Here is a 72089-nt window from a genome sequence, read left to right as displayed (position 1 = left end):
TCCGAACATACGACATCAAGCTCAATCCGGAAAAATGCGTTTTCGGCGTTCCAGCCGGAGAGCTCTTGGGCTTCATTGTATCCGGTAGAGGAATTGAAGCAAATCCAGCCAAGATCCGAGCTCTGTCGCAACTGGATATCCCAAAGGACCTCAAACAAATACAAAAGTTAACCGGATGTGTGGTGGCTCTAAGCCGCTTTATCTCCCGCTTGGGAGAAAAGGCCCTACCCCTTTACCGCCTCCTTCGGCGCACCGAACACTTCGAATGGACGGATGCAGCCACGGCCAGACTCGACGAAATAAAAGCCATACTGGCAACAAACCCAGTCCTGGCCACGCCAAACATTGGCGAACCAATGCTATTATACATTGCAGCAACACATCAGGTTGTAAGCGCAGTGCTCGTCGTCGAACGAGAAGCGGGCGGACACAAATTCCCCCTTCAAAAGCCGGTCTATTATGTATCCAATGTCCTCACTCCCAGCAAATCACGGTACCCGCATTATCAAAAGATTGCGTACGCGGTATTCATGGCATCCCGGAAGCTATGGCACTACTTTCAAGAGTGTTCAATAACAGTAGCCTCGGAAGTACCACTTAACGATATTATAAACAACCGTGACGCAACGGGACAGATTGCAAAATGGGCCATTGAGCTCCTCCCATTCGACATAACTTATAAGCCACGGCGAGCCATCAAGTCGCAAGTCTTGGCCGACTTCGTTGCAGAATGGACGGAGGCCAAACTCCCTAAAGAGTACGTCACATATTCAAATTGGATCATGCATTTCGACGACTCCAAGATGTTGGCCGGACTAAGGGCTGGCGTCGTTTTGACGTCCCCCACAGGAGACACAGTTCAATACGTACTCCAGATTATGTACACGGACTCCAACAATACAGCCGAATATGAGGCCCTTTTACATGGTCTCCGGATGGCAGTATCCATGGGCATTCAACGCCTAGAGGTGCGCGGGGACTCGAACCTCGCAATATCCCAAATAAATGGAGACTTCGATGCCAAGGATCCAAAAATGGCAGCTTACCACAACGCCGTCCTAAAAATGTCAGCTCGGTTCGAAGGGCTTGAATTCCACCATGTAGCCCGGGAAAATAATCAGGCGGCAGATGTCCTGGCACGCATCGGCGCAAAACGCGATATAGTCCCCCCAACATCTTCTTGGAAAGGTTGTTCAAGCCATCCGTAGTATGGGAAGGGGAGCCAAACAATAACAGCCCGGACCCAACCGCACTGCCGGACACCGAACATTCCGACACAATCGGAGGCTCTGCCAATGAAATAACACCTTCAGCCCACGTAATAATGGCCGTTATCGCCCCGTGGACGGAACCATTCCTCGCCTACCTTACTAGGCAGGAACTCCCCGAGGACCAAAATGAGGCACGCTGCATAGTGCGGCGATCCAAAGCTTACAAAGTCCACGAGGGAGAGCTTTATAAGAAAAGCACTACCGGAGTCCTTCAAAGGTGCATCTCCGAAGAGGAAGGGCGGAACCTCCTGGCTGAAATTCATGCCGGACTCGGCGGTCATCACGCGGCAGCTCGGTCCCTTGTAAGCAAGGCCTTCCGTACAGGCTTTTATTGGCCGACGGCCCGGGCAGACGCCCAGGACTTAGTCCAACGATGCACCGGTTGCCAGCTCTTTGCAAACCAAAGCCATATGCCACCCACCGCCCTCCAAACTATCCCCATCACTTGGCCCTTCGCGGTCTGGGGGCTTGACATGGTTGGACCCCTTAAAGGCGGAACCCACAAGCAAAAATACTTACTGGTCATGGTGGATAAGTTCACCAAATGGATAGAAGCTAAGCCTGTTAAGACGGCCGAATCCAGACCGGTGATAGACTTTATATCCGGGGTTGTACACCGTTACGGCGTCCCCCACAGCATCATCATGGATAACGGCACGAACTTTACGGCCGACGAGGTAAAACTCTGGTGCAAAAACATGGGCATCAAGCTCGATTATGCTTCCGTCTATCACCCACAAACTAACGGCCAGGTCGAACGTGCAAATGGTCTTATCATGAGCGGCATCAAACCCAGATTAGTGCGGTCCCTCAAGGAATCTAACACGCACTGGGTAGAGGAGCTTGACACCGTACTCTAGGGGCTGCGGACCACGCCGAATCGCACCACCGGATACACAACATTCTTTATGGTGTACGGCGCAGAGGCAGTTTTGCCTTGCGACATAATTCATGACTCACCTCGAGTGCACATGTACGAAGAAAGAGAAGCCAAGCTCGATCGGCAGGACAGCTTGGACGCATTGGAGGAGGAGCGTGATGTGGCAAAAGCCCGTTCCGCATTCTATCAACAGCAGGCTCGAAGATACCAAAGCAGAGAAGTACGGGCCAAAAATTACAACGTTGGCGAATTAGTTCTATGACTACCGGACAAGAAAAAGGACAAACTCAAGCCCAAGTGGGAAGGTCCCTTCATAATTGACCAAGTCCTGACTGGTGGAGCGTACCGCCTGCGGGATGCATCGGATAACCGACTCGAGCCGAACCCATGGAACGCAGCCCGTCTCTGAAGATTCTATGCCTAGCGCCGGACTCTGTGTTCGTATCCTTCCTCTGTCCATTTTTATATACTTTCTGTCTTACATTCCTCTTCTTCTTCTCTCTCTCTCTCTCTCTCTTATAGCCTTTAAAGTCTCATAAAGTGACGCGCTATCCGCGCTCATTAAACCTGGGGGCTTCTTTAAAAAGAAGCTTTATTATACGGGCTTCATGCCCAACACATGTGTCACACTTCCGCATGTACCTTTTATTCACCATTATATGCATCGATATGACTTAAGTTTTGGCCAAGCTGGGTTGCCTGGCTCCTGTGCTTACCCCTACGTTCCCGATTGTTCGGCTAGGTGGTAAAGGGAGCACCTCTGCGATTGTTACTACCGGGTCAGCCGGACGTGTACCTCAGACTGGGTGAAGCCGAAAGCTAGCGTTCTTAAGGGAATATTCGGTCGGTGAACTAAAGATGATCTTTTTTTATTTTATTTATCTATACGCCCCCAGATGTTTTTCCTGCGTTTCTTTTCGCAGCATGGACATGCACCTTAGGGCATGCCTCCCAGGGAAAGGAACCCCTAACAGAACTATTCTCCCTGGAAGATGTTTCTTACTAACCATGTAATATAACATAACTAGTCGGGCACTTGTCTGTTCACGCACTAATGACCCCTACGCCTGGTCTCCATGCATTCCCCGGTTCCTATATAACCGCATGGGAATTCAGACACACTCCGGACCGTCAGGTCCCGAGGCTGAAGCGAAAAGGTCGGCCATGACAAATGATCTACAATCCGGCTAGAAGGCATTATAAATGTCAATTAAATTACATAGTCATTTTGACTGATTGTATTCCTCTTCAATACCATCTAACAGGCTATCTCATTTACAGTCCTGCTAGGAATACTTTGCGGCCAACTCTACTTGGCCGTATACTAGGCTTACAGGGATCTCCTTCCCATCGGGCCCTACAGGACCGACCTCAGCCATGTGGTTGGGGTCAGCCTTTGTGTACCGCGTCTTCACCATGGCCCAGGCCTCCCTAGCACCTTGACGGCAGGCCGATATCTTCCACAATCGGAAGCGCCGCTGTGCTCCCTTTAGCTTCTCCGCCAGCTCTCCAAGACCTTCGGGCATGGAGACGGATGGCCACAGGGCCTGGGCGACGCCTTGCATCGCCTGCCGAACTCGATCGAGCAGTTGCAAGAGCTCGGGAAGAAGGTCACCCGTAGAACCGGGCATCTCCTTTGTAGGACGACCTGTTAGCACACCTACAGACATTGCTCTGTTAGTCGACTTCCCCACCGAACTTTCTTTCAAAGGTTCGTTCAAGCACTTACTAAATATGCCGCGCCGAAGCCGCTGATTCTCCTTCACGGAGTCTGACAGCTGGGCACGAACATCTTTCAGCTCGATGCCCAGCTTGGTGTTGGCATCTTGGAGATCGTTCTTCTCCCGCCTCACCTTTGTCAGCACCTTCTCACCAGCCTTTAGCTGGCGTAGGAGGTGTTGCCTTTCCGGATTCAATCTAGCGCCATCTGCAAATTCATTTGTAAGATTCGCACCCATGTCGTGCTTCGCAAAATACTTATCTTTCGAAGTGTATATTACCAGAGGGGGTCTCCTTGGGCTCCCCTGCTGCGGCTAGTGCGGCCTCAAGTTGGGCTTTGCACTCTTCCAGCTCCTTGGACAGTAGGGAATTCTTTTCTGTAACAACCTGCATAACAAATGATCCTTAAATCAGTTATTCTAACTGTTTCATGTCTCGGGGGCTACTGGTATATATATATAATTACCAACATTTTCTTACCCGTATGTCTTTTACATATTGCTCTGTGGCTCTGGCTAGACCATTTTGAGTAGCACGGAGGTACGCATCTCCTGAGTTGAAGGCATCTAACGCCCCTTGGGAGAAACAAGCATCGCGAAGAATTGTCCGGCGACGCCTGTGGTTCATGGCACTCTCCACCTTAGAGTTGGTGGCAGACAACCTGTCCACATCCTCCGTCGGAGGAGCGTCTGGCGCGCGCCTTGCGTTCGCCTCCGCCTCTGGACCAGGCTTTGGACCCTAGCTGGTGGAGGCGCGATTGGCAGCCTCTCCGGATATAGTCCGGCGAGGTCTCTTTGTCCTGAAGATAGCACGAGTGTCAATGTGCCTCGAAGGTATAACACCTGGGATAAAGGGGGGCTCCATACCTTTGCGCTGACGCCTCGGTCCGGACTGCACTTCTTTTCTGCCCACGGGGCCCTGCGGCCCCTCGTTGGCTTGTCGCCGCAGGTTCGCCCTTCCGCTTCAAAAACCTCCCTTGCAAAGTTCGGTTGTAATCAGGAAACTGAAAACACGAGAGGGCGGACACCTATTCGGGGTACTGGGACTTCGATCTCAGTTACCTGAGAGGCCGGGATTAGCCCTGGGTAATCTGTCGTAATGGCCACCAAGGCGTTGTCCTTGCTCAATTGATGGAACACTCCATCAATCAGCTCCACAGATATGTCCGGATCCTCTTGAGAGGCCGGATCGAGGGGCCATCCTGGGTCCTCGGGTTGTGGAGGAGGGCTGCTTATTTCCTTAACAGCCCAGCGCAGTTCCTGCGTTGAAGTCGTCAGACTGAATATTTAACAATGGGAATACAAAACGGATGGGCAAGTAAATGTGACCGCTTACCCAGCATGGGGGATTGTGCATAGAGAATCCACCCTGTGGGTTGACACGGAGAAATTCCTCCTCTTCTCCCTTATACAAAGTGGACAAGATATTTAGTAGAGCGACAGCTGAATCCGGCCCCTTGCGGCCGTAGCGGGTGGCGTCGTCCTCCCCGTTGAAGTCCCACATGGGGTGGCTTCTATACTGAAGCGGCTGCACCCCCCGCATGATGCATTCGGCCATAACCCCGATCATGGTTAGTCCGGAATGGGCTAACAATCTTATTCGACCCATCAGGTAAATGATGTCCCTGTCACTTTCCCTCTGAGGGCTCCATGGACGCCAGCTTAGGCTCTTCTTTAAGGGAGCACTGTCGAATTCAGGGAGGCCGATCCGGACAGGATCCGGCAGCGGGACGTCTTCTATATAAAACCATTCCGAGGGCCAGTCTTCGGACGCCTTCTTTGGGGTTCCGGACAGATATCCGGTCCCAGCAATGCGCCACACTTTGGCTCCGCCCACTTGATACATTGACCCCTCCTTAGAGCGGGGCACAAGGCAGAATAACCTTTTCCATAGCCCGAAATGAGCCTCGACGCCTAAAAACAGCTCGCAGAGCGCTACGAAGCCTGCGATATGCAATACGGAGGCAGGCGTGAGATTGTGTAGCTGGAGGCCGTAGAACTCCAGCAGCCCCCGGAGAAATGGATGGATTGGAAACCCGAGCCCCCTTATTAAATAAGGGATGAGGCATACCCGCTCTCCTTTGGAGGGATTAGGGGCACTCTCCGCTTGCTTTCTGCTGTTATAGACGGCAAGACCTGCTCGAACCGGGATCATATAGGCCGGGGGGGAGAAATCCCTTGGTCTGGAGCGTCACTAGCTCGCTATGCGGGACGGAGCATCTCTCCCAACATCCAGGCTGAGGGCTGGAAGGGCGAAAGGAGGAGTTGCGATGGATGGCCATGGTGGAATGGACCTTTGTCGGATGCGCTCTGATGAACACTCGCGAAGGGGGGAAGATGTGGTTTGGATCTAAATCCTCGTCCCCTTAAATAGGGCAGCTCATTTACGCGGCTAGGGGTGTGAATGTAAAAACACTCAGACTTTTCATATTCGTTTGACACGTGGGAAGCGGCCATTATTGGGCGTAGAAGCCAAGGAGTGCAACATCTACAAGAAACCAGACTTTATTCAACAGGTACACGGAATTTGGGGGAGAACCCGCCTTGCAATGCCGAAGACAATCTGCGCGCCGGACTCATCGTCATTGAAGCCTAGTTCGGGGGCTACTCAGGGAGTCCTGGATAAGGGGGTGTTCGGATAGCCGGACTGTACCTTCAGCCGGACTCCTGGACTATGAAGATACAAGATTGAAGGCTCCGTCCCGTGTTCGGAAGGGACTTTCCTTGGCATGGAAGGCAAGCTTGGTGATACGGATATGTAGATCTCCTACCATTGTAACCGACTTTGTGTAACCCTAACCCTCTCTGGTGTCTATATAAACCGGAGGGGTTTAGTCCGTAGGCAAATAACAATCATACCATAGGCTAGCTTCTAGGGTTTAGCCTCTCCGATCTCGTGGTAGATCTACTCTTGTACTACCCATATCATCAATATTAATCAAGCAGGACGTAGGGTTTTACCTCCATCGAGAGGGCCCGAACCTGGGTAAAACTTTGTGTCCCTTGCCTGTTGTTACCATCCGGCCTAGACGCACAGTTCGGGACCCCCTACCCGAGATCCGCCGGTTTTGACACCGACAACTATGCTATGCGATGATACTGGGTGAACTTACCACCTACTCTCTTCTTCTGCTGCAAGATGGAGGTTACCAGAAGCGTAGTCTTCGATAGGACTAGCTATCCCCCTCTTATTCCAGCATTCTGCAGTTCAGTCCACATATGCTACCCTCTTTTCCAATTGATACCAATGCATACATATGTAGTGTAGCTCCTTGGTTGTGAGTACTTTGGATGAGTACTCACAGTTGCTTGGCTCCCCCCTTTCCCCCTTTCTATACCCATTTTCTGCAACCAGACGATGGAGTCCAGGAGCCAGACGCCACCGTTGATGATGACTCCTACTACACTGGAGGTGCCTACTACTACGTGCAGCCCGCTGACGACGACCAGGAGTAGTTTAGGAGGATCCCAGGCAGGAGGCCTGCGCCTCTTTCAATCTGTATCCCAGTTTGTGCTAGCCTTCTTAAGGCCAACTTGTTTAACTTATGTCTGTACTCAGATATTGTTGCTTCCGCTGACTCGTCTATGATTGAGCTCTTGTATTTGAGCCCTCAAGGCCCCTGGCTTGTAATATGATGCTTGTATGACTTATTTTATTTGTAGAGTTGTGTTGTGATATCTTCCCGTGAGTCCCTGATCTTGATCGTACACGTTTGCGTGTATGATTAGTGTACGATTGAATTGGAGGCGTCACATACTCATATACCCTGAAAACATCGAGGAGCACCACGAAACCCTATTTCCACTGCCGCAACCTTCTGTACCCAAGAGATCCCATCTTGGGGCCTTTCCGGAGCTCCGCCGGAGGGGGCATCGATCACGGAGGGCCTCTACATCAACTCCATGGCCTCTCTGGTGATGTGTGAGTAGTTTACTTCAGACCTTCGGGTCCATAGTTATTAGCTAGATGCCTTCTTCTCTCTCTTTGGATCTCAATACAAAGGGAAATGACACGTATTATATTGTTGCCATCGAGGATAAAAATATGGGGTTTATATCATATTGCTTGAGTTTATCCCTCTACATCATGTCATCTTACCTAATGCGTTACTCTGTTCTTATGAACTTAATACTCTAGATGCATGCTGGATAGCGGTCGATGTGTGGAGTAATAGTAGTAGATGCAGGCAGGAGTCGGTCTACTTGTCACGGACGTGATGTCTATATACATGATCATGCCTAGATATTCTCATAATTATTCACTTTTCTATCAATTGCTCGACAGTAATTTGTTCACTCACCGTAATACTTATGCTATCTTGAGAGAAGCCACTAGTGAAACCTATGGCCCCCGGGTCTATATTTTATCATATAAGTTTCCAATCTATTTTATCTTGCAATCTTTATATTTCAATCTTTATCATAAAAATACCAAAAATATTATCTTATCATATCTATCAGATCCCACTCTTGTAAGTGGCCGTGAAGGGATTGACAACCCCTTTATCGCGTTGGTTGCGAGGTTCTTATTTGTTTGTGTAGGTATGAGGGACTTGCGTGTGGCCTCCTACTGGATTGATACCTTGGTTCTCAAAAACTGAGGGAAATACTTATGCTACTTTGCTGCATCACCCTTTCCTCTTCAAGGGAAAACCAATGCAGTGCTCAAGAGGTAGCAAGAAGGATTTCTAGCGCCGTTGTCGGGGAGTCTACGCACAAGTCAAGACACACCAAGTACCCATCACAAACTCTTATCCCTCGCATTACATTATTTGCCATTTGCCTCTCGTTTTCCTCTCCCCCACTTCACCCTTGCCGTTTTATTCGCCTTCTTTTTCCGTTCGCCTTCTTCCCGTGTGTATCTTTCTTTGTGTTTCCATGTGCCTTCTATTTGCTTGCATCTTTGCTTGCTAAAAATCTATTGTTATGGATCCACTTAAGGTGTTCTACTTGGATCATCTTCGATCCTTATGCGCTCGTGCTGAAACCCCAACTAGCCTAGTTGATGGGAAATCTTTAGATGAGCATGCTCATTTCATGCGTCACAGTTTGTCTGAAAAAGGGATACTCTTATGGGATCAAATAAACAGATTGCTATGTTATGCTTGGAATCTTTGTGAAATTTGTGATCTGACTTGTTGCTCTAAGAACCCTAAAAAACACCTCCCCTGCCTATGTGAGTTTAATGATAATGAAATCTTATCTTCTTATGCAAAGGGTGTTTATAGTTACTACGATATCAAACAAATTGAAGAATTTGTTGCTTTTAAGGGTGCTTATGAAGTTGCTTCTTTGATTGAAAAGTATGATATACTCTCTACGAATCTGAAAATCTTGACATACTTAAATATTGCCATGAAAACTATGCTCATAATGTCTATGTCAAAGAATTTGTTGAAAGAATGACCGTTGCTTTGGAAGAAAATAATGATATGCATGAATCTATAGATAATTATGATTCTGATGATTTGATTGAATTATCCCTTGATGAACATGATGCTTTCTATTCTTGTGGCCATGATGCCAATATTTATGAAGATGAATTTGCTATAGTTCCTTTTGTTAAACATGAGATTGTTGCTATTGCACCCATACTTTATAGTTCCTTCGATGAAAAGCATGATTGGGGTGATTCTTCTTTTGATCTTGAAAATTTATTTAAGCCCCATGATGAATGTGAGATTGATAATAGTGTTTGCAATATTATTGAAAGTGGGTTTGGAAGAGTGTCAACTTTAGATCCCACATATTTGGAGAATGTTCAATCTTATGAAATGTTTGATAAAAGTGGGTTTGGAGAGGTCATGACTTTAGTTAATGTCAATCCCACTATTTTGGAAGAGTGTCAACTTTGCATGCATGTGGATCGTGTTGAAAATATTTTATGTGATAGCTATTTTGTTGAATTTTCTTATTATCCCACATGTAATTATTATGAGAGAGGAAAATATGATTGTAGAAATTTTCATGTTACTAAATTACCTCTCGTTATGTTGAGATTGCTATTGTTTCTTTCTGCTTCCTTGTATATGCTAGTTTTTGCTTGCTATGATAATTTGTTTGCCTATAAGATGCCTATGAAATATGAACTATGTTAGACTTAGATGTGTTTGTCACGTGTTTTATGATGCTTTCTTTTGTGCTTCAATTCTTGTCTTTCATGTGAGCATCATTGAAATTATCAATGCCTAGCTAGGGGCGTTAAACGATAGCGCTTGTTGGGAGGCAACCCAATTTTATTTTTGTTTCTTGCTTTTTGATTCTGTTTAGCAATAAATAATTCATCTATCCTCTGATTAGATGTGGTTTTATGCTTTTAATTAGTGTTTTTCCCAAGTAGAACCTTTGGGAAGACTTGGGGGAAGTCTTTGCGATCTTGCTGCAAAAAACAGAAACATTAGCGCTCACGAGATTTAGTGCCATTTTTTACTGGAGAGTGATATTTAGTTAATTATTTTTAAGGATGATTAATAGATAAATTCCTCACGTATAGAAATTTATTTTAGAATTTTTGGGGTTCCAGAAGTATTCGAAACCTACAGATTACTACAGACTGTTCTGTTTTTGACAGATTATGTTTTTCGTGTGTTGTTTGCTTATTTTAATGAATCTATGGCTAGTATTTGAGTGTATGAACCATAGAAAAGTTGGAATACAGTAGGTTTAACACCAATATAAATAAAGAATGAGTTCATTACAGTACCTTAAGTGGTGGTTTGTTTTCTTTTACTAACGAAGCTTACGAGATTCTCTTTTAAGTTTTGTGTTGTGAAGTTTTCAAGTTTTGGGTAAAGATTTGATGGATTATGGAACAAGGAGTGGCAAGAGCATAAGTTTGGGGATGCCCAAGGCACCCCAAGGTAAAATCCAAGGACAACCAAAATCCTAAGCTTGGGGATGCCCCGGAAAGCATCCCCTCTTTCGTCTTCGTCCATCGGTAACTTTACTTGGAGCTATACTTTTATTCACCACATGATATGTGTTTTGCTTGGAGCATCTTGTATGATTTGAGTCTTTGCTTTTTAGTTTACCACAATCATCCTTGCTGTACACACCTTTTGGGAGAGACACACATGAATCGTAATTTATTAGAATACTTTATGTGCTTCACTTATATCTTTTGAGCTAGATAATTTTGCTCTAGTGCTTCACTTATATCTTTTAGAGCACGGTGGTGGTTTTATTTTATAGAAAATATTGATCTCTCATGCTTTACTTATATTATTTTGAGAGTCCTTTAAAACAGCATGGTAATTTGTTTTGGTTATGAATTTAGTCCTAATATGATAGGCATCCAAGATCGGTATAATGAAAACTATCATAAAAAGTGCATTGAATACTATGAGAAGTTTGATGCTTGATGATTGTTTTGAGATATGGAGATGGTGATATTAGAGTATGCTAGTTGAGTAGTTTTGAATTTGAGAAATACTTGTTCTAAAGTTTGTGATTCCCGTAGCATGCACGTATGGTGAACCGTTATGTGGTGAAGTCGGAGCATGATTTATTTATTGATTATCTTCCTTATGAGTGGCGGGCGGGGACGAGCGATGGTCTTTTCCTACCAATCTATCCCCCTAGGAGCATGCGCGTAGTACTTTGTTTCGATAACTAATAATTTTTTGCAATAAGTATATGAGTTCTTTATGACTAATGTTGAGTCCATGGATCATACACACTCTCACCCTTCCACCATTGCTAATCTCTCTAGTACCACGCAACTTTCGCCGGTACCATAAACCCACCATGTACCTTCCTTAAAACAGCCACCATATATACCTATTATGGCATTTCCATAGCCATTCCGAGATATATTGCCATGCAACTTTCCACTGTTCTGTTTGTTATGACACGCTTCATCATTGTCATATTGCTTTGCATGATCATGTAGTTGACATCGTATTTGTGGCAAAGCCATCGTTCATAATTCTTTCATACATGTCACTCATGATTCATTGCATATCCCGGTACACCGCCGGAGGCATTCACATAGAGTCATATTTTGTTCTAAGTATCGAGTTGTAATTCTTGAGTTGTAAGTAAATAAAGTGTGATGATCATCATTATTAGAGCATTGTCCCAAGTGAGGAAAGTATGATGGAGGCTATGATTCCCCCACAAGTCGGGATGAGACTCCAGACGAAAAAAAAGAGGCCATAAAAAAGAGAGAAGAAGGCCCAAATAAAAAAATGAGAGAAAAAGAGAGAAGGGACAATGTTACTATCCTTTTTCCACACTTGTGCTTCAAAGTAGCACGATGATCTTCATGATAGAGAGTCTCATATGTTATCACTTTCATATACTAGTGGGAATTTTACATTATAGAACTTGGCTTGTATATTCCAATGATGGGCTTCCTCAAAATGCCCTAGGTCTTCGTGAGCGAGCAAGTTGGATGCTCACCCACTTAGTTTCTTTTTGAGCTTTCATACACTTATAGCTCTAGTGCATCCATTGCATGGCAATCCCTACTCACTCACATTGATATCTATTGATGGGCATCTCCATATCCCATTGATACGCCTAGTTTATGTGAGACTATCTTCTCCTTTTTGTCTTCTCCACAACCACCATTCTATTCCACATATAGTGTTATGTCCATGGCTCACGCTCATGTATTGCGTGAAGATTGAAAAAGTTTGAGAACATCAAAAGTATGAAACAATTGCTTGGCTTGTCATCGGGGTTGTGCATGATTTAAATACTTTGTGTGGTGAAGATAGAGCATAGCCAGACTATATGATTTTGTAGGGATAACTTTCTTTGGCCATGTTATTTTGAGAAGACATATTTGCTTAGTTAGTGTGCTTGAAGTATTATTATTTTTATGTCAATATTAAACTTTTGTCTTGAATCTTTCAGATCTGAATATTTATGCCACCATAAATAGAATTACATTGAGAATTATGCTAGGTAGCATTCCACATCAAAAATTATGTTTTTATCATTTACCTACTCGAGGACGAGCGGGAATTAAGCTTGGGGATGCTTGATACGTCTCCAACGTATCTATAATTTTTGATTGTTCCATGCTATTATATTATCTGTTTTGGGGACGAGCAGGGACAATGCTACTTTCCTCTTTTTCCACACTTGTGCTTCAAAGTAGCACCATGATCTTTATGATAGAGAGTCTCTTGTTTTGTCACTTTCATATACTAGTGGGAATTTTTCATTACAGAACTTGGCTTGTATATTCCAACAATGGGCTTCCTCAAATGCCCTAGGTCTTCGTGAGCAAGCAAGTTAGATGCACACCCAGTTAGTTTCTTTTGTTGAGCTTTCATACATTTATAGCTCTAGTGCATCCGTTGCATGGCAATCCCTACTCCTCGCATTGACATCAATTGATGGGCATCTCCATAGCCCGTTGATTAGCCGCGTCAATGTGAGACTTTCTCATTTTTTTGTCTTCTCCACACAACCCCCATCATTATATCATATTCCACCCATAGTGATATGTCCATGGCTCACGCTCATGTATTGCGTGAAAGTTGAAAAAAGTTTGAGATTACTAAAGCATGAAACAATTGCTTGGCTTGTCATCGGGGTTGTGCATGATGAGAGCATTTTTGTGTGACGAAAATGAAGTATAGCCAAACTATATGATTTTGTTGGGATAAGCTTTCTTTGGCCATGTTATTTTGAGAAGACATAATTACTTAGTTAGTATGCTTGAAGTATTATTATTTTTATGTCAATATTAAACTTTTGTCTTGAATCTTATGGATATGAATATTCTTGCCACAATAAAGAGAATTACATGGATAAATATGTTAGGTAGCATTCCACATCAAAAATTCTGTTTTTATGATTTACCTACTCGAGGACGAGCAGGAATTAATCTTGGGGACGATTGATACGTCTCCAACGTATCTATAATTTTTGATTGTTCCATGCTATTATATTATCCATCTAGGATGTTTTATATGCATTTATATGCTATTTTATATGATTTTGGGGATTAACCTATTAACCTAGAGCCCAGTGCCAGTTTCTGTTTTTTCCTTGTTTTGAGTTTACAGAAAAGGAATACCAAACGGAGTCCAATTGACGTGCCAATTTTTGATGATTTTTTATGGACCAAAAGAAGCCCTCGGAGTAAATTAGTGGGGTCAGAAGAGTCCCGAGCCCTCCACCCTCGTGGACGACTCGGAGACCCTCCTGACGTGAGACCGACGCCAAAAATTCCTATAAATACAGAAACCTCCAGAAAATAACCTATATTGGGAGTTCCGCCGCCAGAAGCCTCCGTAGCCACCGAAAACCAGTCTAGACCCGTTCCGGCACCCTGCCGGAGGGGCGGATCCCTCTCTGTGGCCATCTTCATCATCCCGGCGCTCTCCATGATGATGAAGGAGTAGTTCACCCTCGGGGCTGAGGGTATGTAACAGTAGCTATGTGTTTATCTCTCTCTCTCTCATGTTCTTGATTTGGCACGATCTTGATGTATCGTGAGCTTTGCTATTATAGTTGGATCTTATGATGTTTCTCCCCCTCTACTCTCTTGTGATGAATTGAGTTTTCCCTTTGAAGTTATCTTATCGGATTGAGTATTTAAGGATTTGAGAACACTTGATGTATGTCTCGCATGTGCTTATCTGTGGTGACAATGGGATATCACGTGATCCACTTGATGTATGTTTTGGTGATCAACTTGCGAGTTCCGTGTCCTCATGAACTTATGCATAGGGGTTGGCACATGTTTTCGTCTTGACTCTCCGGTAGAAACTTTGGGGCACTCTTTGAAGTTCTTTGTGTTGGTTGAATAGATGAATCTCAGATTGTGTGATGCATATCGTATAATCATACCCACGGATACTTGAGGTGACATTGGAGTATCTAGGTGACATTAGGGTTTTGGTTGATTTGTGTATTAAGGTGTCATTCTAGTACGAACTCTTGAATAGATCGATCAGAAAGAATAACTTTGAGGTGGTTTCATACCCTACAATAATCTCTTCGTTTGTTCTCCGCTATTAGTGACTTTGGAGTGACTCTTTGTTGCATGTTGAGGGAAAGTTATATGATCCAATTATGTTATTATTGTTGAGAGAACTTGCACTAGTGAAAGTATGAACCCTAGGCCTTGTTTCCTAGCATTGCAATACCGTTTACGCTCACTTTTACCACTTGCTACCTTGCTGTTTTTATATTTTCAGATTACAAAAACCTATATCTACCATCCATATTGCACTTGTATCACCATCTCTTCGCCGAACTAGTACACCTATACAATTTACCATTGTATTGGGTGTGTTGGGGACACAAGAGACTCTTTGTTATTTGGTTGCAGGGTTGCTTGAGAGAGACCATCTTCATCCTACGCCTCCCACGGATTGATACACCTTAGGTCATCCACTTGAGGGAAATTTGCTACTGTCCTACAAACCTCTGCACTTGGAGGCCCAACAACGTCTACAAGAAGAAGGTTGTGTAGTAGACATCAATTCTTAACATCTTCAGCTTGAATACCTTTTTCTTTCATAGATTTCTTTGCCTCTTGCATATCTTCAGGACTGAGAAATAGAATACCGCTTTTCTTCGGAGTTCGCTTAGGAGTTGGTTCAGGAAGTGTCCAATCATTTTCATTACTCAACATATTATTCAATAGCAATTCAGCTTGATTAACAGTTCTTTCCCTGAAAACACAACCAACACAACTATCCAGGTAGTCTCCGAAAGCATCGATTAGTCCATTATAAAAGATATCAAGTATTTTATTTTCCTTGAGAGGATGATCAGGCAAAGCATTAAGTAATTGGAGAAGCCTCCCCCAAGCTTGTGGGAGACTCTCTTCTTCAATTTGCACAAAATTATATATTTCCCTTAAGGCAGCTTGTTTCTTATGAGCGGGGAAATATTTAGTAGAGAAGTAATAAATCATATCCTGGGGATTATGCACACAACTAGGATCAAGAGAATTAAACCATGTTTTAGCATCACCCTTCAATGAGAATAGAAACAACTTAATGATAAAGTAATAGCGAGTTTTCTCATCACGAGTAAACAGGGTGGCTATATCATTTAATTTAGTAAGATGTGCCACAACAGTTTCAGATTCATAGCCATAAAAAGGATTAGATTCAACCACAGTAATTAACTCAGGATCGACAGAGAAATCATAATCCTTATCGGAAATAAAGATAGGTGAGGTAGCAAAAGCAGGGTCATATTTCATTCTAGTATTCAAAGACTTTTCTTTAAGCTAAGCTAATAATTTCTTAAGATCAGATCTATCATTGCAAGCTAAGAAGTCTCTAGCAGTTTCTTCATCCATAACATAACCCTCACGCACAACAGGCAATTCATATCTAGGAGGAGAATCTTCATCATCACTTTCATCAATATTATCAGTTTCAATAATTTCATTCTCTCTAACCGTAGCAAGGTGTTCATCAAGAAATTCACCTAGTGGCACAGTATTATCAAGCATAGAAGTAGTTTCATCATAAGTATCATGCAAAGCAGAAGTGGCATCATCAATAACATGAGACATATCAGAATGAATAGCAGGTGTAGGTGTCGCAAGTTTACTCAAAACAGAAGGTGGATCAAGTGCAGAGCTAGATGGCAGTTCCTTACCTCCCCTCGTAGTTGAGGGAAAAATCTTGGTTCTTTTATCTTTCAAGTTCTTCATAGTGATTAGCAAATATAAATCCCAAGTGACTCAAAGAATAGAGCTATGCTCCCTGGCAATGGCGCCAGAAAATAGTCTTGATAACCCACAAGTATAGGGGATCGCAACCGTTTTCGAGGGTAGAGTATTCAACCCAAATGTATTGATTTGACACAAGGGGAGCCAAAGAATATTCTCAAGTATTAGCAGCTGAGTTTTCAATTCAACCACACCTGGAAACTTAGTATCTGCAGCAAAGTAATATGATAGTAGTGGTAACGGTGGCAAAAGTAACGGTAGCAATTTTGGTTGTATAGTGATTGTAACAGTAGCAACGGAAAAGTAAATAAGCGAAGAACAATATGTGAAAAGCTCGTAGGCAATGGATCAGTGATGGATAATTATGTCGAATGTGATTCCTCATGCAACGGTTATAACATAGGGTGACACAGAACTAGCTCCAGTTTATCAATATAATGTAGGCATGTATTCCGAATATAGTCATACGTGCTTATGGAAAAGAACTTGCATGACATTTTTTGTCCTACCCTCCCGTGGCAGTGGGGTCCTATTGGAAACTAAGGGATATTAAGGCCTCCTTTTAATATAGTACCAGACCAAAGCATTAACACTTAGTGAATACATGAACTCCTCAAACTACGGTATCACCGGTAAGTATACTGATTATTGTTACTTCGAGGTTAACTGATCATAACACATAATAGGTGACTACAGACTTGCAAGATGGATCAAGAACTCACATATATTCATGAAAACATAATAGGTTCAGATTGAAATCATGGCACTCGGGCCCTAATGACAAGCATTAAGCATAGCAAAGTCATAGCAACATCAATCTCAGAACATAATGGATACTAGGGATCAAATCCTAACAAAACTAACTCGATTACATGATAAATCTCATCCAACCCATCACCGTCCAACAAGCCTACAATGGAATTACTCACACACGGCAGTGAGCATCATTAAATTGGTGATGGAGGAAGGTTGATGATGACGATGGCGACGGATTCCCCTCTCCGGAGCCCCGAACGGACTCCAGATCAGCCCTCCCGAGAGAGATTAGGGCTTGGCAGTGGCTCCGTATCGTAAAAACTGATGAATCCTTCTCTCTTATTTTTTTTCTCCCCAAACATGAATATATGGAGTTGGATTTGAGGTCGGTGGAGCACCAGGGGGCCCACGTGGCAGGGGGCGCGCCCAGGGGGTAGGCGCGCCCCCCACCCTCGTGGACAGGGTGTGGGCCCCCTGGCCTTGATTCTTTTGCCGGTATTTTTATATATTCCAAAAATATTCTCTGTTGATTTTCAGGTCATTCCAAGAACTTTTATTTCTGCACAAGAATAACACCATGGCAATTCTGCTGAAAACAATGTCAGTCCGTGTTAGTTCCATTCAAATCATGCAAGTTAGAGTCCAAAACAAGGGCAAAAGTGTTTGGAAAAGTACATACATTGGAGACATATCAAGGGTGCGCCCTACCCCCCTGGGCACGCCCCCTACCTTGTGGGCACCTCGTGTGCCCTCTAGACTCCCTTTTCTTGCACGATACTTCTTTTGGTCGGCAAAAATTCATTATATAATCTCCCGAAGGTTTTGACTACCGTACCACGACACAATCCTCTATTTTTTGTTTTGAGTTGTTTCTACCGCAGATTAGAGCAATATGTCGTCCCGGGATTCGAAGGGAGAAAGCTATGTGGTTGATTACTTTGCAAACCCTAAGGTTTACGAGGACTTGGAGCATTGTGGTTGGACCATGGAGGAAGAACAAGACTATGAACCTAGGGGAAAGGAGGAGACGAGCTCGGATGAAGATGAAGTCCCATTACCTCAACCTGGGGACATGCATGTGGAGTTCAAAAAGTCAAGCTTCCCAGATAGAGCAAAGAAACCTAAGATTGAGTTTATCCCTTTTCGCCTCTTGCAGGAGAACAAACAGAAACTACCCAAAAAGATATTAAGCCTTAAGCAGGAGATTGATGACCTAAGGGAGCAAAATTCTATCCTCGAGCACAGATTAAGGAAGAATCCTACATCATCAACAACTCCATCATCACCACCTCCCAGGAAAGAGACATAAATACATGGGTATGGGCACTCCCCTTGGCAACTGCCAAGCTTGGGGGAGGTGCCCCAGTATCGTATCACCATCACACTTCTATCTTTACCATTTTTCTTAGTTTGATCCTTTTGGCTATATCTTAATCTAGTAGAATAAAGTTTAGTATGTTCTAGATTTGAGTTTTTGTGTTGATCCTTATCTATGTAATCAAGTCCGTGAGCTATATATAATAAAGATTAGTCTTGAGTCGAGGGCTTGGTTATCTGGCTATGATCTTGAGGGAAAAAAAGAAAAAAAGAAAGAATAAAAAGAAATAAAGAGATCATATTGATCTTATGGAGAGTAATGACTTCACATATAAATAGTATGATGAATAAAAGTTGTTGGGAGTTAACAAACATAGTTTTGGTCATCATTGCAATTAATAGGAATTAATAAAGAAAGAGAGGTTTTCACATATAAATATACTATCTTGGACATCTTTTATGATTGTGCGCACTCATTAAAATATGACATGCTAAAAAGTTGATGTTGGACAAGGAAGACAACGTAATGGGTTATGTTTTCTTATATCCAAAATAAATTATATTGTCATGGATCATCCAACATGTTGAGCTTGCCTTTCCCCCTTATGCTAGCCAAATTATTTGCACCAAGTAGAGATACTACTTGTGCTTCCAAATATCCTTAAACCCAGTTTTGCCATGAGAGTCCACCATATCTACCTATGGATTGAGTAAGATCCTTCAAGTAAGTTGTCATTGTTGCAAGCAATAAAAATTTCTCTCTAAATATGTATGATCTATTAGTGTGGAGAAAATAAGCTTTTATACGAGCTTGTGATATGGAAGAAATAAAAGTGACAGACTACATAATAAAGGTCCCTATCACAAGTGGCAATATAAAGTGACGTTCTTTTGCATTAAGATTTTGTGCATCCAACCATAAAAGCACATGACAATCTCTGCTTCCCTCTACGAAGAGCCTATCTTTTATTTTTGTCTTATACCTTATACAAAAGTCATGGTGATCTTCACCATTCCTTTTTTACACTTTATCCTTTGGCAAGCACTATGTGTTGGAAAGATCCTAATATATATATAATTGGATGTGGGTTTCATAAAGCATTATTGTTGACGTTACCCTTGAGGTAAAAGGTTGGGAGGCAAAACTATAAGCCCCTATCTTTCTTTGTGTCCGGTTAAAACTTCATACCCATAAGTATTGCATGAGTGTTAGCAATTGTGAAATACTAAATGATATTTGAGTATGTGGACTTACTGAAAAGCTCTTATATTGACTCTTTCCGATGTTATGATAAATTGCAATTGCTTTCAATGACTGAGATTATAGTTTGCTAGTTTTTCAGTGAAGTTTCTGATTCATACTTGACATTGTGAATAGATTCTTACTTTAGCATAAGAAATCATATGACTATATTATATATATATTGCTATTCTAAGAATGATCATGATGCCCTCATGTTCGTATTTTATTTTATCGACACCTCTATCTCTAAACATGTCGACATATTTTTTCGATATAGACTTCCGCTTGAGGACAAGCGAGGTTTGAGCTTGGGGGAGTTGATACGTCCATTTTGCATCATGCTTTTATATCGGTATTTATTGCATTATGGGCTGTTATTACACATTATGTCACAATACTTATGCATTTTCTCTCTTATTTTACAAGGTTTACATGAAGAGGGAGAATGCCGGCAGCTGGAATTCTGGGTTGGAAAAGGAGCAAATATTAGAGACCTATTCTACACAACTCCAAAAGTCCTCAAACTCCATGAAAGTCAGTTTTGGAATATATAAAAAATATTGGGCGAAGGAAGCACCAGAGGGGGGCCACCCACTGTCCACGAGGGTGGAGGGCGCGCCCTACCCCCCTGGGCGCACCCCCTGCCTCGTGGGCCACCTAGAAGCCCCCCGATTCCCATCTCCTGGTATAAGGTGTCTTTTGCCCTGGAAAAAATTAGAAGGAAACTTTTGGGACGAAGCGCCGCCGTCTCAAGGCGGAACCTTGGCGGAACCAATCTAGGGCTCCGGCGGAGCTGTTCTACCAGGGAAACATCCCTCCGAGAGGGGGAAATCGTCACCATTGTCATCACCATCGGTCCTCTCATCGGGAGGGGGTCAATCTCCATCAACATCTTCACCAGCACCATCTCCTCTCAAACCCTAGTTCATCTCTTGTATCTGATCTTTGTCTCAAAACCTCAGATTGGTACCTGTGGGTTGCTAGTAGTGTTCATTACTCCTTGTAGTTGATGCTAGTTGGTTTATTCGGTGGGAGATTATATGTTCAGATACTTTATGCACATTAATACCCCTCTGATTATGAACATGAATATGATTTGTGAGTAGTTACGTTTGTTCCTGAGGACATGAGAGAAGTCTTGTTATAAGTAGTCATGTGAATTTGGTATTCGTTCAATATTTTGATGAGATGTATGTTGTCTTTCCTCTAGTGGTGTTATATGAACGTCGACTACATGACACTTCACCATTGTTTGGGCCTAGGGGAAGGCATTGGGAAGTAATAAGTAGGTGATGGGTTGCTAGAGTGACAGAAGCTTAAACCCTAGTTTATGCGTTGCTTCGTAAGGGGCTGATTTGGATCCATATGTTTCATGCTATGGTTAGGGTTACCCTAATTCTTCTTTCGTAGTTGCGGATGCTTGCGAGGGGGGTTAATCATAAGTGGGATGCTTGTCCAAGGAAGGGCAGTACCCAAGCACCGGCCCACCCACATATCAAATTATCAAAGTAACAAACGTGAATCATATGAGCATGATGAAAACTAGCTTGACGATAATTCCCATGTGTCCTCAGGAGCGCTTTCCTTTATATAAGAGTTTTTCCAGGCTTATCCTTTGCTACAAAAAGGATTGGGCCACCTTTCTGCACCTTGTTTACTTTTGTTACTTGTTACCTGTTACGAATTACCTTATCGATGTGTGGAGTAATAGTAGTAGATGCAGGCAGGAGTCGGTCTACTAATCTTAGACGTGATGCCTATATAATGATCATTGCCTGGATATCGTCATGATAATTTGAAGTTCTATCAATTGCCCAATAGTAATTTGTTTACCCACCGTATGCTATTTTTCTCGAGAGAAGCCACTAGTGAAATCTACGGCCCCTGGGTCTGTTCTTTATTATATTTGCCTTCGCGATCTATTTTTATTTGCTTTTATTTTCAGATCTATATTATCAAAAAACCCAAAAATAGCTCGCTGAATTTTATTTTATTTTATTTACATCTATCAATCTATCGCAATTTTTATCCTGTCTACTTGCCAATTTCTGGCGCCGTTACCCGAAAGGGATTGACAACCCCTTTAATACGTCGGATTGTGAGTATTTGTTATTTGTGTGCAGGTGTCGTTCATGTAGTGTTGCGTGGTTCTCCTACTAGTTCGATAACCTTGGTCTCATCACTGAGGGAAATACCTACCGTAGCTGTGCTGCATCATCCCTTCCTCTTTGGGGAAATACCGACGTAGTTCAAGCCACATCAAAAGGAAATTCTGGCGCCATTGTCGGGGAGACATCAACAACATCTACCAGGTTCCTAATCACAAATCTCATCTCCTTGCAATTTACATTATTCGCCATTTGCCTCTCGTTTTCCTCTCCCCCACTTCACAAAAATTTGCCATTTTATTAGCCCTCTTTTTTAGTCACTTTTTCTTGTCAGGTCTATTTTTTTGTGCAATCTTGTTAACCACTTTTTGCCATTATGGATAGTTCTTCCTCTATTGTGTGCACTCCCGAAAACGAGGTTCTTAACTTTAAACAAAGGGGAGGGGAGAATTTAAAAGATGCTTGGTATAGGATTTGCAATGCTCATAATAGATCTATCCGTAAGCAATCTACTGTTGTTCTTCTTCGTTGTTTTTATGTGGGCATCACCACTTGGTATAGATTCGTCCTTGATACGATTACCGGTGGAAATTTCTTGATGTGTCCCTCTCTTGATGCTTTTAATGCTATGGGAAATTTAGTGGGTTCACCACCGCTTATGATTAATGAAACAACTTTGACTCTCAAGCATGTTATGGAAAGACTAGATGCTATTGAAAAGAAAATGCTTACCGAAGAACATTTTGAAAACTTAGATAAAAAGATGCATAATTTTGCTACTAAATTTGGGTCAAAAGCGGAAGAAGTTTTTAAGTTGTTAAAAGAAAGGGGGTCATAATTAATGAAAGAATTGAAGAAAGCCCGTCTCAGATTGATAAACTGGAAGAAATCTTTAGTAATTTAAGCACAGCCTTTGATTCCGCTAAAACTATTGAAAAAACTCCATAAAAGTTGGCAAGATTACTCAAGTTACTAAGAACAAGGGTGCAACTTCTAGTAATAATAAAGGAGATCTTAAGATGATTATTGTTCACCTCGATTTTATCAAAATGGTAAGGGACCCTACCGGCAACAATGACTTTCTCAAACTCGTTCCTAAAAGTATTGTTGTTGAAAATTTATATGCTAAATCTTTGAAGAATACCAAGGATTTGATTGAAGAGTTGGAAAACAAAGATGACAACACTTAGATCTTTACTTTATGCCCAGCTAGGGACATAAAACGATAGCGATCGTTGGGTGGCAACCCAATGAATAAAATTTATTTTTGTCTTTTTCTTTCTGGTCTTGAGTGTTTGCACAATTGGGCTACTGTTATGATTATGTTTTTTTGTGTTTTAATTAGTGTTTGTGCCAAGGAAAGACTTTAGGATCATGTTGGGTGATAGTTGATTTGACCTTGCTGAAAAACAGAAACTTTTGCACTCACAAAAATAATATTAATTTTTAATAGAAGTGTGATAAAATACTGATTGTATTTGCAGAAGATTATTATACAAATTGCTCACGTTGTCCTAATTTCTCAAAAAAATTGGAGTTACAGAAGTATGCGAAATATTCAGATTGACACAGACTGTTCTGTTTTTGACAGACTCTGTTTTCTTTGCGTTGTGTGCTTGTTTTGAAGAGTTTTTTCCATAGAAAAAGTTGGGATTCAGTAGATATAATGCAAATATAAAATATGAATGGGTTTGCAACAGTACTTAAAGTAGTTATTTGCTTTTTTGTACTAACGGATCTCACAAAAATTTTGTTGAGTTTTGTGTGATTGAAGTTTTCAAGTTTTGGGTGAGATCACGATGGATGAAGGAATAAGGATTAGCAAAAGGCTAAGCTTGGGGATGACCGAGGCACCCCAAGATAATATTAAAGAAGTATCAAGCAACTAAGCTTGGGGATGCCCCCGAGTGGCATCCCCTGTTTCTTCTAACAACCATCGGTATTTTACTCAGAGCTATATTTTTATTCATCACATACTATGAGTTTTGCTTGGAGCGTCTTGTATGATATGAGTCTTAGCTTGTTTTGATTTTTATTTTAAGTCATGAATCCTTGTTGGACACACCTATTTGAGAGAGCCAAAATTATGCTATGACTTGTTAGAATTGCTCTCTATGTTTCACTTAAATCATTATGAGCTATGGAATTGCTCTAGTGCTTCACTTATATCTTTTTGAGCACGGTGTGCTTTAATATTTTTGAAGAAATACTCTCATGCTTCACTTAGATTTGTTTGAGAGTTAGTTTTTTTAGAAATTCTCTCTTACTTCACTTAAATTATTTTGACAGAAAGAAATATGATGCTCATGTTCTTCACTTATATTTGTTTGAGCTTATTAAAAGCAACATATGAAACTAGTCCCAAAGTGATAGATATCCAAGGAGGATATAATAAAAACTTTCATGAAGATCATTGGACAAAATAAACTTGATTCTTTGTAATAGTTTTGAGATATGATGATAGTGATATGTGAGTCATGTTGATGAGTAATTATACTTTAGTAAGAATATTGGTGTTAAGGTGTGATTCCCTATGCAAGCACGAAAGTCAATAGTTATGCAATGAAATTATATCCTACTTGTGGTGCATTATTCGGTGTTATTTATGCTTAATGCTCGCTTATGAAACTTTTCGTTTCTTGGTTGGATGCTTCTCAATCTTTTGGTAGCCTTCATTTGCACCAAGTATGATCACTACTTGTGCATCCAAAATCCTTTAAACCAGTTTTGCCACATGAGTCCACTATATGTACCTATATGCGGTATTCTTTTGCCGTTCTAAGCAAATTTTATGTGCCATCTCTAATTTTCAAAATAAATTTCTCTTTTGTGTGCTCGTACCACTCATTAAACGGTAGGGGGGCTGATATATTTCTATGCTAGGTATGTTATTTTCAACATGAGTGTTTATTCACTTGTCATTGCACGAGAGTATGGAAAAGGTATTAGGGATGCCCAGTCCCGAAATGAAAAATTAATTTACTTTATGCTGTCAAATAATAAGTTCCTTGGAAAGTGTTGGTATGGAAGGCACCCGTGTATACGGTTAGCCATGAAAAGTGAAAGTATGGTGGGAAAAGAAATAGACTTAATTTTCTGTTTGGGAACTGCCTATGATATATCTAGCAACCGCCGAACCAAAGTATGACATGCTGGTAAGCAGTATGACTTATATTGCCCACAACTCACTTGTGTTCTACTCGTGCATATATAAGATCAACGCATAAAACCTGGCTCTGATACCACTTGTTGGGGAACGTAGTAATTTCAAAAAAATTCCTACGCACACGCAAGATCATGGTGATGCATAGCAACGAGAGGGGAGAGTGTTGTCTACGTACCCTCGTAGACCGAAAGCGGAAGCGTTAGCACAACGCGGTTGATGTAGTCGTACGTATTCACGATCCGATCGATCCAAGTACTGAACGCACGGCACCTCCGAGTTTCAGCACACGTTCAGCTCGATGACGTCCCGCGAACTCCAATCCAGTAGAGCTTCACGGGAGAGTTCCGTCAGCACGACGGCGTGGTGACGATGATGATGTTCTACCATCGCAGGGCTTTGCCTAGGCACCGCTACGATATGATCGAGGTGGATTATGGTGGAAGGGGGCATCGCACACGGCTAAGAGATCTAGAGATCAATTGTTGTGTCTATGGGGTGCCCCCTGGCCACGTATATAAAGGAGTGGAGGAGGAGGGGGCCAGCCAAGAGGAGGAGGCGCGCCCAAGGGGGGCAATCCTACTCCAAGTAGGTTTTGCCCCCCCTTCCTATTCCAACTAGGAGAAGGGGGAAGGAGGAGGTGGAGAGAAGGAAGGAGAAGGGGGGCCGCGCCCCCTTCCCTTTCCCAATTCGGATTGGGGCAAGCGGGGCTGCGCGCCACCTCCTGCTGCCTCTTCTCTTCCACTACTTTGGGCCCATAAGGCCCAATAACCCCCGGGGGGTTCCGGTAACCCCCCGGTACTTCGGTATATATCCTATAACCCCCGGAACCATTCCGGTGTCCGAATATAGTCGTCCAATATATCAATCTTCATGTCTCAACCATTCCGAGACTCCTCGTCATGTCCGTGATCACATCCGGGACTCCGAAAAACCTTCGGTACATCAAAAATCATAAACTCATAATATAACCGACATCGAAACGTTAAGCGTGCGGACCCTATGGGTTCGAGAACTATGTAGACATGACCGAGACATGTCTCCGGTCAATAACCAATAGCGGAACCTGGATGCTCATATTGGCTCCCACATATTCTACGAAGATCTTTATCGGTCAGACCGCATAACAACATACGTTGTTCCCTTTGTCATCGGTATGTTACTTGCCCGAGATTCGATCGACGGTATCTCAATACCTAGTTCAATCTCGTTACCGGCAAGTCTCTTTACTCATTCCATGATACATCATTCCGCAACTAACTCATTTAGTTGCAATGCTTGCAAGGCTTAAGTGATGTGCATTACCGAGAGGGCCCAGAGATACCTCTCGACAATCGGAGTGACAAATCCTAATCTCAAAATACGCCAACCCAACAAGTACCTTTGGAGACACCTAAAGAGCACCTTTATAATCACCCAGTTACGTTGTGACGTTTGGTAGCACGCAAAGTGTTCCTCCGGTAAACGGGAGTTGCATAATCTCATAGTCATAGGAACATGTATAAGTTATGAAGAAAGCAATAGCAACAAACTAAACGATCAAGTGCTAAGCTAACGGAATGGGTCAAGTCAATCATATCATTCTCCTAATGATGTGATCCCGTTAATCAAATGACAACTCATGTCTATGGTTAGGAAACATAACCATCTTCGATCAATGAGCTAGTCAAGTACAGGCATACTAGTATTATTCTCCTAATCATATCATTCTCTGTTTGTCTATGTATTCACACATGTATTATGTTTCCGGTTAATACAATTCTAGCATGAATAATAAACATTTATCATGATATAAGGAAATAAATAATAACTTTATTATTGCCTCTAAGGCATATTTCCTTCATCTTCATCATCACTTTCATCAGTATCATCAGATTCAATATTTTCAATTTCTCTAGCCCTAGCAAGTTGTTCATCAAGAAAATCACTAAGTGGCATAGTAGTATCAGGCATAGAGGTAGTTTCATCATAAGTATCATGCATAGCAGAAGTGGCATCATCAATAACATGCGACATATTAGAACGAATAGCAGAAGCAGGTGTAGGTGTCGCAAGCTTACTCAAAACAGAAGGTGAATCAAGTGCAGAGCTAGATGGCAGTTCCTTACCTCCCCTCGTAGTTGAGGGATAGATCTTGGTTTTTGGATCTCTCAAGTTCTTCATAATGATAAGAAGATATATATCCCAAGTGACTCAAAGAATAGAGCTATGCTCCCCGGCAACGGCGCCAGAAAATGATCTTGATAACCCACAAGTATAGGGGGTCGCAATAGTTTTCGAGGATAGAGTATTCAACCCAAATTTATTGATTCGACACAAGGGGAGCCAAAGAATATTCTCAAGTATTAGCAGCTGAGTTGTCAATTCAACCACACCTGGAAACTTAATATCTGCATCAAAGTGTTTAGTAGCAAGGTAATATGATAGTAGTGGTAACGATAGCAAAAGGTAACATTAGTAAAAGTAATGTTTTTGGTATTTTATAGTGATGATAGCAATAGCAACGGGAAAGTAAATAAGCGAAGCACAATATATGGAAAGCTCGTAGGCAATGGATCGGTGATGGAGAAATATGCCGGATGCGGTTCATCATGTAACAGTCATAACCTAGGGTGACACAGAACTAGCTCCAGTTCATTGATATAATGTAGGCATGTATTCCGAATATAGTCATACGTGCTTATGGAAAAGAACTTGCATGACATCTTTTGTCCTACCCTCCCGTGGCAGCGGGGTCCTTACGGAAACTAAGGGATATTAAGGCCTCCTTTTAATAGAGAACCGGAACAAAGCATTAACACATAGTGAATACATGAACTCCTCAAACTACGGCCATCACCGGTAAGTATCCCGATTATTGTCACTTCGGGGTTAACGGATCATAACACATAATAGGTGACTATAGATTTGCAAGATAGGATCAAGAACACTCATATATTGATGAAAACATAATAGGTTCAGATCTGAAATCATGGCACTCGGGCCCTAGTGAGAAGCATTAAGCATAGCAAAGTCATAGCAACATCAATCTCAGAACATAGTGGACACTAGGGATCAAACCCTAACAAAACTAACTTGATTACATGATAGATCCCATCCAACCCATCACCGTCCAGCAAGCCTACGATGGAATTACTCACGCCCGGCGATGAGCATCATGAAATTGGTGATGGAGGATGGTTGATGATGACGATGGCGACGGATTCCCCTCTCCGGAGCCCCGAACGGACTCCATATCAGCCCTCCCGAGAGGTTTTAGGGCTTGGCGGCGGCTCCGTATCGTAAAACGCGATGATTTCTTCTCTCTGATTTTTTTCTCATCAAAACTCAATATATGGAGGTGGAGTTGGAGTCGAGAGGCAACAGGGGGCCCACGAGGTAGGGGGGCGCACCCCCCACCCTCGTGGCAAGACGGTGGGCCCCCTGGCCTTCATCTTTGGCACGCATTTTTCTTATTTTCTGAAAAGTGTCTCCGTGAAGTTTCAGGTCATTCCGAGAACGTTTGCTCCTGCACATAAATAACACCATGGTAATTCTGCTGAAAACAGCGTCAGTCCGGGTTAGTTCCATTCAATCATGCAAGTTAGAGGCCAAAAAAGGGCAAAAGTGTTTGGAAAAGTAGATACGTTGGAGACGTATCACTCCAGTCTACAGATACCTATTTTGTGATGTACGAGAGGCTGCCCTTTCACTGCTTCTCGTGTGGGATTTTGGGTCACTCTTCGGTCCTATGCCCAAACCCGGGCCTGGGAGACGAGAATGGAGATTTACCATATGCTGCGGAGAAGCTCTGCGTACCATATGAGGGGCACAGAAAGTCTGCTGGTTCGAGATCTTCGTCTGCCTCTTCCACTGTCGGGACGGCGGACAAATCGAGCGGCTCCCGCTCGGCCTTTTCAGGGCGTGCTGCGCCGGGGGTGGCCCGGGCCTCTGATGCAGTGGATGATGAAGTCTCCTCTCCTCACAAACATGCTGGACGGGGCCGTGGTCGGGCTCCCTCCTCCCGTGGGCGAGGGAGGGGGAGGTCAAGTGCCACCGGCAGGGAGCTGTTCTCGGGTGGTCAAGAGAAGAATGGATCTTCGGGGCAGAAGAGGAAATCAGCTAAATCACTCCCAGCGGCTTCGGCCCAAGATCATGTTCCAGCTGATCCCAACGCCCTTGCTCTGGTCCTGTCTACGGATCATATACCTGTCGTTTCTGATGTGGAGCAGGTGACTGACAAGGAGTCCAATAAGAAACACCGTACATCAGACCCTCAATCGGCGGATCCGATGGAGGCTGCGAGGCAGCCCCGCCAAACGCAGTGAGTATCATCTGCTGGAACTGTCTAGATCTGGGGTCGGACTCGACAGTTGGCGAGCTTTGCTGGCTTGTGAAGCTCTACCGACCCTCCCTCATCTTTCTTTCGGAGACAAAGATGAGGGATTCGAGAGTCAAAAACTTTATGTGGTCTCTGGGTTATTTTGGTTGTTTTGCTGTCAGCAGCGAGGGTCTCAGTGGGGGCCTGGCTCTTTTCTGGTCACATTCGGCAGCGGTGACAGTCAGGGCTGCAAATAAGCGATGCATTGATGTTGTGGTCCAACTGAAGGAAGGGGTGCCATGGAGGGCTTCTTTTGTGTACGGAGAACCAAAGCGAGAGCATCGGTTTCACTTTTGGGAGCTCCTTCGACGAATGCAACCTTCCTGGTCGGGTCCTTGGATCTGTTGTGGTGATTTCAACGAAGTCCTTCTTCAGGAGGAACACTGTGGTCCTCGGGACCGGCTGGATTCGCAAATGGCTGCTTTTCGGGAGTGTCTGCTGGACTGTGGCCTATCTGATTGGGGTATTCGGGCCCGAAGTTTACATGGTGCAACAAGCAAGATCCTAATAGCAATGTTTGATGTCGTCTTGACCGTGTTGTGGCTAATGCTGCGTTCAACAGCCTCTTTTGTGATTGCAGCATGGAGAATGTCATTGCTACCACGTCCGATCATTACCCCATCCGTATTTCTCTGGATATTCTGTCCCAGCAGCGCCATTCGACTCCGGTACAGCACGGTTTCAGGTTCGAAGCTATGTGGCTGCGGGCATCTGACTATAAGGAAACTCTCGAACATGCGTGGTCCACTGGAAGGGCTGGGCTTTCTTCTCTGAGTTCTACTTGGGAAAACTTGAAAAGTGTGGCATCCTCTCTTCGTACATGGAGCAGGGAGTCTTTTGGTTCCATTCGCAAGCAGATTGGGAAGATGGAACGCCGTCTAGCATCTATCAGGTCCTCTTCGCCTTCCCCAGCTTCCTTATCTAAAGAGCGACATATCGAGGCTCAACTCTGTGAGCTGTTTGAACGGGAGGAAACCATGGAAAGGCAGCGTTCGCGGGTGGATTGGCTCAAATCAGGTGATCGTAATACAGAGTTCTTCCAGGCCAGAGCGTCGGCTAGGCGAAGGACTAACAGGATCCATTCGCTCCTTCGGGAGGATGGTTCGGCTTGTACCTCTCAAGGGCAGATCAAGGGCATGGTTCAATCCTTCTATGAAGATCTCTTCACGTCTGAACCCCAACCGGCCGCGGATGAGGTGGTGCGGGCTATCCCAGGCAAGGTAACTAGAGAGATGAATTCGGATCCGTGCAGGCCCTACTCAGACGACGAGATTAAGTCGGCGCTGTTTCAGATGGGTCTTACCAAGGCTCCCGGACCGGACGGTTTCCCTGCCCTCTTTTATCAGACTCATTGGGAGTTCTTGGGGGAGGACATCTGTCAGGCGGTTCAGGGTTTCTTGGAGGGGAGGCCGATTCTAGAGGGTTTTTGTGATTCCGTCATTGTTTTGATTCCAAAGACTGTCAAGCCCAAACACTTGAACTTCCGTCCCATCAGCCTCTGTAATGTGCTCTACAAAATTGCTTCCAAAGTCTTAGCTAACAGACTGAAGGCCATTCTGCCTGTGGTGGTGTCTGAGACTCAAAGTGCCTTCGTCCCCGGCAGGTTGATCACGGACAATGCATTGATTGCCTATGAATGCCTTCACACAATCAGGAAGCAATGCGTGAAGAAACCTTTCTTTGCTCTCAAGATTGACATGATGAAGGCCTATGATCGTGTGGAGTGGAGTTATCTCCATCAATGCTTGACTAAGCTGGGCTTTTCCTCTGCCTGGATTGACACTGTGATGCGTTGTGTGACTAATGTCCGGTATGCTGTCAGAGTCAACGGGGAGCTTACGCAACCGGTGGTTTCATCACGGGGCATTAGGCAAGGTGACCTGATTAGCCCTTATATCTTTCTCTTATGCACCGAAGGTCTATCTAGTCTGCTATTCCAAAAGGAGGCTTGTGGCGAGCTACATGGGATTCAAAACGGCCGTCATGGCCCGTCTATCTCACACCTCCTATTCGCGGATGATAGCATTTTCTTTGTTAAGAGTGATCCTCAGAGTGTGGCATCCTTGGAAGCAACACTCGGTTCTTATTGTGTGTGTTCGGGGCAGGCAATCAATCGTGACAAATCGGCTGTTTTCTTTGGCAACCATTGTCCAACGGAAGTCAATGACAGAGTGAAAAACCAGCTGGGCATAAGGAATGAGAATTTTAATGGCTCTTATTTGGGTATGCCTACGGAGATGGGCAACTCTCCTACGAATACGTTCAAGTTCCTGACTGATAAAGCATGGCAGAATATTTTTGGTTGGGCGGACCGGCCTCTATCTAGAGCAGGGACTGAGACATTGCTGAAATCGAAGACTCAAACAATCCCCACCTTTATTTCGAGCTGTTTCCGCCTACCGGTAGCAATATGTGAAAAGTTCAAGCAAAATCGTGTATGATCAATGGTGGGGTCGTGAGGATGGAAAGAAGAAGATGCACTAGCGCTCGTGGGACTAGCTTTCCACTCCAAAAGCTCTCGGTGGCATGGGGTTCAGGGATCTGGCACTCTTTAACCAGGCGATGCTTGGTAAACAGGGCTGGCGCCTCCTGACTGAGCCCAAATCGCTTTGCGCGCAGGTTCTGAAGGGAGGGTATTTTCCTTTCACTGACTTTTGGAATGCTTCGGCTCCCCGCGCGGCATCAGCCACTTGGCGCGCCATTCTTCATGGCCGAGATCTTCTGAAGCAGGGGGTGCAATGGGGCCTTGGTGATGGCAGGCGCACACATATTCTGTCCGATCATTGGATCCCTTCCACTCCTCCGGCCTTGCTGCAGCCTTTGACCCCGATTCCAGCTTCAGCTACGGTTCATTGCTTGTTTGATGAGGAAAATGATTGCTGGAACGAGGATACGGTGAGAGCTTTTTCCCTCATGAGGTTGCTAATGATATTCTCAAGGTTCACATCAACTGGGAGGGTGGTCCAGACTATGCTCGGTGGCCTTTTACCAAGTTTGGAGAATACATTGTCCGGTTGACCTATAACATGGCCAGGACACGCCGTTTCCTGTCTGATCGCAATGCTCGGGGCGGGGGTCAATCCTCGAATTGGGCTCTTGAGGACAGACTGTGGAAGAAATTATGGAAGGTGCAAGCTCCAAATAAAATGAAGATTGTGCTGTGGAGGCTGGCTCATGACTGTTTACCTTCGGGGTGCTCAAATGCTGCGCCGTCAGATCCCGACGAGGACGGACTGTTTTTTCTGTGGGCGTTCGGAGAGTATTGAGCATGCTCTTCTCTTCTGTGTCCATGCTTGGGCTGTTTGGGATGAGATCAAGGCTACTTATGGGATCAGACTGTTCCGCTCATCTTTCAGCTCTCACAAACAGTGGTTGTTCGACTTGCTCGCGCGAGACTCCGATCGTGACATCTCCACCATCACGGTGGCGTTGTGGCATATCTGGGAGGCAAGGAACTATGCCCGCAATGAGCCGACTGCTCCTGATCCGAAACGCACAGCAGCTAAGGCGCAGGCTTACTCGGAGATGATTTTCCAGCCCCTTTTCAAACCTGGGCGTGCGGCTCCGAGAGCGACACCGGCTTCTTCTTCTTCTGAGTGGTCTCCTCCCCCGCATGGTACTCTTCTTTTTTCTTCTGATGCGGCTGTGGACTTGGAGCGGGGCTCGCCGTCAGTTGGAGTTGTGGTGCAGGACCACTCTGGCCAGTGTGTGGCCGCGTCATCTGAACCCCTTCCCGGTGTCTCTTCCCCGGAGTTGGCTGAAGCGCCGGGCCGCTCCGCTGGCCCGCCGGAAGGGTTTCTCGCATGTGATCTTCCACTCTGACTGTCTTTCGGTGATCCGAAGGCTGCAATCATCAGTCCGAGACCGTTCCATGGTGGGATCAGTTATCTCTAACATCAAGGCGATTTGTGGAGCTCTGTCGTCTGTGTCCTTCATGCATGTTCGTCGGCACCGTGTTGTCTTACCTCATGTTCTTGTTACGTCTAGTTTGAGCTCTTTGAGCCTTTGTTTTTATCACTTTGTTCCGAATTGCATCCGGAAGACTCTCTGTAATACGATTTGCTTGATTAATAAAGGCCGATGTTTTTTTTCAAAAAAAGACTAGTAACATTAGTCTAAGTTACTCCGTGCTATGACCAGCCTTAAGGTGACTGCGACGGTCAAGTTAACCACACGACACCACTCGGGCGAAGGCACGCTGCAAGTCCTCGTCGCCGTCCTCCGGTTTTGTATATACACAAATCCACCTCCATCCATCTCCTCGAGACCTACGAATCGCTGATCCCGACCATGGACGCCAACTGGCGGCCCACCCAAGGGTCGGACCCCGCCGCGGCGGCCGCCGGCGTTGACCCGAACGCCCTGCCCGCCGCCGGAGGTGATTGGCGCGCCCAGCTCCAGCCCGAGGCGCGCAGCAGGATCGTCAATAAGATGTAGTGACTCCTCTAATTGATTTGATTTACTTTCCTCTCCCTCTCCCTATAATTGATTTGGTTTGATTCGATCCTTCCTCCGCCTTTCGTTTCAGTAGAAACAAAGAGGAATTTCCTGCGTGTGTTTTCGGGTCAGTTTTGTCATCGATCCATCTGATAGCTTTGATCTAGCCATATCCATAGCGGCACCAACAGATTCGTCGTCGATCTACACACAAGCTCCCAATTTCTGCGCCGTCAAATTCCCCGCTGTGGGAATTCACTAATCAACTTGTACTACGCCTGCTTTGAATCCATCGTATTTACTTCATTAACTAGAATTATATCTCAACAATTACACACGTTTATTCACCAAGAAGTGCTAATTTGTCATGCTACCGAGTATCACAACGTTTGATTACCTAGGGTAAACCATTCTATTACTACTACTGCTCCGGGATGCAATTTTGTTCTGTTCTGAAACTAGAGTTTCTCGTATCCTTTCCCAAGGATAATATGCACATGATCACAAGTCATGACTAAATCAACCCCGAAATTACGCCTTGCTTATAGGAATATGATTGAGAATTGGAGATCTACCTTGCCTGCTCTGCCTACTCGTTCCACTTTGATGCAACACATTTTATCTACACAACACTTTAAAAGCAATGCATCCCCCAAATTTATTCACATTTTTACATCATGTCTGCAGAATGGAAACTCTCAAGAAGCATCTGCCAGTATCTGTGCCAGAGGGACTGAACGAACTTCAAAAAATCGCTGTGCGATTCGAAGAGAAGATCTATACTGCAGCAACCAATCAGGTAATTCAACCTATCTTAACAACTTCTCGGAGCAGAGCACGCATTAGTTATGGGTTTTTTCTTTTAGTAGTCAATAATAGTAGAGCAGACCTGTCCCCAATTGGTGTAATTTTTGTTTACATCATGTCTGAGTGCCTTTAGCAGCCCCCCAGTGAGACCTTGTGTGGCTTTTTAGCTTCCTGATTTTTCTCATGCTTGGGAATAAGTCCGTTATTTCTGTGCTGCCGGGACTTGAATTGGGGCCATGGGTGTGTCAAGGTCCACACTCAAACCATCTGGAGCACATCCCGGTTATTTTAGCATTTTCACACTTGAATCTTGTAGTATTGTGTACCTTGAGTGTCTTCAGTTAGTTACTCTTCCAATCCATGTTTCTAGTCTACTAGCGGTTGGGGCGCGCCCATGGCGCACCGCCTGAGAGAAAGCTGGGCGCTGCCAGGTTGAGTGCCCCCCTTCCACGTTATTGCATGGTTCTGACTTGAAAACTAACACGAGTACACAACAGTGGAAACAGGAGATAAGAGATCAGCCTTAGGAGTCATAGATATTATTGATATGTCCTTATAGTTTACATCACCGACGACACAAATGACAGTGGTTCAAAGGCAATGCACGCGGCACAAAAGCGGAGGCACAATCAATCAACTTCATGGGAGCCAACGTTCAGCTGATCTTCGGCGTCCGGACCACCAGCTGCTCCCTCATCTCTCTCCTGCATGAGGGCCTCTATCTGGGCAGACCTCATGCTATCTTAGGTCTTGGCGAGGAGAAACAGCAGGCTTAGCCCCATGCTGACCGCTTCCGTGAACGATGCGCTGCTGCTCGCTGCTTTCCATCCTGCTGCACGTACTCAGCAATGCAATAACAGACAATCTTTCTCAAAGATTAAGCGAACAGAGGCTAGTTGTAATGAGAATTATGAAACTGAAACCACCAATGAGCACACATACCTGAGTCCGTTGACGTGGCCTCGGTCTTGTTGGTGGTGACATCCTCCTGTCAGCTGCCGCTTTTCTTGCCGAGCTCGTCATAGAATGAGATGTCAATAATTAAGATGCACTCCAATTTCCTCATCGCTGTAGTGATGACAAGAGAAAGTAGTCTGAGAACCATTCCAATGCTGCTCGAGAAGCATAACTAAAGTACTAAACATGTCATACAGAAAAGCAAAGCTTCGAAAGAACTGCAGTCCCACCTGAGAAACAAGCAGATCTGCTATAGTAGAGAGGGGCACGAGGACGTCGTCGAGGCCGAGAAGCTCAGCATCTTCTCCTGTCCATACCAGGGGCTGCCGCCGCCGCCTTGTATGGTGCCTAGTATGTTGAGAGAAGCATGAAGCTTATTTCTGCCGCATAGCTCAAACCGAATAATAATGAATCTATATAGCTGCCATGCTCTTCAGAATTTAATTACTCATTGTTAAATTAATGTCAAAATCAAACAAGGAGAAAATCATCGACAAACCAGCAGTATATTCTTCTAAGTACCAGACCGTGCATAAATCTTAATGCAGAGTAAAATACTAAAATATTAATACAAAATGATCAAGGAAATGCTGAACATAAGTGAAAAAGATACAAGTTTACCACCAAGCACAAAGGTGTACCTTCATAGATAGCTGGCTTGTCAACATGAGAAGAGACACGGTGATAAACAACATTTGCTCCTCTAGTGGACTTGCTATGCTCAGTGTGGATCTTGTACTCAACATAGAATCCAGTATGACCTATTATAAAACAAAGAATTCATCTTTAACATCAGTATGAATTAGGCGCAACTCTGGCCAACGGCATTGAATCTGATCGATCGATGTAAAGAAACATGCCAAGTGGGAAACTAAACATTATTCACAGATGACTTAAAGAGAAACCAGACATGCACATTTAAAGTTGCAAACTTTTTTCAGGAGTCCCAGCAACATGTCGGTTGAATGGAACTTTCATGAGCTTCATCTATCATAATGACAGTATTAAAACAGAAAAACATGGATTGGTATGTGAATAACGTAAAACCAGTATGGAAACATCCAACTGAAAATTGTGTTTTTACTCCACTATGATTATCACAACAAATGTGTAATCACAATAACGACATAAATTTAATCAAACATGACATGTCACAATTTGTTTGTACTGCCAGCTTTAGCGACTTTAGATGGTTATACAAAATAGAGCATAGGTGGATCTTGATAGCATGGGAAACATTAAGGCAACTCTAATAACAATACATAAATTAACTTCAGTACAAACACGATGATTCTGGATATAAGTACTCAACCACAAATTCACTTGCCAAACTATGAAATCATATGTGTAACAATAGTATACAGCGATGAAAATATTGCCCCAGTTTCACCGACACAGTGCCGCATCAGTTAGCCAGCTGGTCCGGCCAGACATGCATGCAGACCAGAAATAACAGCAGTCTAATAATCTTACAGCATCATCTCTTGACCGCCACACCTTGTTCTAACCAACCTAAGCATGTTTGATGCATGCTTACCAAGACAGAAACATGCCAAAAGAAGAGACCCCACATTGTTTTACCTGTAGCCTTACAAGACATGCCAATAAAACTTGCCGAACTTCAGATGAGCCAAACAAAAAAAAACTACCACATCTCCCTATTTTTCAACATTGTACCCCATGGCCATCCCTACGCTCTCGATTCCAAGGCAAAGTTACTCTTCTTCCTAGGACCCTAAAAGAACATGCACTGTAAGCTTGCCCTTTGCGTCTCGAATCAAAATATACGTATGCAAAAATAAGGATGCCGACTTACAAAAGAATTACTTTGCACTGAATTTAGCATTAACTTATGTGCCATATCGTTGGACAAAAAATAGTAGTGCATGCAGTACTTCTGTAAAGCAAGTTCAGTCCAGTTCCTTAGCAAAATGGTGCATTCTAAGTACTTCTGTCATTCTGTGTACTTGTTTAACAGTTGAGTCTACAGTTTATGTAAAGTATAGCCAGACCATACTGAGATTGCTCTCGGATGGAGGATGTGAGGAGCCAAGAAATGCCTATTCTTGCAAAATTCATGATCTGGCATGATAGGTAATGCACTTACCATCAGGATGCCCAACGCCATGAGATCACTTTCAGTCATGTGACATATGGCCGCCATGTCAACCTGCAACACAACAATTGTCAACCAAAGAAGAAGAAAACAATGCAAAGATTTAGTTAAATAGTCAAACCTCCTTTGACTGGAAGGTAATAGAATACTTCTCAAGTCCCAAGTGATTTCAGAAAACTGTCGAGTGGAGTTTCAGCCTATAAGCGTTCCCATAAGAATAGATGTTAGAACAGGAAGCAAATCAAGCCAGAAAGTATATTTAAAGTCTCCAACTATGCAAGCTCACTATTTAAAATTGGTGGCTTCCGCGATTGGAGTCGAGCGCGGTTAGACATTTGGGGCGCCTAGTGCCTGGTCCAAGTCTGACCAGGACTTCTCGGGAACTCCCAAGGCCTGGTGATTATTGATGAGGATCAAGAGTTAGAAATATATCCATCACTAAAATAGCCAAACGGTTTCCTCCCATGAAGTAGTAGCTCATTGAGAATTTGTTTAAAAATTATGTAAAGCAAACTCTATATAATACTGTCAATTAAAGACCTGCATACCAGTAGGGAGATAGACAAGCAAAAGAAGCTTACAAGAGAAAATAACACTTGCCTCTGGTCTTTCCATATTTAGCCATGCTTTAGAACTGGTAAATAAGTGTTGCATCCCATTATCTTACCAATTGCAACAACATTAAATATCTGCAAAAGCACCAAAGACTGAAATTAACAGATGGGTCTACGTTACTGAAACTCAATATCATCTTGGGAAAATAATTACCAGTGCCCGCTGCTCAAGCAATTGGCATGATATAATTAGGCAAGCACATAAATACATACTCCATTGGAATGTTAAACTTAAGAAGAATCTATTTTTCGGTTAAATAAACAACAACAATCATGGCAAAAGATGCTATCAAGAGGAATTATCTTAAATAATATTTAGCAATCACAGAAAGGAGAGGAAGGGTGAGACAAACGAAAGTGCATGCATACAACTATCCATTGATGGTCCAAGAAGAGAAGCTCTAACAGTAAGGCATTGGAAGAAAGTGGAACGGAAAATCAGGAAGAAAGAAGTGCATGTGTACATGTACATGTGTCGTGCTTCTCTTGTTGATGCCTTCTTGTTCGTTGGGTCGACGGATGGTGACGCTGGAGCAGGACAGAGCTGGTTGTCTCTGCGGCCCATGCTGCTTATGCCGAGGGAGACCTACACTTTCAGACTCACAACGAGATCATCTTCAAGCACATCACCAGCACTCCCTGAATTTCCATCGAGCGAAACGTGATGAGAACTAAGTACTGCCACAACACAATCGTAGCTAAAAATAGAGAGCTGTGGAACAATATGTAATGTGTATTAATTTTATCACGGGTAGCAGACAAGCAAAGAGTGGTTGTACCTGAGTTCTAAACTGGCAACCTGCACATGCGTGTTTCTCTAAATTTATTCTGAATACAAAAACAACTTTAGATTTTGCTACATCTGTATGCATCATCTCTAAAATAGAAACAGAGTTACCTGTATGTGTTGGTTAGTGAAGAAGAAAGCTCACTCCGTGTCAAGGTGGTGCCTTGCGGCAACGGGGGATCTGGAGTGCGACCTGTTCATAGGCGTTTAAAACTGCAGAGAACCATGACAGGAAACAAGAAACGCACTACCTAGCAGGCATGGGGGCACACCTCGACGATCTCCATGGCGTCCCGAGAAGAAGCTCCTCCTCGAGCACCTCTGTCGCGGATCTATGGAGAAGAGGGGATCCTGGACGAGCTCCTCTCCCGGCGGCAAGATGAGGATCTGCGACGACGTCCTGGTCAACGCCATCACCTCGCCTCCAACTTGCACAGGTCGCGCCTGCCCAGATTTCGCACCACCGCCCACCGGTTCTCCAGATCACGCTCGGCCACCGCGCTGTCTTGGCTCGGCTCTGCCCATGATGGCCGCCATGTCCGCGTCGCCGTTGGCCGCTGCTGCCCCTCCACTGCGGGCCGCCGCAGCTCTCTGCCTGTCGTTGCTGCCATGAGGCCGTCGGCCACCGCCGCTCCTTCGGCAGCCACATCCAGTCGTTGCTGTGGAGCCTGGGGCAGGAGGAGGAGAGGGCATGAGCGCAAGGGAGGGCGGCGGCGGTAACCCTAGCCGGGTGCGAGGGGAGAAGCACTTGTTTTTGTTTTCTTTTTGTATGTCTTCGTTCGTTCGGTAAAACCTGGCGCAGTAAAAATAGACAGGTGAACACCGCGAGGAGTCGCCCTTACCGCGACGCTTATTGTGTTTGATGTGTCCATGCATCCAAATTTGTTATAAAATGAAATAAAACTTTCTTCTGTTAAAAGGATAGACCCAAGTCCACGGGATACAGAATGGTATACAATCATTTATCTTGGACCGAAAATCAAACAAGACCTTACTCCCTCCTTCCCTCTGTTTGAACAACCTTCATCGTAATTGCATGTACTCCAGGCTGGTAAAGAAATATCAAATGTATTTATTTTGGTTGTGGTGTATCAATTATCACTATTTCCATTTTGAATTTCTGTTCCTCTGGCTTATTTGTGGCAAACCTTGGAGCAGCCTACGACTGTTCATCATATTGCCCAACTCAGTTATGGTGAATATTTGTTTATTTGATAAAGTTAGGGAACACTGTTTTGATCTGGGTTTTCTGTTCACATCACTTATTTGAGGCAGTGTGTTTTGCTGCCTAGGTGACTTTTTTTGAATTCAAATGTTAAAGCTGAAACATCTTCTCGACTGTGCTAAACTTCTAATCACACCAGAACTGTTGGTTGCAATAATTTGGTATATAACTTACATCATTTTCTTTTGTATTATTCAGTCTGATTATTTGCGGAAGATTTCTCTGAAAATGCTCTCTATGGAGACGAAGACACAACAGGCTCCTGGAAATGTTCAAGTGATACCAAATCAAAACAACTCTGGTAAGGTACCATATATATAGTAAATAGAGGTTGCATATTTTATTGTTCACTTGAATGTCAATATTTTTATTGCATCATGTGCTGAGATTATCTTTATTACATAAAATCACCCTCCACCCTTCAGCATAATGTACAAGAATTTTGCATCTAGCTTGTGTCATGTGTACGTAGTTATTGAACCCGGAGCGATACGGTAAGTGCCTCAATTCAGTGGTCAGACCTCCGGTTCCGCGGTCCAACCTGTTGGTTCAATAAATATTATTGCACGGTTTTTTCTGCTAGATAACAAACAAACAGCCTAGTTAGTTATTTGATTGGGGCAGTCCCCCTTTCTACCTTAAAGATGGTCTGATTCTTTGCACATACAGAATATTTTGTTGACCCCTGATCCAGCGCTCGATTGGGTTGTTCAACCGGGTTTTCGCCGGTTCACAGCAGGCTGATTGGATGAACAGCCTTCACTGTGAACTGGATTGGAACACGGCTTGGTTCTGGTATATTCTTGCCAGACCAGTGGTCTGGTCGTTTTTAATAAGGATGCATGTGTCAGCATGAGTATTGAAAAAGATCCATTTTTTAAGTTGAGCTATTGCAAAAGTTCCCTTTCAATCTTGAACTCGGAAACTGGTTGTTTTTAACCATGAACTACCAAATCAGTTTTCTTTACCCCCTTAGCCCTAATCATGGTGGTTTTATGCTGATGTGGCATCAACTTATACACCTTAGCAGCAATTTAAGAAATAGAATATTAAAAGTTTGAGAACATCAGAAAAAAAACCATAACCAGTGTTCTTCTAAAAAAAAGGATATTCAGGTTGGCTATTTGGAAAAACGTTTTCTTTAACTAGGGGACTCGAAGAACGGTTTTTCACACTGGCTAGCAACAAGTCATCAGTTGACTATTGAACCCTTCTCAATTTTCAAAATAATTAAGATTTTACCAAAGAAAATTATTTTTAATTTCCTTTTTCTTTTATATTCTAAGCATAACCTTTAGTTAAGTTGCTGAGGTATATTGTGATGCCAATGGCATATGTCTACAGTGTGCCTTCTGAGTCAGCAGAAACCACTTGTGATAGGACAAAAGGGGTAAAATGAATGGATTGAACAGTTCAAGGTTAAAAACAACTGATTTCAGAGTTAAGATTAGAAAGTGAACTTCTGCAACCGTTCAGAATTAAAAAGTGGGTTTCTTCCAGGAAGTTGATTAATGTTGTGAAACCACATCAGTGGTGGAGCTAGCGACAGATAACTGAGGGGGCAAATGACGAAATATAATTTTCTAAAGGGACCATAAACTATATTTCTCTCAATTTGTGACACCCAAATACTGAAATACATTGCTTCTTCACAAAAAAAATCCAAGAGCTGGGGGGGGGGGGGCATGGCGCCTGCAGTAATACACATAGCTCCGCCAGTGAACGACACACTCATGGATTGATTATACCATATGATAGGTTAAATGTAACTTAGCTTCATGTTGGAGTTAGGTTGCAATGCTGCGACCATTCAGTTACAGTAACATGTGGACCATCTTCTGCTCTTTGTAGAATTGTGTTTATGCTCTCCTTGCTACTACTCAGCTGTGATCTGCTTCTCAGTTTGTCGCAAAGGAACTAGCCATTAGCTGTTAAATCAGTTGATCAGCTCTGAGCTGTACTTACGTTGACTCCCGTCTTAACGAAAAGATACGCAAACACTTGTTTGCATGCTCACTAAAACAAATCAGGTTGACAGCCCTTTAAGGCTTTAATTGCTCTGGCACATGTTTTTTTCTCATTGAAAATGCAGAACTTCCTAATTTGATCTGTAAGATGCTGCTTTCAGCGCTTTGTGTGCCTGTTACAGTTCCGCAAGAAGTATTTATTCACAAGATACTTTCTTAACACACTATATGACACCTTTTCTAAAACAGCTCATGGACTCCCACCACAAGGCAGCAATCAAGCACAAACATCAGTAATTCCCTTGATGTCTCAGCAACAGGCCCGGCAGCCAAATAGCTCTACATCTGTACAAGCTTCTTCCCTCGCTAATATCGGACAGAACTTGCCAGGTGTCAACCAAACATCAACGATGCAGAATGCGTCTGTCATGCCACAGAACACAATGAATAATGGCTTGGTGCAAGGTACTTCACAAGATATTTATGCTGCACAAAGGCAAATGGCAGGAAGGCAGCAACAGCAACAATCACAACAATTAATTTATCATCAGCAGCAAATGCTTATGAAGCAGAAATTGCAGCAGAATTCACTTATGCAACCGCATATTCAGCAGCAGCAGTCTTTGTTGCAGCCAACACAGACGCAATCTTCACAGCAATCCATGATGCAAATGTCATCTGGCCTTCACCCTGGGCAGTCTACCGTTCCACAGACGCAGCCAATGGCCATGCAGTCAGCTACTCAGAGTGGTATTCAACAGAATCAATTGAATTCCGTACAACAATCTGTGCAATCATTGCTCCAGCAACCTCAGCAATCTGTTGGGAGGCAGCAGCAACAAGCACAGCCCTCCATGCATCAACAGCCTTCTTTGCAGAGTCCGCAGCCCAATATTCCTTTACAACAGCAGCATCAACAGTTGATGGGACAGCAACCAAATGCACAACAAAATCAGCTAATTGGACAACAGAATGGTGCTATGGAGATGCAGCAGCAACAGAGGCTACCAGTTCAGTCAAATAATCTCTTGAATGTGCAGCAAACACAGCAGATGTTGAACCAGACGTCTACGCCTTTGCATCAGCCGCAACAATTGGGCTCTCAGTCAAACATGTCGAGTCTACAGCAGCAGCAACAAAATCAACAGCCGCAGCAGCTTCTTGGGACTGTACCTAATGTTTCAAACATGCAGCGGATGCATATGCTCCAAACAAAAGTTCAGCAACCACAGCAACAACAGCATGCTCAGCAGCCACCAATGGGTTTGATGCAACCTCAGTCTCAACACAACCAACTTCAACAATCGCAACAGCATCTTATGTCGCAGTTCCAGTCTCAGCCTAACCAACTACAACAGCAATTAGGGATGCAGCAATCCTCCATGCAGCAAAGACTTCAAACTTCAGGAGGCATGCTCTTGCAAAAAAATAACATGGATCAGCAAAAACAATTTATTCAGGCACATAGGGGCCTTCAAGAAGTTTCCTCTAGTAGTAAGTTTTCACATGCGCTTTGTTTGTAGATCCATTGTATGCTCTTATTGTTCTCCCTTTTTTTCCCTCCTTGTTCTTGTGTCTATCTTCCTGTTGTGTTACTTTCTTGTACAGTTCAAACTAACTTATTGATCTGGCCTCTCATTATTTTCGCCTTACATAGTACTCCCTCCGTTCCTTTATGTAAGGTGTATTTGCTGTTGTAGTTGGTTAGGCTGATTATCCCTAATCCTCCATGCAGCAATCCTCTTGCAACAAACAGATTATGAAATTAATGTTTATGGTACATGAACTAGCTTGAAATTAATGAAACTTCTTTGGAGGTGACAACCAGATTCATAATTCAGATGTATTTATATGCTTTTGACGAGTAAAATGCACCACAGGTCCTAGAACTATCGAGGGGGTGTCAAGTTATCCCTAAAGCTTCAAAACTGCATTTCACTCTTTTTTTACCTGCAGTAAGGTGGATAGAATGACAGCTCGAAGATGGAATTATGTACTATGATATTTAGTGATCAAGTACTCTGTAATCATCATGTTGACTAAACTGACCTTATTGATCTTCTGTTACTCTCGTTCACTACATTGTTTTTTCTTGTTTGTTGGATTTGTTTCTGAAAATGATACTGTATTGTGCAATGATCATGATGACAAAGCGGACCATATTGATCTTCTGTGATTCTTCATTTTGGTTCACAAGTCTTCCAATTGCCCCTGCATTCCATCCTACAATGTTCTTCTAGCTTGTTATTTGTTGGCTTGTTCATTGTATCCTGGTACTCTTTGACAATCTTGCTTGTTATGCAGCATCTGCGGACTCTACTGCTCAAACAGGCCATGCAGGTGCAGGTGATTGGCAAGAGGAGATATATCAAATGGTGAGACATCATACTTAATTACTGATATCGTCATTTTTGGTACTCCCTTTCATGGAACTTCCTAAAATTCGTAGACAGTGGCCCCTAGAACAAAGAGGTTAGAAGATGAAACAACCTGCCAATTCCTCTTCTGGAATTGGAACCGGAATTTCATACAACGCAATAGTCTAGTGTGTAGGTGCACCACATTCTGGCAATCTTATAAGATCCCGGCTCATCTGTCTGAACATTCTGGCAGTTTTCTTATAAGATCCTGGCTCATCTGTCTGTATGCCTCTGGCTACTATCAAGGCTGCACCGCTCGACGGGGGAGGTCGTGGTAGCATATATATGAACAAAGCATACAGATGGCTTTGAATTGCGTCATCGGACGAGACCCTTGACGCTCGCCAGGCCCTTACGCATGCGTCCTTAAGTGCTTGCCGACGAGCCGAAACCGGCATGCATTACTACGGCAGTTCGCGAGACTCTGTCTATGCATTGAAAGAGAGACTGCCCTGCTCTCATGAATCTGAAGCTACTGCACGACACCCATGAGACTATATCACACGAGCCGTACACGGACAGACAAATGCGGTTCACAGACACGTGACTGACGTGCTACGTATCACAAGGATATGCGCGATATACAGAAGGATACGTATACGATGCGTAGGTTCAACGCATGGCTGTCATAGGTTCCTCCCAGGCATACACATGGACCTGTCACGGCTAGCGGACCAAAGCTGTGTCTGTCTCGCCGACGCGCGTCACTTGTGAAAACGGGACGTAACGGCCTGCCCGTACATATCGAAACCTACACAACATGCTGGTCGACCGGTGGAACCTGTGACGTACAGATTCTTGTGACGGCGAATCCTTCGTCAGCACACACTGGGCAGGCTTTTTGTCAGACCATTATGCATAAAGTGGCCAGAACCGGCTTGCCACCACAGCTCAGTTAGCCCATCACATGGGTTTCAGACGGTACCACACCAGGCAGCTAGTGCGAATCACGAAGCGAGGCAACTGTACCGATAGCTCTTTCTAGGGTAAGCTATGATAGAAAATCCTCCTCGAAAAGATAAATCCCGAAGGTTCGGATTTTGCCCATGGCAAATCAACCGGTTTTTATGGCAACTTTAGTTAACGCGAGGATGACAAGTTTAGTTCACACGCCTGGCAATTTCCTGGCAAAAAAAACTGCGGGTGGAATTGCCATGCTTACCAACTGAACTTGCCATCCTTGCGTCAACTAAAGTTGCCATAAAAAACTTTCTATTTGCCATGGGCAAAATCCGAACGTTCGGGACTTAGCGCGGTCCTATATATATGTATATATACTAGGAAACATACCCGTGCGTTGCAATGGGAGAAAAAAAAACTTTTCATGTCCTTAGCTCATACCTCATGGACTCCTTCGTTACAACACCATGAAAGAAAAAAAGCACCTGTTTTTACAACTCCATATATTATTTGTATATAGTTGTACACAATACATCATAAGGGATATCGAGAAATAGCACTGCAAATATTCATCGGGTTTGATAAGGTGGTATCTTCGCATCTGATCATGAATGTTTCGGGAAATTGCTCATGGTGGCGATGATGTTGGCATACCTTATTTACAGGAGCTCAAGGTCTACACAATGTCATCTCCCTCTCCGATTTCGGTCGATGTGTTTGTGGTTCCGGTCCGGGCACCACCTTATTTTTCTTGTTGCCTTGCTGATAAGATTGAGGTGTTGAGCATTTTATCTAACAAATAATTCAAGTATGATCAGGTTAATGGTAAGAAATAATAATAAAGTATAAATGTACCTCCCTTGCGTCGGTATATCTAATCGGCCGGGTCTTGCATCGTATCTCTCATTGAGAATCTGCTACATGCTTTCTTTTATCATCTATAGGTAGAATCATCCAGCAGCCAGCTTCTGAATATGTGCAGGTTCTGCACGTATATAAATTGGTGTGATTGCACACAAGGAGTCGAGGTGGTACTATTTTAGAACGGGACGAAACCTTCCAAGCAAGAAGCAACAGAATCATTCTAGCTCAGCTGGCATCAAGCTAATTAGTTGGTGCGGAGGGCGCGAGTTCGATTCTACGTACTCGCAAACAATTTTTGGGTACTCAGTTAATGGGCCGGCTGAGTTGGGCCGCTGACGTCACATTTCTTTTTTCTTTTAACGAAACTATTACGATGCCTCGCCCAGTCTACCAAGGGGACGACGGACGAAACCTGTTTGACCAAGGACGGACGAATTTACGGTGGTAAGAAGCAATAGCCCCTTTATTAGTAGGTATAGATTATATGTACACGGAATTCTGTATGAATGTGGGGTATGGAGCATACATCCATAGAGTATGTAGGTGTAGTAAATCCTCAAGGCAGTTAGCAATCTTTTTTAAAGCGATTTTATTTAATGGGCATCATAGTTTCTTATGTTATTTTAGATCTGTATGCTTCTAAAAGTACTTGAAGTACCTTGCCAGAGCCATATTTGCTGACTTAGACAAACCATGATCTATTAGCTGTTCTGTTTTCATCTCTATATAGTTTCTGCGCCAAACTTATGTATATGTGGTCTTTGTCAACAGATTAAGAGCTTGAAGGACCAATACTTTGCAGAACTCAGTGAGTTGTTCAATAAGATATCTGTGAAGCTACAGCATGTTGACAGCATTATACCACCTCAAAAGCCATCTGAGCAGTATGATAGAATGAAGAGCTTTAAAATAATGTTGGAACGTATATTACAAATGCTGCAAATTAGCAAGAGTACCATCCAACCTGCTATGAGGGACAAAGTTCCTCAATACGAGAAACAGATTATCAGTATCTTGAATTCACAAAGAAGGAAGCCAGTACAGCCACAAATACAGCAACACTTCCAGCCACCTGCAGGACAAGCTCCTAATTCTAGCATTTCACAGCAGCAACAGCCTTCCCAAACTTTGCAGCAGCATGATAGTCATACTAATCCTCAAGCAAGTTTGTCAAGCATGAGCACTGGGTTACAGTCCTCTAGTGCAGCTGGTATCCAGCATGTACCTGCGCCTCCAACAAAGAACTTCAGTGCCCCCACACAGCAAAATGGTGCAAACATACAGCATCAGGCTGACTCTAATTTGGAGACTGCTCAAGGAGGCAATTTCAATTCTTTGCAGCATGGTTCAGTGAGTAGTGCATTACAACAGGGAAGCACTGTGCCGATGCAGGGAACAATGAATACACAACTGCAGACAAGTAGTAGCATGTTATCTCACAACTCAATGAGTACGATGCAACCTAACGGTAACTCCATGCAAGCAAATGCAAGTTCATTTCTGCAGCTGAAGCAGCAACAGCAGGATCATCAAATGATGCAGAGTCAGCAAATGAAGCGTCAGATGTTTCAACAGTACCAGCAAAAGCAACAAATGCTTCAACAGCAGCTCCCAGTACAGCAACACTTGCAGAAACAGCAGCCGGTACAGATGCAGATTCCACAGCTTCATGCTGGAAATGACGTTAACGAGTTAAAGGTTAGACAAGGAACTGCAATGAAACCTGGTATGTATCAACAGCACTTGGGCCAACGCAGTAACTATTATCATCAGCAGTTGAAACAGAGTGGTGCTTTCCCAATTTCGTCACCACAAAACAACCTTCAAGCATCATCCCCACAAATTTCTCACCATTCTCCTCAGGTTGATCAGCACAATCCATTGCCATCTCAAGTCAAGACTGGGACACCCTTGCATTCAGTTAACTCACCATTTGTTCCATCACCATCCCCGTCTATCGCCCCTTCTCCTATAACAGTGGATTCAGACAAACCACACTCCAATATATCATCACTTACTAATACTGGGCAGGCTGGACATCAGCAAACATCCCTAGTGCCACAAACACAATCGATTGCTGTGAACACACCAGGGATATCAGCATCGCCCTTGCTAGCAGAATTTACAAGCGTGGATGGAAGTCAGGCTAACATGCCAACTCAAGCTCCAACCAAATCAAGTGCAGTAGAAAGGCCTCTGGTTCGCTTACTTAAAGCAGTAAGTATCCTGTGAACTTTATATTTACTTTCTGTGTATTCTTTTGTGCTTTAATCGGTGTTGTTCTGAATGTACCCCCCTACCCCCTCCCCGACTCCAGAAAGAAGGCACACACACTTTTCAAAATTCAAGTTTTACCATAAACTTAATGAATGAAATGTGGGTACATGTCACATAAGTTATACCATTAAATTCGTATCGGAAAGAATTTTCTAATGGTAAAGTTACATAACTTATATATTATATTGTTCTAATTGATGGTCGAAGTTAAATCTTGAAAAGCGTGCAGGTCCTCCTTTTGGAGTAAGAGGGAGTATTGTAAAACTTGACGATAGCCAGACTGTTCTGAAGCGTACTGGCATAAAAAGAATGAGGGCCAAGAATGGCAATTTGATTATAGGACTTAGATATATCATTCCCTTTACTGGTCCACTAAAATTAACTAGTTGCTCAAATGATAGGAATTTCACATAATCATTTTTGTTCTTACCATCTGAAGATCTGAAAGCATGTTAAGTGTAACATGAAAATATGTTACTCCACTTCGGTCAACTAGTTTTTCACATGATGGCGATGCTGCCTATCCATGTCCATTCTTGCTATCCTAATATTTGAAAGTTCATGTGAAAACAAAAAGAATTGACCTGGTTTCATTACTTCTGTTGATTTTTACTGTAAAGGATCCAGAATTTTTGTCTGGTAGTCTGTTCTGCTGTTGTGGTAAATACATAAGAAGCCATTTACACTGTTCAGTTTAGTCCTTTAAATTAGTTGATACATGGTCTTCCAGTTATTATCTTTTGCCTGTTTTATGTTCAACGGTGTGTTACATGCAGTTGCGAACAACACAGCGCGAGTCTCTTAATGCTGCAGTTAGCGACATTCGATCTGTTGTCAGCATGATTGACAGGATTGCTGGGTCAGCACCTGGTAATGGCTCGAGAGCTGCTGTTGGTGAAGATTTAGTTGCTATGACAAAGTGCCGGTTACAAGCCAGGAATTTTATAACAAATGATGGAAGTGGTGCATCGAAGAAAATGAAGCGTGATACAAGTGCCATGCCTCTTAATGTGTCATCAGCTGGAAGTTTCAACGATAGCTTCAAGCAAACATTTAGTGTAGATACCCCTGATCTACAATCAACTGCAACCTCACAGGCCAAGTGGCAAAAAATTGAGGTATGTTATTAAGATTATCTGTTGAGAAACAAGAGAACGTTGTTTTTATCCAGTAGTTATACTTGAAGCAGTGGTTATTTATTTATTTACTTTTTCTATAGAAGGGAAGGGAATGTAGTTCTTTGACTGGTAATTGTTGGCTACCTTGCATTTTCACTGGCATTTGGTCCATGTTTGTGCAGGTAAATCATGCTCTCTTGGAGGAGATCCAGGAGATAAACCAACAGCTCATAGACACGGAGCTCCATGTATGCGAGGACGATGCCGAGTCATTCGCTGGTACATGTGAAGGAGCTGAAGGGACAGTCATCAAATGCACATTTACTGCTGTGGCTGTTAGTCCGAGCTTGAAGTCCATTTTTGCATCTGCACAGATGGTAAGCTTTTGAAAGCACACTATGTTGTGGATCTATTTCATCTGCTCATTTCTTCTTGTTGGAATGTGCTAGAGCCCAATTATGCCGTTGAGGTTGCTTGTTCCTGCTAGCTACCCTAAATGCTCCCCGGTGCTCCTCGACAAGTTTCCGGATGAACAAAGGTCCGTAGTCACTCTGTCCATTAGTCCCCGTGTAACACCATGTCCTAGTGTAGCTTATTATTAAGTGAAGATTGAACTAACTGTGCTGCAATGGACCCGCACCAGAAACTCGGAAGACCTGTCTATGAAAGCAAAGTCAAAGTTTAGCATATTACTGCGGGGTCTAGCTGAGCCCATGTCGCTGCGAGAAATCGCAAGGACATGGGATGCTTGTGCACGCAAAACCATTGCAGAGTATGCTCAGAAGACTGGCGGAGGAAGTTTCAGTTCGAGTTATGGTTGCTGGGAAAGTTGTGTAGGTGCTTGATCCGGCTCTTATGTTTTGTGTTGGCGTCAAACTTCATTTTACGTGCTCAAGTGCAGTTCCGATCCCTTGGTGGTTATAGTTACCTTTATACAACAGTTGAGCAAATACACGTGTGCTGTATTTGTGATTGTATTTATACAAGCTCACTGTTGGCTTGATAGTTAGAGGTCCTTTTGTGCTATATTATTCATATTTGTTATGAGTAGTTGTGAGTAAATATATTAGTAGTAAACGGAAAATCTAAATGATGAACGTTACCCTTATTAGAGGTATTCTCGACCACTTTGCTCTCAGGATATTTTTCACCTAAAAAGTAGGTAGGGAGGTGAACTGGCAACCTCAACTGAACTATTCTGGCGACCAACTTGGCTAACAAGTTCTTTTCTTTTACTAAAAGACGTTTGTTTCACTGTTTTTTGGTACAGTGCTATGCAAAACCGTTACCGTGTTTGGTTTCAGGTAGGCCTGATTAGGGGCTAGTTCTTTTGGCGGCTTCTAAAATAAGCTGCCCCTTCCTAGCATATTTTATAATCCGCCCTCAATATTCGTTGGGTCTTGCAAACTACTACCTCCGTAACAAAATATTGACAAAATGTAAGCTGTAGTCTTACATTTTGATATAGAGGGAGTAGTTTAGAGGTAACCAGTTCGCAATCAAACTATACATCAATACAAAGACCATTGCACCTGTAGCTGACCGGCGAATGATACCGTCTTGATATGTTTTTCTCGCTTTGACACTGTTGTTGCCGCAATGTTGCTCGGAAAGGAAAAGAATGTTCCTGTCGCTATTGGCACAACGATCATGTAGCTGCCATCGATAGTTGCCGCACACACGCGAAAAAGGTGTTGAAATATAACCCTTGCGGTTATAGGGGATAATCCCTGCTCCCTAACCGTCACACGTACGGCGATGGTTCCTGGAACGATGCCTTTACAAGCCATCGCGTCCCTGTTAGGAGACTGTTCCCATTGTATAAAGGGGACGGTTAAAACTCAGTCGACTGAGTTTTAAGGAAGTCTAAGTCGATGTATCTAGCCTTCGATCGATTTCTGTTTAAGATTCGGGGTCGCTATTTCCTTGTGTTGTACCGGCCTGTTTTAGTTGTGTCGCCGACCCATTGCCTTGTTTCTTTTTTCTTTTCTTGCCTTCTCTTCTATTCTTTGTGTTGGACAGAGATGCCCCATGGGTGGCCGTGACGGGTGGTGTGGCTTTTCCTTTTTCTGTTTTTTGGGCTTTCTTCTAGGCTGTTTTTTTAGTGCTCGCGTTGCTTGGGGACAGGAGGGATTAATAGGGTTGTTCGCTTTGGTTTGTTCCCATTTTCTTTTTGTTTTTTCTTTATTTTTTATTTTCTATTGCTATTATTATTTAAAATAATATTGTCCCTTGTTTACACATACGTCAATCGCACACAATTACATGTTTTATTGTTTGTGTCTGTATGCAACTTTTTTTCTTTCCAAAAATATTATCACCAAAACACCTGTCGAGTACACATAGTTTCATGCACATCGGTCACACACAATTGTACGTATGTCATTGGCATGTAACTTATCTTTTTTCCTTCTCAAAAATATTTGTCACCGGCCAATTAGATTCTGTTTCTGGTTTGAGTTTTTTTAACTCTGTTTCTAGTTCGAATAGAGATCAGTAGGGCCAATTGTATGTCTGACACTAGGAATACAACTGCAAGTGTTGCACCCGACCGCAACTCCATGTCTTCTAGCCCGAATACAATGGAAAGTTTTTTTTTCTATCGGAGGGGGCACCGGTAGAGGGGGCGGGCCAGTAGCAAACCTGACAACATCCCCGCAACTGCAAGCGTCACACCCGACCGCAACTGCATGTCCCCTAACATGGTTTCAACGAGACCTTTGTTTTGTCTAAGGGGCAGCGGAACAGTGGACGGGCCAGTTGCATGTCCGACACTAGGCATGCAACTTCAAGTGTGGCACCCGACTGCAACTGCATGTCTTCTAGCCCGACCGCAACTGGACTTTTTTGTTCTGTCGGAGGGGGCACCGGTAGAGGGGGTGGGCCAGTTGCAAGCCCGACAACATCCCCGCAACTTCAAGTGTTGCACCCGACCGCAACTGCATGTCTCCCAGCATGGTTGCAACTGGACCTTTGTTTGGTCGGAGGGGGTGGCGGGAGAGGGGGTGGGCCAGTTGCATGTCCGACACTAGGAATGCAACTTCAAGTGTCGCACCCGACCGCAGCTCATGTCTTGTAACTCGAGCGCAACTGGACTTTTTTCTGTTAGGGGGGGGGAGGGGCAGTTGCAAGCCCGACAATAGCCCCGCAACTACAAGCGACGCACCCGGCCGCAATTGCATGTCCCCCAACATGGTTTCAACTGGACCTTTTTTATCGGAGGAGGTGGGCCAGTTGCATGCCCGACACTAGGCATACAACTGCAAGTGTTGCACCCGACCGCAATTGCATGTCATGTAACCCGACCGCAAATGGACCTTTTTGTTTTGTCGAAGGGGGCGCCGGTAGAGGGGGTGGGCCAGTTGCAAGCCCGATAACAGCCTCACAACTGCATGCACTACACCCGACCACAACTGCATGTCCCCCAACATGGTTGCAACTGAACCTTTGTTTTGTCGGAGGGGGCTGTGACGCCCGGATAATCAAGCTACAGTAACCTCTGCTAATAATGCCACGTCACCTTATTGGGTTACTAATCTTGCGTTAGTTCGAAACCGATTCAAATTCAAATTCAAAAGAAAAGCAAACAACAAAAGTTTTCAAAAAAAAAATTAAAACTAAAATGTTCGGGTTGTTTCAAATAAATCGTAAGCAATCATGGTGGAGAAACCAAGCTTTTATAAAATGCTTAAATGAACTATAAGGATTTAAACAGTAGCAAAAACAATTAATTAAATGCCTTTTACAATTAATAAATTACTAAACTATTTTATTTTGTCACCAGACTTTTTGTGGCATTGGGGTATTTTGTAACACTAAATTAGGTACTACTTGTATATTTTATAAAACAAAAATATCTAGAAAATAAATAGAAAACTAATAAACAGAAAACAAATAAATAAAAAAAAGAACAAAACCTCCCCTGGGACCAATTCGGCCCAGCTAGCTACAGGCCGGCCCGGCCGGACCGGCCCACCCCACCACACTACTAACCCCCCCAGGGGACACCGAACCCTAACCCACTCCTCCCACTTCCCACATCTCTCCTCTCCTCGTCCCGATCTGGATCAGGGACGAGCGTCCTCCCCCCCATCGAGCGCCCCCATCCCCACCCCTCTGCCGCACGCCCCCGTCGAACACCGCCAGCCCCCCCCACCGCCGTCCTCCTCGCCTCCCCCCTCTCCCGATCCGGGAGCTCCGCCGCCGCGCCCGACCGCCGTTCGCGCGCCTCATCCTCGATTCACCGCCGCCCGGAGGTCCACGGACGCCGCCCGGAGCCCGCGCAGTCGCCCGAGGACCTCGCCGGACCTCCTCGCCGGCGTGCCTCCTCCTCCTCGCCGGTCTGCCTCCTCCCCGACGCGTCGTCTCCGTCATCCTCCTCGACCCCTGCTGCCCCGTCCCTACGAATCGCGGTGAGGCTCCGGCCTCTTCCCTCTACCCTCTCGCCGTGTTGGACGTCGCCGTGACCGCCGTCCCGTGCCCGTGCACGCGCTCACATGGCCGCACGCACGCCCGTGCGTCGCCTCTCTGCCGCAGCACCACGCCCGCGCCCATCCGAGATCCGGGCCTCGCCCCGCTTGTCGTTGTCATCGACACGAGCCTCCTCTGGCGCACCACCGCCCCAACACGGCTCCGGTGGCTCCCATGTCCGCCGTTAGCCGCGCTCGCCGTGCGGCATCGCCAGCCACCGCCCGCGCTCGGATCCGCCCTAGTCCGGGCCCGCGCCCGCAGCTGCCCTCCCGCCGGCATGCGCCTTTGGCCTCGCCCTGCTGCACCGCGGTGGCCTTGCCCCGCTACGCCCTATCGGGCGTTCAAAATGCGCCCGTAACCCATCGCCCGAACCCACTATGGCCATGGGCCTTTGACAGGAGGGCCCCCACCGCCCCAGAACGTTTTGTTAAAAAAAAGAGAATTAAAAATAATATGTAAAAAAATAATTAAATAATTAATTAATTAATTAATTAAAGAATTAATTAAATTAAATTAATTAATCAGGATTAGATTAACCTAATTACTAGTTAACTTAATTAACCCCTGATTAGCCTAATCAGTCAATGACATGCGGGACCCACACATAGTTGACCCAGTCAACTGCACAGTTGACTGCTGACATCACCCTGATGTCATGGTGACGTCATGATGACGTCAGCAGACACTATTCTGGATAATGTTGATTAAATTAAATAAATAAATCCTAAAAATGATTTAAATCTTTTAAAATTTATATAAAATAAACCGTAGCTCGGATGGAAAAACTTTGTACATGAAAGTTGCTCAGAACGACGAGACGAATTCGGATACGCAGCCCGTTCGTCCGCCACGCATCCCTAACCTATCAAACTCGCAACTTTCCCCCTCCGGTTCACCGGTCCGAAAACGCGAAACACCGGGGATACTTTCCCGGATGTTATCCCCCTTCACCGGTATCACCTACTACCGCGTTAGGGCACCTCTAACGCCGTAACTTGTCATGTCATGCATCACTATGCATATGCTTGCATTATATTTATTGTTTCTTCCCCCTCTTCTCTCTCTAGACACCGAGACCGACGCCGCTGCTACCCCGTACGACTACGGTGTTGACGACCCCTCTCTCTTGCCAGAGCAACCAGGCAAGCCCCCCCCTTTGATCACCAGATATCGCCTACTCTTCTCTATACTGCTTGCATTAGAGTAGTGTAGCATGTTATGTTTCCCGTTAATCCTATCCTGATGCATAGCCTGTCCTTGCTACTACTGTTGTTACCTTTACCTGCAATCCTAATGCTTAGTATAGGATGCTAGTTTATCATCAGTGGCCCTACATCCTTGTCCGTCTGCCATGCTATACTATCGGGCCGTGATCACTCGGGAGTTGATCACGGGTATATACTATATACTTTATACATGATACATGTGGTGACTAAAGACGGGTCGGCTTGAGGAGCACCCGCGAGTGGAGATTTGAGGCGGAGCGGCAGGGCAGGTTCCGACCACCTAGGAGAGAGGTGGGCCTGGCCCTGGTCGGCGTTCGCGGATACTTAACACGCTTAACGAGATCTGGGTATTTGATCTGAGTCTGGCCATTTGGTCTATACGCACTAACCATCTACGCGGGAGTAGTTATGGGTATCCCGGCGTCGTGGTATCAGCCGAAGCCTTCTTGACGTCAGCGACGGAGCGGCGCGCGCTGGATTGGACTGGAACGCCACTAGGCTAGGTCTGCTTCCGGCCGCCCACGCAACGTGCAGGTGTGCTAAGGGCGATGGGCCCAGACCCCTGGGCGCTTAGGTTTAGACCGGCGTGCTGACCTCTCTGTTGGTCTAGGTGGGGCTGCGACGTGTTGATCTTCCGAGGCCGGGCATGACCCAGGAAAGTGTGTCCGGCCAAATGGGATCGAGCGTGTTGGGGTATGTGGTGCACCCCTGCAGGGAAGTTAATCTATTCGAATAGCCGTGATCTTCGGTAACAGGACGATTTGGAGTTCTACCTTGACCTTATGACAACTAGAACCGGTTACTTAATAAAACACACCCTTCCAAGTGCCAGATACAACCGGTGGTCGCTCTCTCTCAGGGATACAAGGAGGGGATCGCCGGGTAGGATTATTGCTATGTGATGTTACTTGGAGGACTTCAACCTACCCTCTTCTACCTGTTGTAAGACGAAGGTGACCAGAAGCGTAGTCTTCGATAAGACTAGCTATCCCCCTCTTATTCTGGCTTTCTGCAGTTCAGTCCACCGATATGGCCCTTTACACTTTTACCCATGCATATGTAGTGTAGCTTCTTGCTTGCGAGTACTTTGGATGAGTACTCACGGTTGCTTTCTCCTTCTTTCCCTCTATCCCTTCTACCTGGTTGTCGCAACCAGATGTTGGATCCCAGGAGCCATACGCCACCATCGACGACGACTCCTACTACACCGGAGGTGCCTACTACTACGTGATGCCCGCTGACGACGACCAGGAGTAGTTAGGAGGATCCCAGGCAGGAGGCCTGCGCCTCTTTCGATCTGTATCCCAGTTTGTGCTAGCCTTCTTAAGGCAACCTTGTTTAACTTATGTCTGTACTCAGATATTGTTGCTTCCGCTGACTCGTCTATGATCGAGCTCTTGTATTCGAGCCCTCGAGGCCCCTGGCTTGTAATATGATGCTTGAATGACTCATTTTATTTGTAGAGTTGTGTTGTGATATCTTCCCGTGAGTCCTTGATCTTGATCGTACACATTTGCGTGCATGATTAGTGTACGGTCAAATCGGGGGCGTCACAAGTTGGTATCAGAGCCGACTGCCTGTAGGAACCCCCCTTCCACACTCCTTGGCCGAAGTCGAGTCTAGACATTGCAAAAACTTTTACTAACTTGGCTGTGTGCCTTACAGGCCCACGTCGCCATCGGGTGGTACTAGGATCTTTTACTCCTCGACCTTTACTCTGGGACTCTGAACTCTCTTCTACTCGGGTTAAACGAATTTACTAACTCTGACACTAGGATCCCGTTACGACATTCACCCCAAAGTTGGATAAGCCCTAGTTATTCTTTAGAGTAGTATTTGAACATTATCCACATTGTCATTTGACTCCTGTGAAAACATCTTTGTTTTCAGATGGAACCCACGAGGCAGGTCGTGCGCCACACGACGGCCATTGGTGCCTCAGGGTCACCTGCTGTGTTGGTTGAGATGATGACCTATCTGGGTTATCGCTGGCACCCTGAGTACACCGTCTATGAGGAGTATCAGGACTTCAACCAGGAGCAGTACCGTGCCATCGTCCACCTCTACTCTCGGGAGTATGACTCCACTACCGTGCTGCACACTGCTCATGGTGTTGGAGTGACTATCGATATGGCGGTCCACGATGCTGCTTATGCTGCTCTGACACGTCTCCGTGGAGAGTATCAGGAGTTGGACACCTCCCCCTTCAGGCACATTGCTATTGCATCCGATGTTGGTGCGGAGGGTTACTACACTGCTGCCTACTCCACTATCACCCGAGAGCCATTCTATCATCAGAACCTGGTTCTGCATGCTGATGGGCTGGATAGAGCTAACCGAGCTCTTCGCCACGAGTTGTACACCACCCGTCAGCACCTGTATCGTGCTCTGACGCTGTTGCACCCCTCTGTCCGCTCTGGTGATCTGTCGCGTTCTGCGATCTACCCTGCCCGGACCGTGATGCCCCAGGGCGTCGGCTGGCCAGATGTGGGAGGCTACTCTCCTGCATTGGGCCCTCTCCTGCCACCTGCGCATCGGGTTCCGCACCAGAGTATCCGCGGACCCCAGGCTACTCGCGTGGAGGTCTTCCCTTCGCGTCACTACCAGCTGTCGGGCTACACCTACCTCCGCAGTACCGCATGGGACTGACGTAGACTTGCTTATTAGTGTTAGATGCATTCGCCGCGAGCCTGTGTGCCGCCTATGATGTCTTAGCCTATGTACCGAACTCTGTGTAACGAACTCTATGCTGATCTCTTTTGTAAGATATGCCGACTACTATGTAGTATCTATCGTGCTACGTTCATTGTGCATGTTTCATCATGAATGATTCTTGTTTTTTTGCAATTCCTCAATGCTGAACTACCCCTGTTAAATATTAGCAGGATGGTTAGACCAGGTGGTCGTGGTCGTGGTGGCAACGCCCCACCACCGCCTGAGTACATGGCTGGTATGATCCAACAGCTTGAGATGAATCGCCAGTTCATGGAGAATATGATGGCTCAGTTTCCTCGCCCCAATATGAACCAGCAGCCAACCCCAGTGACTCTGCAGGATTTCATGCGCCTGAACCCAAGTGTGTACCGCAGCTCAACTCAGCCTCTGGATGCTGATGACTGGCTCCGTGACATCACCTATGAGATGGAGTCTGTTGATGTAGCCCCTGCCAGCTATGTCACCTTTGCTTCCTTCTTCCTGAAGGGACCCGCAGCTCAATGGTGGGACAGCCACAGGCGTACTCTGCCAGCTGGAACAATCATCACCTGGCTAGACTTCCAAGCTGCCTTCTGTGCTCGCTTCATTCCTCAGGGAGTTATGGATCGGAAGAAGCGTGAGTTCCGCAACCTCACCCAAGGCAACAGAACTGTGGAAGCTTATCAGCGGGAGTTTCTGGACTTGTCCCGCTATGCTGAAGAGGACATTGCAACTGATGCACGCAGACAGGAGAAGTTCCGGGATGGCCTTCAAGCTGACATCAAGCTCGCACTTCTAGTGCATGACTTTGCTGATTTCGCCACTCTGGTGAACAAAGCCATCAATGTCGAAACTGGTCTGCAGGAATACCAGAGCTCTCACAAGCGTAGCCGTGACACGGGCTCATCTTCGGGCCCGTCCTTACAGAAGCGCAAGATATGGATTCCCAACAGCATGTACCATCCGAATGCACCTGCCCCAAGGCAGTCCTATGCTGCACCTCGTCTGCCTGCTCCTCCAACTAGGCAGACAAGACTTCCAGCTCCACCACCACAAGCTCCTGTTCCCACTCCCAATAATGGCCTCTGCTACAAGTGTGGTCAGCCAGGTCACCGTGCTAGGGATTGCAATCAAAACCAGAATCAACTGGCCCTCCCAGCAACTGGCCGTGGAAGCAACCAGCCTCGCAACAACAGTGCCAAGTCTTATGGTCGTGTTCATGCCAACCATGTTGATCTCAATGAAGCTCTAGACCAGCCTGCTACCGTGATGGGTACACTCCTCGTAAACTCAGTACCTGCATCTGTTTTATTCGATTCAGGGGCATCGCATTCATTCATGTCAGAAGATTTTGCATACAAGCATGACGTTAAATGTGAGGAGATGAACACTTCGGTATTGGTAAAAACCCCCGTGGGACAATGTCAAACCTCGCTGGTTGGCATCGATGTCCCCGTGGAAATCGAAGGGCTGGAATTCTATGCCTCTCCCATTATACTGAAGTCATCTAACATCGACCTCATTCTGGGAATGGATTGGTTGAAAGCGCATACTGCTTCTATAGTTTGCGCCACTAAGGTCGTCCATCTGCTACACCCTTCTGACGAAATAATAGCTTACCAAGCTCATCTAGTTCAGAACGCCGAGGCACGACTTTATGCCTTGAATGCGTTGAACGCTGCACCACTCGAGGGCATTGAAAACATTCCCGTCGTTCGTGAATTCCAAGACGTCTTCCCAGAAGAACTTCCAGGGATTCCCCCTGCTAGAGCTGTCGAATTCATCATCGACTTGAAACCCGGCACCACCCCTATAGCCAAACAACCCTATAAGATGCCGCCGCATGAACTCATTGAGCTTAAGGAGGAAATCGACAAATCTCTTGTCAAAGGTTTCATTCGTCCTAGTTGCTCTCCTTGGGGAGCACCTTCTCTCTTTGTTAAGAAAAAGGATGGGACAAACCGATTAGTCCAAGACTACCGTCCTATAAACCAAGCTATCATTCAGAATAAATATCCTCTTCCTCGAATCAATGATATTTATGATCAACTGGCTGGCTCATCAGTGTTCTCCAAACTTGACTTGAGGTTGGGTTACCACCAGATCCGTGTTCGTGAGGAGGACATCCCAAAAACCGCCTTCCTGACTCGGTATGGGTCATACGAGTACACCGTCATGTCATTCGGTTTAACGAATGCTCCAGCCACCTTCTCTCGTCTGATGAATTATATATTCATGGATTACCTCGACAAGTTCGTCGTGGTTTATTTGGACGATATCCTTGTATTTTCCAAGAACAAGGAGGAACATGCTGAACATCTTCGTCTTGTGCTGGAAAAACTTCGAGAGCATCAACTGTATGCTAAGTATTCCAAGTGTGAATTCTGGCTCCCCGAAGTAACCTATCTTGGGCATGTCATCTCCAAGAATGGTATTGCCGTCAACCCTGAACGAGTTCAGGCTATTCTCGATTGGACTCCTCCGAAGAATGTGAAGCAAGTCCGAAGTTTTCTCGGCCTCGCCAGCTATTGCCGTCGATTCGTCGAGAACTTCTCCAAGATTGCCAGACCCCTGACTAATCTGTTGCATAAGGGTGTCAAGTTTGACTGGACAGACAAGTGTCAGGAAAGTTTCCAGGCGCTCAAAGACAAGTTGACTTCTGCCCCCGTACTTGCACCACCTGATACTAAGAAGGACTTCGTCATTTACTGCGACGCTTCCCGCCAAGGATTAGGCTGTGTCCTAATGCAAGAGCGCAGAGTGATTGCTTATGCCTCTCGTCAACTGCGCCCTCACGAAGAAAACTACCCGGTTCACGACCTCGAGCTTGCTGCTGTCATTCATGCACCGAAGCAGTGGCGACATTACCTTCTCGGTAATCGTTGCGAGATCTTCACCGACCATCAAAGTCTGAAGTATCTGTTTACTCAGCCAGACCTGAACCTCCGTCAGCAAAGATGGATGGAGACTGTTGCAGACTTTGACGTGGATATATCATATACCCCCGGCAAGGCTAATGTAATGGCTGATGCCCTGAGCCACAAGTCTTACTGCAACCACCTCCAGGTTCACAAAGTTCAGCCCTCGCTTGTCGAAGAATTTAGAAGGCTGAACCTCCATATTGTTCCCCCGGGATCACTCGCTCCCCCTCCCGAAGGTTTCCCCAAACAGAACCTCCATGTTGTTCCCAAGGGTTCTCTCAATACCCTGGTTGCGAAACCAGATCTTGTGGACACCATCAAATGGATACAGAAGTGTGACGATGAAGTCCTCAAGATTAAGCGCGACCTCAAAAGGGGAAAGCCCTCATTCTTCTCTATCGCCGACGATGGCGCCTTGTATTTCAAAGGCCGCCTAGTGGTACCGTGTTCAAAGAAAAACCTGGATAAGACTAAAAGGGTTATGCAAGAAGCCCATGATACGTCTCTGTCCATCCATCCTGGTAGTACAAAGATGTACCAGGATATTCGTCAAAGATTCTGGTGGTCTAATATGAAGCAGGACATTGCTCGTTATGTTGCTGAGTGTGACGTTTGTCGCCGAATCAAAGCAGAGCATCAAAGGCCTGCTGGAACTCTGCAACCTATCTCTATTCCTGAATGGAAATGGGACCATGTTGAAATGGACTTCGTCACTGGATTTCCCAAATCGCAGAAAGGTAATGATGCTATTCTTGTCGTCATTGACCGGCTTTCCAAAGTTGCCCATTTTCTGGCGGTCAAAGAGACAATCACTGCTAGTCAGCTTGCTACTCTCTACATGGCCAGAATTGTTTCACTTCACGGTATTCCACTGGTTATCAGTTCAGACCGTGGCAGCTTATTCACTTCAAGGTTTTGGGCGAGTTTCCAAGAAGCTATGGGAACTCATCTGTCGTTCAGTACTGTGTTTCATCCTCAGTCGCAAGGACAGGTTGAACGTGTCAACCAAGTGCTCGAAGACATGCTTCGAGCTTGTGTAATCTCATTCGGCAAGAAATGGGAGGAATCTCTTCCATATGCCGAGTTCTCTTATAATAATAGCTATCAAGCTAGTCTGAAGATGTCCCCCTTCGAAGTGCTATATGGACGAAAGTGTCGAACCCCTCTGAACTGGTCAGAAACTGGGGAACGTCCACTCTTCGGTCCGGATATTATCCAACAGGCCGAAGAACAAGTTCGCATTATTCGCGAGAATCTCAAGACTGCTCAGTCACGTCAGAAAAGTCAGTATGACCGTCATCACCAAGACATGGTCTATCAACCTGGCGAAAAGGCTTATCTTCGAGTTACACCAATGAAGGGTGCACACCGATTCGGGATCAAAGGAAAGTTAGCTCCTCGCTATATCGGTCCCTTCACTATTCTCGAAAGGAGTGGAAAGGTAGCATATCAATTGGAGCTTCCGCCGAACCTTTCTCAGGTTCACGATGTGTTCCATGTGTCACAACTCCACCGTTGCTTCAAGGATCCAATCCGAGCGGTGGATCATGAAGTGCTCGAATTGCAACAGGACCTCTCTTATAAAGAGCATCCGGTCCGCATTCTTGACCAAGCTGAACGCCGCACACGTCAGAAGGCGATCAAATTCCTCAAAGTCCAGTGGTCGAATCACTCTGAAGACGAAGCCACTTGGGAACGCGAGGATCGCCTGCGTGATGAATACCCCGCGTTGTTTCCTTCTACCTCCTAAATCTCGGGACGAGATTTCTTGTAGTGGAGGAGAATTGTGACGCCCGGATAATCAAGCTACAGTAACCTCTGCTAATAATGCCACGTCACCTTATTGGGTTACTAATCTTGCGTTAGTTCGAAACCGATTCAAATTCAAATTCAAAAGAAAAGCAAACAACAAAAGTTTTCAAAAAAAAATTAAAACTAAAATGTTCGGGTTGTTTCAAATAAATAGTAAGCAATCATGGTGGAGAAACCAAGCTTTTATAAAATGCTTAAATGAACTATAAGGATTTAAACAGTAGCAAAAACAATTAATTAAATGCCTTTTACAATTAATAAATTACTAAACTATTTTATTTTGTCACCAGACTTTTTGTGGCATTGGGGTATTTTGTAACACTAATTTAGGTACTACTTGTATATTTTATAAAACAAAAATATCTAGAAAATAAATAGAAAACTAATAAACAGAAAACAAATAAATAAAAAAAGGAAACAAAACCTCCCCCTGGGCCATTCGGCCCAGCTAGCTACAGGCCGGCCCGGCCGGACCGGCCCACCCCACCACACCTACTAACCCCCCCAGGGGACACCGAACCCTAACCCACTCCTCCCACTTCCCACATCTCTCCTCTCCTCGTCCCGATCTGGATCAGGGACGAGCGTCCCCTCCCCCCATCGACGAGCGCCCCCATCCCACCCCTCTGCCGCACGCCCCCGTCGAACACCGCCAACGCCCCTCCCCACCGCCGTCCTCCTCGCCTCCCCCCTCTCCCGATCCGGGAGCTCCGACGCCGCGCCCGATCCGCCGTTCGCCGCCGCCTCATCCTCGATTCACCGCCGCCCGGAGCTCCACGGACGCCGCCCGGAGCCCGCGCAGTCGCCCGAGGACCTCGCCGGACCTCCTCGCTGGCGTGCCTCCTCCTCCTCGCCGGTCTGCCTCCTCCCGAACGCGTCGTCTCCGTCATCCTCCTCGACCCCTGCTGCCCCGTCCCTACGAATCGCGGTGAGGCTCCGGCCTCTTCCCTCTACCCTCTCGCCGTGTTGGACGTCGCCGTGACCGCCGTCCCGAGCCCGTGCACGCGCTCACATGGCCGCACGCACGCCCGTGCGTCGCCTCTCTGCCGCAGCACCACGCCCGCGCCCATCCGAGATCCGGGCCTCGCCCCGCTTGTCGTTGTCATCGACACGAACCTCCTCTGGCCAACCCGTCGCCGCTGGCGCACCACCGCCCCAACACGGCTCCGGTGGCTCCCATGTCCGCCGTTAGCCGCTGCTCGCCGTGCGGCATCGCCAGCCACCGCCCGCGCTCGGATCCGCCCTAGTCCGGGCCCGCGCCCGCAGCCGCCCTCCCGCCGGCATGCGCCTTTGGCCTCGCCCTGCTGCACCGCGGTGGCCTTGCCCCGCTACGCCCTATCGGGCGTTCAAAATGCGCCCGTAACCCATCGCCCGAACCCACTATGGCCATGGGCCTTTGACAGGAGGGCCCCCAGCCCCAGAACGTTTTGTTAAAAAAAAGAATTAAAAATAATATGTAAAAAAATAAATAAAAATAATTAAATAATAATTAATTAATTAATTAATTAATTAAAGAATTAATTAAAATAAATTAATTAATCAGGATTAGATTAACCTAATTACTAGTTAACTTAATTAACCCCTGATTAGCCTAATCAGTCAATGACATGCGGGACCCACACATAGTTGACCCAGTCAACTGCACAGTTGACTGCTGACATCACCCTGATGTCATGCTTACGTCAGCAGACACTATTCTGGATAATGTTGATTAAATTAAATAAATAAATCCTAAAAATGATTTAAATCTTTTAAAATTTATATAAAATAAACCGTAGCTCGGATGGAAAAACTTTGTACATGAAAGTTGCTCAGAACGACGAGACGAATTCGGATACGCAGCCCGTTCGTCCGCCACGCATCCCTAACCTATCAAACTCGCAACTTTCCCCCTCCGGTTCACCGGTCCGAAAACGCGAAACACCGGGGATATTTTCCCGGATGTTATCCCCCTTCACCGGTATCACCTACTACCGCGTTAGGGCACCTCTAACGCCGTAACTTGTCATGTCATGCATCACTATGCATATGCTTGCATTATATTTATTGTTTCTTCCCCCTCTTCTCTCTCTAGACACCGAGACCGACGCCGCTGCTACCCCGTACGACTACGGTGTTGACGACCCCTCTCTCTTGCGAGAGCAACCAGGCAAGCCCCCCCCTTTGATCACCAGATATCGCCTACTCTTCTCTATACTGCTTGCATTAGAGTAGTGTAGCATGTTATTGTTTCCCGTTAATCCTATCCTGATGCATAGCCTGTCCTTGCTACTACTGTTGTTACCTTTACCTGCAATCCTAATGCTTAGTATAGGATGCTAGTTTATCATCAGTGGCCCTACATCCTTGTCCGTCTGCCATGCTATACTATCGGGCCGTGATCACTCGGGAGTTGATCACGGGTATATACTATATACTTTATACATGATACATGTGGTGACTAAAGACGGGTCGGCTTGAGGAGCACCCGCGAGTGGAGTTTTGAGGCGGAGCGGCAGGGCAGGTTCCGACCACCTAGGAGAGAGGTGGGCCTGGCCCTGGTCGGCGTTCGCGGATACTTAACACGCTTAACGAGATCTGGGTATTTGATCTGAGTCTGGCCATTTGGTCTATACGCACTAACCATCTACGCGGGAGTAGTTATGGGTATCCCGGCGTCGTGGTATCAGCCGAAGCCTTCTTGACGTCAGCGACGGAGCGGCGCGCGCTGGATTGGACTGGAACGCCACTAGGCTAGGTCTGCTTCCGGCCGCCCACGCAACGTGCAGGTGTGCTAAGGGCGATGGGCCCAGACCCCTGGGCGCTTAGGTTTAGACCGGCGTGCTGACCTCTCTGTTGGTCTAGGTGGGGCTGCGACGTGTTGATCTTCCGAGGCCGGGCATGACCCAGGAAAGTGTGTCCGGCCAAATGGGATCGAGCGTGTTGGGGTATGTGGTGCACCCCTGCAGGGAAGTTAATCTATTCGAATAGCCGTGATCTTCGGTAACAGGACGATTTGGAGTTCTACCTTGACCTTATGACAACTAGAACCGGTTACTTAATAAAACACACCCTTCCAAGTGCCAGATACAACCGGTGGTCGCTCTCTCTCAGGGATACAAGGAGGGGATCGCCGGGTAGGATTATTGCTATGTGATGTTACTTGGAGGACTTCAACCTACCCTCTTCTACCTGTTGTAAGACGAAGGTGACCAGAAGCGTAGTCTTCGATAAGACTAGCTATCCCCCTCTTATTCTGGCTTTCTGCAGTTCAGTCCACCGATATGGCCCTTTACACTTTTACCCATGCATATGTAGTGTAGCTTCTTGCTTGCGAGTACTTTGGATGAGTACTCACGGTTGCTTTCTCCTTCTTTCCCTCTATCCCTTCTACCTGGTTGTCGCAACCAGATGTTGGAGCCCAGGAGCCAGACGCCACCGTCGACGACGACTCCTACTACACCGGAGGTGCCTACTACTACGTGATGCCCGCTGACGACGACCAGGAGTAGTTAGGAGGATCCCAGGCAGGAGGCCTGCGCCTCTTTCGATCTGTATCCCCGTTTGTGCTAGCCTTCTTAAGGCAACCTTGTTTAACTTATGTCTGTACTCAGATATTGTTGCTTCCGCTGACTCGTCTATGATCGAGCTCTTGTATTCGAGCCCTCGAGGCCCCTGGCTTGTAATATGATGCTTGAATGACTCATTTTATTTGTAGAGTTGTGTTGTGATATCTTCCCGTGAGTCCTGATCTTGATCGTACACATTTGCGTGCATGATTAGTGTACGGTCAAATCGGGGGCGTCACAGGGGCGGTGCGAGAGGGGGCGAGCTAGTTGCATGTCTGACACTAGGAATGCAACTTCATGTGTCGCACCCGACCGCAACTGCATGTCTTGTAACTCGGCCGCAACTGGACTTTTTTTCTGTCGGAGGGGGCGGGCCAGTTGCAAGCCCGACAACAGCCCTGCAACTGCAAGCGCAGCACCCGACCGCAACTGCATGTCCCCCAACATGGTTTCAAATGGACCTTTTTTTGGAGGGGGCGGCGCAAGAGGGGGCGGGCCAGTTGCATGTCCGACACTAGGCATACAACTGCAAGTGTCACACCCGACCGCAACTGAATGTCTTGTAACCCGGCCGCAACTAGACTTTTTTGTTTTGTCAGAGGGGGTGGGCCAGTTGCAAGCCCGACAACAGCCTCGCAACTGCATGCGTTGCACCCGACCGCAATTGCATGTCCCCCAACATGGTTGCAACCGAACCTTTGTTTTGTCGGAGGGGGCGACGGGAGAGGGGGCGGGCCAATTGCATGTCCGACACTAGGAATGCAACTGCAAGTGTCGCACCCGACTGCAACTGTATGTCTTGTAACTCGACTGCAACTAAATTTTTTTGTTCTGTTGGAAGGGGCGCCGGTAGAGAGGTTGGGCCAGTTGCAAGCCCGACAACAACCAATTGAACATCGTCCATGTTGTACTCGCATGCAAGTGCAAGCGACACTAACCGGGCGCAACTAGGGGCGTGTGGCTGGGTGCTTGGGCGGCCTCGTATGTGGTTTTATTATTGACTTTTCATTATTACTTTTCTACTTTTTGTTTTATTTATGTATATATTTTGTGTCTTGGATTTGTATTATTTTTCTAAATAGTGCTGTTATGTTTTTTAATAAAAGAGACAACTTTGCCCATGTGCAACTTAACACTTTTTTTTATTTTCAAAAAAATGTGCCACTAGTTATACACTCAGTCGCACGTAGTTGCATGTTCGACGACTACACTCAATTACATGCCTACCATATGTGTGCAACTTTTTTTAAAAAATATTGTCAGTCGGTTGTATGCATCTTGTCTGAATGTCTACCATTCTTGTGCAACTTAATATATGTCTATTAGCCACGCACATTTGCATGTCTAAAGTATATATGCAATTTAGTTGTTTTTATTTTAAAAGGTACCACCACCTGGGTGCACACATCGACAATGACGCAGTTGCATTTCTCATTGTTAGCGTGCAACTTTTAAAAGAAGGGAGAAGTATATTTTTCGTCTCTCAACTCTTTCAAGAATATAGAAATGGTCTCTCAACTGTAAAACCAACAAAAATTAGTCCCTCAATTATTCAAACCGGATAAGTTTAATTCCTCATACCGCTTTGACTGTTTTTTTTTGGACAGGGAGTGGTTTTGACTAAAACTAGATGCATTGTACAGGCTGGGCGATCACATCAGTGTGTACAAATCTGCAGGGTCCCACATGTCAACCTTAGGGAGAAAAAATAATAGATTAAAATAAAATGCATTTGCACAGATTTTTAATTTAATACCGGAAACAAGCTAGATCAGTAGGTAACCACCACACCAAGGATACTATGTAGTATTACACAGACAAGTATAAAATCTTTTGTAGTTTTGCAGATATTAAGCATGTTGACTCGTCTGCACCAGCATTCCATGTTCGAGTATAAGAAAAAAAAATAAGAAAGTATCTCTCACTATAAGGATATATGAAATAATAAAGCTGAATTCTATTTCTATCCATTATCATATCAGGTGCAGTTTGATGAATATGAAATACAGTGTGTTTGTCCGTATCACAAAAATGCTTACTCGCTGGGTGGCTAGCCCGTGCTTGCACTTAGCACGAGGTGCCCCGTTCGAGTCAGTCGACGGATGATATGTTTTTTGCACGTATTTTACTTTTTAGACCACACTCTGTTCAAGTTTCGACCACTAACAGGCTGGTCCTACTGTTCCAAACAAAAACCAGGCCACATCAGCAAAAAAAATCAGTCAAAGTGGTATGAGGAACTAAACTTATCCGGTTTTAAAAATTAAGGGACTACAGTTTGCTGATTTTGGAGTTGAGAGATCATTTCTATACTTTTAAAAAAATTGAGGGACGGAAAATGTACTTATCCCTTAAAAGAAATGTCATCTATTTGTACATACTGGTTTTCTTACTTTTTACTTTTTTTCTGTTGCCTTTTAATTTCTCAGTTACATAAATGTTTTTGAAATGATACAAAATGATTCAACTTGTATGTCCTTTTCCTCCAGTTTTTTCGCATCTTATTCTCTGTTGTTTACCTTTTTCTTCGGAACTTCTTTATACAAAGTGAGTGAATATATTTTTGGTCCTCTCGGTGGTTTGTCAGCAAAACAAGAAAAATGAAGATTCAACATAGAAGAAAAAGAAAAGGCAAACCGGCCCAACAGAAAAATGAAGATTCAACATAGAAGAAAAAGAAAAGGCAAACCGGCCCAACAAAAATCTGCGGTGAGACAAGTCCAGTCTAATAATAGAAAATATTCCGTCCATTTCAAATTACTCGTCGCAAAAATGAATATATCTAAAACTAAAATATATCTAAATACATCTATACTTACAACAAGTAATTCAAAACAAAGGAAGTACAAAAGAAGAAAAGGGTACATAAAGAGAGGGGCGGGCCCAACCCAAAACACAGGAAGAAGTAATGGCCGGGAGAACGCACAAACAATAGGCTGCGTACAAACATGGATGACACTCTCAAAAAGAAAAAAAATGATGACGTCAGTGACTTAGACTTCGGGAAGTTTTAGTCGACTTAGACCTAGATAAACCCTTGTATAAATAGCTTGTCAATCATCAATAAACAATACTACAGTTGAATGTCTCTCGATCTGTTTCTGGATTACTTTCAACTCGTTAATCATGCACTCGGCTCTACCGAAAGCGAGAAGGCCACGAAATCAGAGAAGACGCCTCTCGATTGTGATGTAGCCCTGCAGCGCGGTGGCCACCGACGGGCGCGCGACGCCGCAGGCCTCGTCCGGCGGCGCATGGGGCGTCCTCCAGCGCGGGGTGATGCGGCCTCGCTCCTTCCGGCGGCGCGGACACCATCAGCGGGACTCTTCCAGTCGGCGGCGGCGGCCGCAGCCAACGTCAAGCACGAACGCCTTAAACGGCGTCAGCACACAGCGACTGCCTATTGACTGCCTGAACGAGCATAGGGAAATCAATCAGGGAACAATGATTCCGTTTAATTTTTGTTCTTCCCGTGATCTAGAGATTAACTGCTTTTTCTGCACATAGTATGTGAACATGGTGAGATGAATAGATGTCTGAAGCATCAACCGGAGAAGATCCTTGACCAAGGAAGTCATGCAAAGGGAAGAAGAAGGTACCATGTCTTTTTCTAATTTCTTGAACTGGAACTAGCGGTCGCCGTCTCGCCATCACTGCAACGGCAACAACCTCGCCGAGGACGCGCGCAGACGCATCAGTCCTCCGGGCGCAGCGGAGACAACAGCCACGACACGCCGCTCCTCCGAGCGGAGCTCGGCCCGGCTCTCCGTAGCGCAGCCGCATCACGCGGTGGAGATGGCCCTGCGCTCAAGTCCGAGCAACGGCGACAATCGGCGTCGCCCTGACGCACAGCACTGCGCGGACCTTGACGCCACGGCCATGGTTTCCCCTGCCATTCCTCCATCTTTGCTGCGCGCGGGAGCTCTGTTGAGTAAGGTGATTGTATTAGGAAACATTGGTTAGATTAGGAAATATTCTGGCTTGCCTTGTACTTTATGTAGATCACGTAATTCTATATATATATACCTACGAGGCTTAAGCAATATATAAAACTATTTCATCAAATCCCTCTCTCCCTTCTAACATGAAATCTATCGCAAGTCAATTCTAAACTCTAGCCGCCGCCGCTTCCGCACCTGCGCGCCGCCCTTGGGGCGGTCGGCCTTTATGACTGCCGCCGGGGGCCGCGCCGCCCGTACCTAGGGTTCGTCCGCCGGCCGTATTGGCCGTCTGCCCTATTTTTTCTTCGATCCTTTGATCCGAGTTTTCTTTCTCCCGTCGGTCGCTTTGATCGACGTCTTTTTTTGGTTTTCCGGTTTATTGATCCGGTTTGCGTCGCTCATCGCCGCCGTCGATCCCGTGCGTCTTTACTCCAACACCGGCGCGATCGGCCGGCTTCTTCACCGACCCGACGGCCTCGCACGTCGTCCGCGCGTCTGCCCGTCGGTCGCCACGACCCAGCGTCCTTGCGCGGCGTCCTTGCGTCGGTCCGCCGGTCGCCCCGACCCGGCGGCCTCGCGTCATGCGGCGGCTCTACACCGCCGCCCTTCGTGCGACGGCCCACCTGTCAATCTACACCGGCCGTCACCGCCCTGCTCCGACCGGGACACCTACATCACCCCGACCCGGCGGCCTCGCACCATGTGGCGGCCAATCATAGCCGCCCTGCCGCCCGCCGCCGCCGGCTTCATCTTGGACTCCGCCGCCATCGCGCCTCCACCGAGTAGCATCCCCGACCTCGCGCGCGATCGGATTGATCACCCGCCGCCGCCGCGATCCGCCTCATCTACACCGTGCGACCGACCTGGCCCGTCGGTTGCACGCGCCTCCGCAGGCCCCGTGAAGACCGTCCCGAGTTTAGCGCGCCCCTCTACCGATCGAGTAATGGGCTGCCGTTGCGTCGCCCCATCGGGCCGCAGCGCCGCTGCCCCGTGGTTCTTCTCCCAGCTGCACCGACCCGCGTCACCGCTACGTCACCCCTTCGGGCCGTAGTACCGCAGCCCGCGGTCCACCGCCGCCCAGAGGCCGTCTGCTCTAGGTCGTTCCCGTGGCGGCACCGACCCTCGCGCCGCCACTGCGTCGCCCCGTCGGGCCGTAGCGAGCGTGGCACGCAGTCCATGCCGCCGTCTAGAGGTCGTCCCCGCGGTTGCACCGACCCGTGCTCCTCCGCCCGCCGCCCCTTCGGGCTGTTGCGCCGCGGCCCGCGGTCCCTGCCGCCGCCCCGAGGTCTTCCCGCCGTCACCCCGGCCTGCCCGCCGCCGCTGTGTCGCCCCTTCGGGCCGTAGCGCGGCGACCCACGGTCCACTTCGTCGTCCACGCGCGTTGACTTCCTATGGTATGCGTCGCGCCACCTCCCTTGGCGCGGGAATGCCTACTTCGAGCACCGCCGCCGCGCTCCTCACCTAGCCGCCGCCGCCGTCAGGCCGCCGCCGCTCTTTTTTGGCCGCCGCCGCTA

General features: G+C 45.6%; 1 protein-coding gene across 1 annotated transcript; it reads left to right on the top strand.

Annotated features, from left to right (window-relative positions):
- The first annotated feature begins 33648 nt into the window (after positions 1-33648).
- LOC125525968 (mediator of RNA polymerase II transcription subunit 15a-like) lies at positions 33649-51074 on the top strand. Its single transcript, XM_048690971.1, has 10 exons — positions 33649-33907; positions 34599-34710; positions 40616-40718; positions 42634-43878; positions 44689-44759; positions 47340-48785; positions 49622-49963; positions 50146-50340; positions 50413-50501; positions 50607-51074. The coding sequence occupies exons 1-10, from the start codon at positions 33765-33767 to the stop codon at positions 50806-50808; spliced, it is 3948 nt and encodes a 1315-aa protein (XP_048546928.1). The 5' UTR covers positions 33649-33764; the 3' UTR covers positions 50809-51074.
- The last annotated feature ends 21015 nt before the right edge of the window (positions 51075-72089 follow it).

The sequence above is a fragment of the Triticum urartu genome, chromosome 7, assembly GCF_003073215.2.
Source record: "Triticum urartu cultivar G1812 chromosome 7, Tu2.1, whole genome shotgun sequence".
NCBI classification, from domain to species: domain Eukaryota; kingdom Viridiplantae; phylum Streptophyta; class Magnoliopsida; order Poales; family Poaceae; genus Triticum; species Triticum urartu.
Note: the sequence above shows the minus strand (reverse complement) of the source record. Positions and strands in the feature narration are given on the sequence as shown.

Coding starts and splice junctions, on each gene's coding strand:
- LOC125525968 (XM_048690971.1), top strand. CDS start 33,765: ATGGACGCCAACTGGCGGCCCACCCAAGGGTCGGACCCCGCCGCGGCG. Junction 33,908..34,598: donor AGCAGGATCGTCAATAAGAT/GTAGTGACTCCT, acceptor TCATGTCTGCAG/AATGGAAACTCTCAAGAAGC. Junction 49,964..50,145: donor CCAAGTGGCAAAAAATTGAG/GTATGTTATTAA, acceptor ATGTTTGTGCAG/GTAAATCATGCTCTCTTGGA.